At 42.6% G+C, this 72,089-nt stretch overlaps 2 protein-coding genes across 3 annotated transcripts; both read left to right on the forward strand.

The window, feature by feature from the left end:
- Window positions 1-7,267: 7,267 nt before the first annotated feature.
- On the forward strand, window positions 7,268-26,584 carry SEC11C (SEC11 homolog C, signal peptidase complex subunit). 2 transcript variants are annotated; one of them, XM_054461190.2, is made up of 6 exons: window positions 7,268-7,827; window positions 17,322-17,431; window positions 20,358-20,507; window positions 23,496-23,615; window positions 25,383-25,440; window positions 26,384-26,584. In XM_054461190.2, exons 1-6 carry the CDS (start codon window positions 7,741-7,743, stop codon window positions 26,435-26,437), a joined length of 579 nt encoding a protein of 192 aa, XP_054317165.1. In that variant the 5' UTR covers window positions 7,268-7,740; the 3' UTR covers window positions 26,438-26,584. The 2 variants fall into 2 exon arrangements, with proteins under 2 accessions (XP_054317165.1, XP_054317166.1); XM_054461191.2 differs by having other exon boundaries at window positions 7,695-7,843.
- A 9,735-nt stretch (window positions 26,585-36,319) lies between these two features.
- Window positions 36,320-36,825, forward strand: LOC129018984 (signal recognition particle 19 kDa protein-like). The gene has a single exon (XM_054461187.2). It carries the CDS (start codon window positions 36,322-36,324, stop codon window positions 36,823-36,825), a length of 504 nt encoding a protein of 167 aa, XP_054317162.1. The 5' UTR covers window positions 36,320-36,321.
- The last annotated feature ends 35,264 nt before the right edge of the window (window positions 36,826-72,089 follow it).

The following is a 72,089-nucleotide window of genomic DNA, read 5'->3' on the forward strand; positions in this document are numbered from 1 at the left end:
GAAGGCTGGGGGCTGGGCTGCCAGTCCTGCAGACCAGAGTAGGGACTCGTGGTGCCTCTTCCAGGCCTGGCCATGGCTCCTCATGGACCAATCAGCAAATACTTCCTCCCCTCTGAGGTTCATAAAAGCCCTGGGCTCAGCCAGAGTAAGGCTCAGCCAGAGCAGGAGAGAGGAAAACCAGAGCAGGGCAGAGAATGGAGAGATGATGGGCTGACCACTTCAGAGAGGAGCTATCCTCTTTGCTGAGATCTTCAGAGACATGCAGAGATGTCTGAAGAACCTGCCTGGGAGAGGAGCCATGCTCTCCAGGGTTGCTCCTCTCTGCTAGGAGTAGCAGACATCCAGGGTCTCCTCTCTGCTGAGAGCAGCAGATGTCAGGATAACCAGTGGGCAGAGACAAGCTACCCTCTTCAGGGCTTCTCTCTGCTGAGAGATGAACACATGACAGGATGACCTGCCTAGAGAGAGGAGCTAGTTACCCCACTGTGGGTCTCCTCTAAGCTGTTCTAAAACCAAATAAAGCTCCTCCTTGTCTTCTTCACCCTTCACTTCTCTGTGAACCTCATTCTTCCTGGACGCAGGACAAGAACTTGGGCAAAGGCACCACCAGTCACAGAGGTTTCCGGGAAGAAAATTGACACCCCAAAGATCTCGTAACACAATCTCTACCCTAGGGAATCACATAGATCAATGAGAAGATAGGAAATATACAGAACAACTATAAGAAAAGGGGTGTCTAATGTACAACAGGGGAAATAGGAGAAGGGATATCTGAGTGTACCAGGGAAATGGCTTCCCGCAAAGAAGTAGGGTTGGGCCTTTTTTCTTCCAGGGTGTGGAGGAGTCTTCTAGACAGAGAACTGGGACAAAGGGAGGGCATTATAAAAAGAGACTCCAGCAAGAAAAAAGGCAGGGAGGCATGATCACACACGGTGTTCAGAGAACCATGAGTAATTCAACAATGATGCAGTACAAATTTCAAGAAGGGAAAGATTAAAGATGAAGCTGGTATCATTCTATGTGTGTGTGTTTAGGACTCTCCCCTGTCATGCAAAGGAGTTGGATAAATTCCACAAAGTCACATGGCATGGGCTAAGACACAGGCTTTGTTGGGAAACGCGCAAACTCACAAAGCAGAGGTGCATGTAGTTCTCCAGTCTTCTCTTTTTCCCCATGGAGAAGTCTGCTAGGGTATGTGATAAACATGGCATAGGTTCTACTCCGGTGGATGGAGTCTTAGCCTAGCTGGGTTTTTATGGATGAAGTGAGAGAAAACGTTTTTGTCAGCAGGAGAATACACAGGCTGCTTAGCACCAGGCTGGATTTGAGAAAGCCAGCTGCCCTGCACCCTGGGAAATCTGGAGCAGTGGATGTTAAAAGTTTTTCTTCTAGAAAGAGGAAGGCTGTGGTCATGTAGGAAGCTAGGCTTGGGTGTTACCCTCTTGTGGAACCAGAGGATCCCGTGGGTCTCAGCTAGCTGCCTGTTTGGGCAACTCATGGTGGACCCTCCGTCTCATTTCCATACAGTGTTGCCCTTTGCATATTAGACAAGCATGTAAAGGCCAAATAATAAGGGTTTTATTGCCATGTTAAGTAGTTTTGCTTTTAACTCGTTAGGCAATAGATACCACTAAAAAATTTTGAGTGGCAACTTGCTCAACACGATTGGACTTGCAGATTAAAAAGAACAGTCCAGTAGCAGTGTGGAGGTCAGACTGGAGGGGTGTGAGACCAGAGGCAGAGAAATGAATAAGGCTAAAGGAAAAGAAGAGGAAGCTTGAGCCAGGGCATTGACAGAACATGGAAAGGAAAAGATATGAGAGATATTTGGAAGTAGAATCGACAGGCTTTCTGGCTAACAATTGGATGTGGGATAAAAGTTACAGGAGATTGCAGGAGAAATCAAGGATAACTCCCAGGTTTCTAGCTTAGAAATCCTGGTAGATAGAGGTGCCTTAATCAAGAAGAGGGATATAGGAATGAAGGAGAATAGCTGAAGATTCAGAAAGGAAGACAATGATGAATTCCATTCTGGAAATGTTGAGTTTGATGTCTTTGGGACACTGATGAGGTGGTGTCCATATGCAGTTGTATTTATGGGTTCAGGTCTCTGGAGGAAGACCTTGCCTGGAATATAGATTTGAGAATCTCCAGAATATAAGTGTAGGCTGAAGGTTATGATGGGGGGAGAAACTGCACATGAGTGTAAGCATAAGGCCCCCCCAAAACTGCCAGAATACCGACATCGAGTTATTATGGCAGCCCCAACCCAAGGTCAAGAACAACTCAGTGCATCTTAGGAAAAGGCTTAGAATCCTCTAGAGTCTGTGGGAAAAAGGACTTCATTTGGGAAGGGACCACCAGTGACAGAACAATGAAGAGAATGCTCTAGTTCCCTAAATTACTTATCATGGATTAAGAAAAAAATAGTAATGACAATTCTTCCTACTGCTTTTGAGAGTCTATTTTGAGTCAGGTAGGTGCTTTTCACATATTACCTCACTTGACTTTCACAACATCCCTGTTAGGTAGTTTCATTAGCTTCATTTTATTGATGAAGATATTGACATTCAGAGACATTACTTCACTTGCCTGAAGTGACCAGTTAGTAAATGGTAGAGCTGGGATTTGCATCCAGAACCCCATCAATAGTGCACTTTTCACTCTAAGTATGGGGTAAAAATTCATCCCTGAAATGCTTTGGGTCAATTTCATGGTGGAGAAAGCACCAGCCCAAGGACCTGGTGTCAAGTCTTGGCAGGGCCCAGGTTGGCTCTTTGTCATTGGGTGTACCCCTTACCCTCTCTGAGAGGGGCAGTTCTCAGAAAATGATTGCAAGGAGCATAGGGCAGGGGTTGACACCTAAAGTCACAATAAGGTCAGGTAAAGAGAGGGAATATGGCCAAACCAGGAGCTGAGAAAGAGGCCTGCAGGGCAGCACACTTGTCCCAGAGCCATCTACCCACGTCAGGAAATTCAGATTGAAGTTACTATTAGGGCAGCCTCAGGCAGGAAAAGACTGCACCAAAGAGCAGCCTTCTATGTGCCAGGGGATGGGTGGGTATTAATGTCTCCTTCCTCGTCCCCCAGCCGTGTAGAGCTGGATGGAGTGGACATCTTGATAAAAGATTCCCCATCTAGCACTGCCCCATGAGCCTTGCTTCATCACGGTGCTGGATGCAGGGCAGGGAGAGCGTACATTCCCTCGCTGTGGCCCCTGGGCTGGTGCTGGCTTCCACCTTAGTGGTAGTAGCCTGCTTCTGTTTCATGTAGTCCTCAGTGGTCTCCCTGTCCTTCACATCCTATTTTCTGATGACTGTCTCTGGGTTCACTGCAAATGGGTTCATGGTTTTCCAAAGGCAAAACAAACATGAGAACAGCTCAGTAGTTAGAGCACCTGATGAGTGTTAAAATGTAAGTTTACAACACGTCTCTCCAGTCAGGAAGGCACCAGGTGTATGTGAGTTACACTAAGAACAAGCTGCACCTGCCATTAGAATGTCTGTAATACATGCAGAGAGATTGTAAAGACTTCAGCTATGAACCCAAATGGTGGTGATCATTGTGCTGATCATTGGTAGTAATTAATGATGATGTCTAACATTTAATGAGCACTATGTGTCACACACTGTTCTATGTGCCTTACATATAAAAATGACTCTTCATAAACTACTCCTGTGAGGTAGGTGTAACCATTATCACTGTAAAAAGAGGCACAGAAAGGCAAGATAACTTACTCAGGGCCACATAACTAGTAAGTTTTAGAACCTGGATTGGTACCCAAGACTGTCTTTTGCTAGAGCTTAGGTTCTAAACCTTTCTGCTAAGCTATTATTCCAGGATACAAGCTGCATGTTATGGGTTGAATTGTGTCCTCCAAGAAGACATTTTCAAGTCCTAACACCTGGTACCTGTGACTGTGACCTTATTTGGATACAGGGTCTTTTATTGCAGAGGTAATCAATTTACAATGAGGTCACATTAGAGTAGGACGGGTTCTAACAAATATGACCATTAACCTTAGAAGAGAAGAGGAAAGACACAGACACAGAGTGAAGACAGCCATGGGAAGATGGAGGCAAAGACTGGAGTTGTGCTGTAGAAGCCGATGAATGCCTGGGGCTACCAGAATCTGGAAGAGGCAAGCAAAGATACTTCTTTAGAGGATTTGGGGGAAGCAAGTCTCAGCAAAACCTCCAGAATGTCAGAAAACAAATTTCAGTTGTTTTAAGCCACCTGACTTTGGCATTTTGTTATGGCAGCCCTAAGAAACAAATTCAGTGTGTATCAGTCACAAAAGTGGGGAAGACATCTTCGCAGAGCCCATGCTCCGATGGCTCTGTGCAGGCCAATGTGGTTTATACCTCCATTTACAGGGGCTAATTCTCTCCATGACATATGCTTGCATCTAACATTTATAAAATTTACAGTCTACAAAGCATTTTTACATATCCTACCTGTGATTGTCATAACCATCAGGGCAGATACTACCAACAGTTCAGTTGAAAAACTTTTTAAAATTAGACTTTATTTTTATTATTTATTTATTTATATTTCAATAGTTTTTGGGATACAGATGGTTTTTGGTTACATGAATGAGTTCTTTAGTGGTGAATTCTGAGATCTTAGTGTACTCATCACCTGAGCAGTGTATGCTGTATCCAAAATGTTTAGGCTTCATTTTTTTGGAGTAGTTTTAGGTTTACAGCAAAAATGAGTGGAAAGCATAGAGATATACCCCTTTACTCCTGCCCCCACACGTGCACAGCCTCCTCCACTATCAACTTCCCCTGCCAGAGTAGTACATTCATTACAATTGGTGAATCTACACTGACACATCCTTATCACCCAAAGTCCACAGTTTACATCAGGGTTCACTTTGGGGTTGTACAGTCTATGTTTTGACAAATATATAATGATATGTACTCATCATTATAGTATCATACTCTCCCCCCTACCCCTGGCAACCACTGATCATTTCACTGTCTCCATAGTCTTGCCTCTAGAGTTCACGGGAAGGAGTACTTCATTGGGGAAGAGGCCACCAGTGACAGAACAGTGAAGTGAACACTCTAGTTCTCTTAATTACTTATGTCCTGGATTAAGAAAAAAATATTAATAGTAGCCATAATTCCTCCTACTGGTTCTGAGAGTCTATTTTGAGTCAGGTGGGAGTTTTTTTTTTTTGCATATTATTAATACCTCACTTGACTCTCACAACATCCCTTGCCTTTTTTAGTATGCCATGTAGTTGGGATCATACAGTATGTAGCCACTTCAGGTAGGCTTCTTTCACTTAGTAATATGCAGTTAAGCTTCCCTCCTGTCTTTTTCATGGCCTGATATTACATTTCTTTCTTGCACTGAATAGTATTTTATTGTCTGGATATCCTGCAGTTTATTTATCCATTCACCCACTGAAGGACATCTTGGTTGCTTCCAAGTGTTGACAATTATGAATAAAGATGCTAAAAACATCCGTGTACGGGTTTTTGTGTGGACATCCGTTTTCAAGCTGGTATTTGGGTAAATACCAAGGAGTGCAATTGCTGCATCATATGGTGAGAGGACGCTTAGTTTTGGAAGAAATTGCCGAACTGTCTTCCAAAGTGACTGTAACAAATACAGTTTTTATTTGGTGGATGAGCAAAGGGTTCATGGAGGTGAATAAATTAGTCTAAGTCTGGACAATATGCAGGGACTTCTACCCAATGTCTTCCTGTGTTGCTTCTCACCCAATGCTCAACCTAAGCAGGAGCCTGGAGGCTGGGCCAAAGGTTCTGATGTGAAGATACCGCACTGGGTTCTAGGTTTATTGGTCACATTTTGGACCCTTACTCTATTCCCATAAACCTGTTCCACCCACAGCTTCCCTCATTAAAGTTGAGGGGAACTCTACCCTTCTAGTTCCATAGGTTAAAAACCCTGGAGTCAGCCTCAATCTCTTTTCTTCTTTCACGCCCTATATTTATTCTTTCAAAAAATCCCGAAGACTTTTTCTTCAAAATGTATCCAGATTCTGAACCTTTAGTGCTGCCACCTTAGTTCCAGCAATTATTAGTGACAGGGTTAACTATCACCATATCTTCCTGTGTACTAAGCACTGTGTCTTCCACTTACAATTTTATACATCTGATATTTGGAAGAATTTTACACAGACTAGCTTCTGGATCTGTACATTTCAAACCTTGCTTTTTCTCTCCTACCCACATATTTCCAAGGCCAAGTGCTGCAGAACACTTTCACATCAGATGCCACTTTCAGTGCGACTTCCTGCCACGGTGCCAGGTGAGTTGGCACAGTGGATGGCAGTATTCCCAGAAGCCATTTTTTACACGAGGATGGCAGGAAAGACCATGAACCACATAAATATATTCACTAAACTCAAACTAAATGTATCTCCAACTCGTTTCTTCCTTAGCTGGATCCCCAAAATTCTCCTTGTCCCTCCAACAGGAGGGGAAATGTAATGGAGGTGAAGTTGGAATGCAATGAAACAGAACTCTTAACCAATAACAATTGCAATATCTTGCTTTTGAAAATTTTACACATTCTATGGTTAAGTTTCTCCCACACCTTGGAAAACACCTTTGCAACTGAAGGGTCCCGGAACTTACCATTCATTAGCTTCATGGTAAGTCAGCTTCTGGTATATTTCAAATTGCAACCTGATCCTTTCCCCCAGACCTCCCCATTCAACTTATCTGCTTTTCCTGTTGTCATAGCATCTCCATCCTTTAGGTACTGTATAAATTATCTATTATGTCTGCCTTCGGTAGAATATAAGCTTCATGAGGGCAAGAATCTTTGCTTGTATTGTTCACTGATGTTTCTCAAGTGCCTAGAACAAGGCCAGGTGCATGGTAGGTGCTCCACAAAGATTTGTGGATAAATAAATACAATAAATAATGCATAATGCATACACGAGTGACTGAATGAACCAAAGGTAATCTAGGACTTCTAAATTTACAACCTTGAGTTATATTCCACTCATTTCCACTTAACCTTGGCCATGTCAATGAACTTTTCTGGGCCTTTGCTTTCTCGTGTGTGAAATTAGGTGGTTATGTATTCATTTAATTAATATCCATTGCAACCCAACTATGGTCAAGGCATTCAAAGATATTTCCTTGCATTCAAGTGGTACCACTCAAAATGCAGAATTCAGCGGCCTCAAAAGTCCCGCCTCTTCCAAGCCCTGCCCACCGCAGTCCATCTTTAGGCCCCGCCCCGATTCGGCTCAGCCCGCCTCCAGCGTAGAGGCACCACCTTTCCTCGCTGCAGTCATCCAATAGCCAAGATACACGGCTAGGTGATTTGCGAGCGGGAGTTAGGTGTCCTCTTGGCGCCTGACCAGAGTCGGGAAATTCAGCTCCTCTTGAGTAGTCCCTTCCCCGAGTTGCCCCCGAGGTATGCGGGGTCACTCGCTGCTCGATGTTCCCTCCAAAGTGTCGGACAAGGCTCCGGAGCCCTGTAGCTGCCCTCCCTAGGAGCCCCGGGTCTTCACTGGCCGAGGTGCCCACCCCGCAGCATTCTGGGAGTGGTAGTTTTCTTCCTTCGGGTTCATTCCTGGCTGGCCAGTGCCCAAGACTAGCGAGACTACGATTCCCAGACGCCCAAGCGAGTCGCCGGTCACGTGGCCGCAAGGGCGCTGGGCCGGTGGGCGGGGGCCGGCAGGCGCTCCGCAGCCGTCTGTGCCACCCAGAGCCGGCGGGCCGCTAGGTCCCCGGAGACCCTGCTATGGTACGCGCGGGCGCCGTGGGGGCACATCTCCCCGCGTCCGGCTTGGATATCTTCGGGGACCTGAAGAAGATGAACAAGCGCCAGGTGACGGAGGAGGGTGGTGAGCGCGCCCTGGCCGGGACCGACTGTGCTAGCGGGGAGTCGGGGCTTCCCGGGCAGGGCTCCGGCAAGGGCAGCTCCCAGTGACTGCGGCGGGGCGGCCACCCGAAGCTCCCGCGCTGGGCTCTCAGGCCCTGGGTTCTGCGCCCACTTGTGGGCATGGGTGTGCACTTCCTTGCCCTGACAAGAGCACAATTAGGGGAGGGTGCAGGAAAGGGGAGAATAGAAGAAACCCCTTGCCATGGAATGTCAAATGTGGTTGAGAAAGCCACAGCCATGCTTGTGGGAGAGATGACTCGGTGAGCGACAGCTCTCTGCGCGTATTTGAAGGGCCACCCGCTGAAGAGGGAACCGATTTCTCTGTGGGGCTTCAGAGGCCTGACTGCCCGCAGGTGGAAGAGGCAGAAAGGCAGGCGAGAGGGAAGAACTTTCCTACAATGGGAGCTGTCCAGCGATGCCTCCTAAAGCAGTTTCTTCCCAGCCTGGGTTGTTTTTCCCCTGACCGTGGGTCGGGACTAAATAATGCTCCTTGTGCCTAGAGAGCTCACAAGCGGTGCGCAATCATTGTGGACTCAACCAGTGTTCCCAGCGGGATTCCAGAAGCCTTCTCTAACTTCTGAGATGGCTGCACTCTGAATATAGGAGGCAGTGTAGGGTCTTTGGGCAGCTGGGGCGGTTGAATTCCCTCTCCTTTGTGAGAGGACCTCAGAGGAAAACGTTCGTTCCTCTTGCTCTCTCCTTAGCCACTTATTGGCCATCATCACTGTCTTTGGGTCCTTATCTCTTCACTATAAGGTTAAGAGTGAGTAGGGATTGGAAAGAAAGCCCTCGCAATCAGGAAAAATACGATTATGTAAGCTTCTAGGTAGAGAATTGGGGGATCTGTAGGGCCTAAATATCACGGTGGATACTAATGCCACTATTGCTACTAATAAATTGTGCTAAGAAAAATGGGACCTTCCAACCAGGGGGTTTGGATTGTCTTTGAAAATGGTATTAATCCTCATTATTTTGATGGCATCCAGTTTCATTTGCTCCATCATGCTGAGATGTGGGGTGGTGCCCATTGGAGGTCACAACTTACTCCTTTAGGCATATGTGTTTTTTTCCCTCTCACTCTCCTCCCCCTTACCCAAGTAGAATTTCAGACTAGTGCAGTAGTGTGGGAAAGTTTGATAATTTCTATTTCATCAACCGTGTTTAGGATGTGGTAGTGTCTAGGTGTGCAAAGCTGATAACTCCTGTTTCTGGAAGATGAGTTGTAGTAGAGATTATCACCAGCTTAAAAAAGTAACTGATAATGTCCTGAGCACGGATGCTGTTCGCAAGAATATTCTCCAGGAAGTAGAGCTTTGTTTAAAAATCTAGACTTAATGGCTGGGTTTTTAAAGTGTCTCTAAAATTGGTACTGATTACTGATGGCTATAATTGCAGACTGTCAGAAAAGGCCCTCTGATGAGTGTGTTGATCCCTAAACCAGTTTGCCCTTTGAAAGATCAGCGTGTTTTTGCTCTCAGTGATAAGGCCTGCCAGTCGCTGGCTGTATTGCCTGTTTTGCTAGTCTTCTAATTAAAATTCAGCAAGCTCAAATCTACTGCTTCTTGGTACTTTTAAAAAAAGCTTTGTCTTTTTGCTTTTTTTTTTTTCTTTCTCTTCTTCCCTCCAAAATAGCATCTTATGACACTTTGTCAGGCCTGCATGCTCCACCAGTCTTGAAAGCAGGACCTTCTTTCTCTGCTGCCCCTGCTTACTATTAAAGCAGGACCCACATGCAAGACAAGGGCTCTTTGTTTCTGCAGTGAGGAAGAGAGGAAGAAATACAGCTACTGGCAGTGCTGCTGCTGTCAAGCCAGAATATTTGGTCTGAAATGTTTGTTTAAAACTCTTAGACATTGGCTGTTTCATCTTTGGTTGACAATGACTGAGTATGGACTTAGTTCTACACTCTGTTGTGAGCATTAAGTGCTGAGCATACAAAGTTGGTAGGCAAAGGTGAACAACAACAAAAGCACCCGTGAAACATGGTGGTTGTTTTTTTTTTTCAGACCGCAGTCAGCTTGTCAGTAGTTCAATCAAAATTACTTTTCTGGATTCCAGGATTCTAAGCCTAGAATCTGATTAGTAGGTTTCTTAAAGTTAAGGTGTTAAAAGTGTGATCTGTGGTTTCTTAGTTTGATTTTTAGATTTTTGTGTATTTGGGCATTTCCTTAGCAGGTAGATGGCTTGCTCAAAGGAAGTTTTTTTTGAGGAATTGATTTTGCTTCCCCTTAATGAACTTTTCAAGCATGGGAAATTATACTGGAAAATATATTCTTGGTACGAGGTTTTTACTGGATAAGTGGCAAGATTTTATAATTTGCTCTTATCAGGGTGGAGCCAGATGGCTTGAAAACTTGTCTAAAAATGGCAATCTTTGTTTAAAACTATGGTTTGGGGCTTTCCTAATCAGATATGTAATTCATAATGAAACAGCGGTTATTTATCAAGTCCTTTAAGTCAGGCAGAGCAGGTGGGGAGGTTTTTGAATGTAAATTCCAGTGAACAACTTCTGCTTTAGAGTGACGTGACTTGTAAGGCTGATTTTACTTTAGAAGCAGTGTTTTGTTGTTGTTGTTGGAACCTCAATATTTATTGAATGAAGACATGAATGTTTTATCTCTTCTAACGGCTCACTTCTTTGCATGCTTAAGTATTTGCTTTGTGATCTTTGATTTTTTTCCATTATGCTCTTTGAGCGTATGGTGAAATGGTGTAAAGACTTTGATTGTTTCATGGCATCTTTCTGGTAAATATTCTTCATTTGATGAGGGATAAAAGACTACATATTGGGTACAGTGTACACTGCTCCGGTGACAGCTGCACTAAAATCTTAGAAATCACCACTAAAGAACTTAATCCATGTAACCAGAAGAAGCAATGGTTTAACGTATTATAGCCCAACACTTTGACAGTGTCTGCTTAGCACTCCAGTTTCCTTTTTCACTCTCCTGGGAATATAGTGATAGTTTCATAATTTGCTATTGACACAGTAGCCAAGTCGCTTTTAAAAATGGTGTGTAGGCTGAGTGCAGTGGCTCACACTTGTAATCCTAGCACTTTGGGAGGCCGAGGTGGGCAGATGGTTTGAGGTCAGGAGTTCAAAACCAGCCTGGCCAACACGGTGAAGCCCTGTCTCTACTAAAAATATAAAAATTAGCCGGGTGTGGTGGTGCACACCTGTTATCCCAGCTACTTGGGAGGCTGAGGCAGGGGAATCACTTGAGCCCATGAGGCGGAGGTTGTAGTGAGCCCAGATCGCGCCATTGCACTCCAGGGCAACACAGTGAGACTCTATCTCAAAAAAAAAAAAAAAAAAAAAGTGTGTAACTTTAATGTTGAATTATATTTATTTTCCTATTTTGATTTATTGCACCAAAATACATTAACAATTATCTTAATTCACTTATGTCCTCACTTTCAGTTGTATCCTTCATTATTGCCTCAAATTACCTATTTTTACAGTTTTAACATTAGCAAGAGACAGTTTTGAGCTCTGCTTTTCCTACCTTACATCAGTCAGAGTTTGTTTTCAGAACAGAGAACAGTTTAAAGAAGAAAAGTCAATGACTCATAATTTCACTATCCTAAAATAGCCTCTCTTAGCGTCTTGGGGCATCTCTTTGTATTTGTTTTATCGTTTGGTGAGATCCTACTGCAGCTTACATTTTTCATTCAACATACTGTGTTTGGTCATGTCATTAAAGTTCCTTTTTATTTTCCTCCCCCAACCCAACCTGCTTTCTTCTCCACTCCCATTAAGTTCTTTATGCATTGTTTTAAATAGTGGAGTAATCTGCCACTTTCTTTTTCTTTTTTTTTTTTTTTTTTTTTTTTTTGAGATGGAGTCTTGCTCTGTTACCCAGGCTGGAGTGCAGTGGCGTGATCTCGGCTCATTGCAACCTCCGCCTCCCGGGTTCAAGTGATTCTTGTGCCTCAGCCTCCGGAGTAGCTGGGATTACAGGCGCACGCACCACCATGCCTGGCTAATTTTTGCATCTTTAGTAGAGATGGGGTTTCACCATGTTGGCCAGGCTAGTCTTCAACTCCTGAGCTCAGGTTATCCGCCCACCTCGGCCTCTTAAAGTGCTGGGATTACAGGCGTGAGCCACACCACACCCGGCCCCATTTTCTACTCACTTATTTCCATATTGTTGCTCATTTATTTCGTCTTCCACATTATTAGAATTAAGACTGTAATAAATGTCTTCGGGCCATAATTCTCAACCTGCCTTTAGTTTATACTGAATTCCTAGAAGTATGATTACGGGCCAAGAGTAACCTCTTAATACTAATGCCAAATAGCTTTCAGAGTGGTTTATCAATTTGTATCCCCATCACAGTGTATTCTTGCCAGCACTAAGTATTAGTATTAACAACAACAAAAAAAACACCAGACACTTTAAATTTCTTAGGCAAAGGCTAGGTGTGGTGGCTTACACCTATAGTCCCAGCACTTTGGGTGGATTGCTTGAGGCTAGGATGTTCAAGACCAGCCTGAGCAACATAAAAGACCCCATTTCTACCAAAGAAAATAATTTAGAACTACCCAGGCATGCCAGCACATGCCTGTAGTCCAGCCACTTGGGAGGCTGAGGTGGGAGGATCCATCGAGCCCAGGAGTTTGAGGCTGTGGTGAGCTATGATTGCACCACTGCACTCTAGCCTAGGTGACAGAATGAAACCTTGTATCTTAAAAAAAAAAAAAAAAAGTTGCTAAAAACAAAAAAAAGGAAGGGGTTGCAAGGAGGGTAGAGGCAGGATTATTGGTTTGAACACTTTTTATGTTTATTTACTACTTGTATTTTCTCTTTGGAAAATTATAGTTTTAAGCTTTTACCTTTTTCTGTTGGAATTTTAGTGTTTTTCTTATTGCTGATTTGTTTGCACTCACCATTAAAGATGTTTATTTTATCACTATTTATTCAACAAATTGAATACTTAACTTTTTGCTAAACCCATGTTGAATCTTGAGGATACAGCTATGAGCAAGGCTGAAATGATCCCTACTTTTGTGGAATGTAAGGTCTAGTGCAAAAGACACATTAGGTAATTATATGCTTAATTATGATGCTGATGAATGATATAAAGAAATACAGGATGCAGTAAGAATATATAATAGGAAGACCTAGGCTGGCCAGAGTGGAGGTTGGCAAACCCCATTGCACCACCTGTTTTTGTAAAGTTTTATTGGCACATAGCCATGCTCTTTTACATATTGTTTATGGCTGCTTTCCCGCTACATTGGCAGGGCTGAGTAGTTTCAATGAGACTATGTGACCCATAAACATAAAATATTTACTGTCTAGCCCTTTACACAAAAATTTGCTGATTTCTGGTCTAGCCAGTCAGGGCAGGGTTCTGTTGGACACTGACATTTAAAGGTGGGTGTAAAGGTGAGTGTTTGGTAAACTAAGGGGTCCAGGGAGGGAGCCTTCTGGGTAAAGGCCCTGGGGTGGAAAGAAGCGTGTGAGGTGGAAGCATGGACAGATACCACCAGTGCAGCTGGGGTGAGGCGAGCTTCACAAGCTGAAGCAGGGCCTTAGAGTCCATACTGTAGTTTAGTCTTCATCCTCAGAGTAGTGGGATGCAATCAAAGGGCTTTAGGCAGGGCATAGACAACCAGGTGACCAGATGTGCATTTGAAAACCAGTACAGTCAAGCACCATATAATGATGTTTCCATCAATGGTGGACTACATACACGATGGTGGTCCCAAAAAACTATACCATATTTTTACTGTGGCTTTTCTATGTTTAGTTACATACTTACCAGTGTGTTACAGTTGCCTGTAGTATTCAATACAGTAGCACGCTGTACAGGTTTCTAGCCTAGGAGCAATAGGCTACGTCTTATAGCTTAGGGGTATAGTAAGCGACACCATCTGGGTTTGTATGAGTACACTCTATGATGTTCAAACAACAATAAAATCACCTAACAACGCATTTTTCAGAATGTGTCTGTCATAAAGTGGCGCATGACCGCCCTGAGTGTAGCACGGAGAATGGATCGGAAGAGGTGTGCATGGGCATTAGGAAACCTGTCATGAGGCTCTCACAGCAGCCTGATGGGCCCTGTTGGTGATATGATGAGAGTGGCGGCAGTGGGAATAGAGAGACCTGGACAAACTCCAGATGTGTTTGGAAAGCCAGAATGTATAGAATGAATGGGTAGGGGGTGGCTCCAAACAGCAGGGCAATAATAATGTCATTTACTGAGAGAAGGATCCCTAGCACTGAAAGCTTTTGGAGAAGGTAAGTTGAATTTTGACATGTTGAGGATGGGGTATCTTTAAAGACATCTAAGTGGAAGCGTCAGGTAGGCAGTTGGAAGTCTCTGAATTGGGAGTAGTTAGCATGATGGGACCAATGCCAGCATTCAGGTAGAGGAGGAGGTTCAGGTAGAGGAGGAGCAACTGGCAGGAAGACAAGAAAGTGGTGAGAAGTGGATGGCATGCCATCCTGGAAGTCAGGGGCCAAGGGTTTGAAGAAATGATCGTGTGTGTTGAGAGCTGCTGGAAGGTCAGGTAAGGTGAGGGCCGACAGTTACCCTTTGGATTTAGTGAGCATGTGACTGACTATGTAGGTTGAGGACTGAATATAGATGGTGAAGAAGGGGAGCCACTTGGGGTAGACACTGTTTTGAGAAGAGCTGTGAAGGAGAAGAGAGAGTGTGAAAGCTGGAGGAGGATGTGAGGTGGAGGAAGGGTTTGCGATGGGAGAGTCTTTAGCTGATGGGAGGAGGAGGTATAGAGCCGTGATTCAACTTTCACTGCACCTCAGAATCACCCCACCCCTCCCAGTGATTCAGCTGGTCTGGGATGGACTTTCCAGGGCTTCCCCAATGATTCTGAGGTGCAGCCAAGGTTGAGAACCAATGGTATAGAGCAGTGGTTCTCAGCTGTGACTCCCACGCCAGCAGCTTTCGTGTCACCTGGGAATGTGTCTGAAGTGCAGTCCTCAGGCATCGCCAGCTGATCCTAGTGCATGCTGATGCTTGCGTTGCTGCTGTAAAGAACGGTCCATACACCGAGAAGTCAGAACCACATAGAACCACCTGGCAAGTCTCTATTTGGACTTCCTGAGTGTCTTTCACTCCGACTTTTCCAGGCCTTGTGTACTTTAGACTGTATTTAAACTGTTTAAAACTGTATTTTAAGTTGTACTCAATGCTCAAAGAGTTCATAACACCACCTTCCATCTCAGTTAATATTAAATTTGGATAGTTGAGGAAAATGATGTTGCCCAGAGCCACGTGATCCAGGTCCTCACTCCAAACTCAATTCAAAAGTATGTTCTGGAAAGCTGGTAGGGAGCTAAGGTGGGATCTAACCTGTCTAACATCACTGCCTCCAAAACACTAAAACTATATTAATAGCAAGGAGAGTTTAGAAGTTATCAGTTACTCAAGGATATGCCCAGGAAAGGAAACAAGATCAGCCAAATACTAGAAGCTGGAAAACAGATGGAAGAATGGGAACTGGCACAGCCAGAGAAAGCCAGGATGTGAGCGGCACTGGGGGAGGCTGTGGCTCTTCAGGTTTGTGAGGCAGAGAGAGTCCTCAGAGACCCAGGAATTGGTGTCCCCAGAACTGAAGGTGAAGGGGAGGTAGGGCTGAAGTAAATTTGATTGGGTAGAAAAGCAGAGAAGTAGTGAGACCCCTCGCTGTCCTGTGTCTTCCACCCAGAGGCCTCAACCTCCTCAGCAGAGGTCTGGGAGTTCATTCCCTGGAGAGGGGAACAGAAATCTCTGGAGGAAAGGCTGCCAGGCCTGGTGGGGGTTGTGGCTGCCACCCTATAAGTGACTGTGCACACTGCATGCTGAGAGTAGAAAAACAGAAGTGAGGGGTGAAGGACCTCAGGTGTACACAGAACACGGGTCCTCAGGTGTACACAGAAGTGAGCACAGATGCCAGGAGAATAGGCACTTGTGGCCCGGTGGAAGGGGGTCATTGAACCAGAGACCCACGTGGGGATAGAGCCATTTTGGTTCTAGGGTATGTTGCTGAGGGTGAGTGGTCCCAGTGGAGGGAAGATCTTTGGAGATGTGGATGGGGGCCCAGGAATTGAGACAGCACAGTGTTGATGGACCACCCACCTGGCTCTGCAGATCACCCCAACAACTGCAGGGTTGTGAAGAAGAAGATTGAGGCAGGTACCAAAGTAAGGAGCCTCCCTGGAGGGCGGTGCTGGCAATGCCATGAGGGGCTTTGATTTTGAGTGGTACTAGCCACAGCAGCGTTAGTCCCTGTTGCGCCTGGAAGGAAGGCAGATGTTTGGGCTGACAGGTCAGCTCCAGCCTGACAGGTGTTGGCACATGGGCAGGTGTTGTTTTCTCCTTTAGTCACCAGGAGTTGGCAGGTGCAGCAGGCAGCTGTCAGCAAGGAAGAACCTGTGCTTCAGCCCGTGCCATGCTGCAGGGAGCGAGGCAAGCCTGGTGGGTCTAAACGCAGTGGTTTGAGGTAGATCGGATGGGCTTTCACCTCCTTCTCAGAGCTGATGTAACTAGTGCTTATGCATCAACTCGTGTGACCCTCCCACCTGTGCTCTTTTTTTTTTTTTTGAGATGGAGTCTCGCTCTGTCGCCCAGACTGGAGTGCGGTGGCGCGATCGCGGCTCACTGGAACCTCTGCCTCCCAGGTTCACGCCATTCTCCTGCTTCAGCCTCCCGAGTAGCTGGGACTACAGGCGCCCGCCACCATGCCCGGCTAATTTTCTTTTGTATTTTTTAGTAGCGACGGGGTTTCACCGGTAGCCAGAATGGTCTTGATCTCCTAACCTTGTGATCCGCCCGCCTCAGCCTCCCAAAGTGCTGGGATTACAGGTGTGAGCCACTGTGCCCGGCCCCACCTGTGCTCTTAACCAAATATTTGTTATTTACCTTTTAAAACATTTATGAAAAATTAAACCTCCAGGTGTTTAGAGTTTCTGTTCACTGGTTTTAAAATGTCATTTTTAGAGCAGGATGGCCTCATTGCCAAGCACTATAGGACTCCGAAGCTTCCATTTGAGGCTAAAGGTAGTTCTAGGTGAATCCACAGTGTGTGGATCTGGGTTAGACCTGTGCTTACCATGCTGCGCCGTGTCTGGGACTGGTCTGCATCGGGAGGCTCTGGTGGCAGGCCTTGAGTAGTGGAACTCTCTAGGGTATAAGGTGCTGGGAGATCCCCAAAGAGGTGATTAGGGCCTCCTTGAGGCTTTAACAAGACAAGCCTCACAGATCGCTCTTTTTTTCCTCCCTTCTCTCTCACTTAGGGAGAGATGATATTTGCAAGGCGCTTTCCAGGGACAGAAGTTGAAATACTGCAGAATTTTGTACCACGTGTTAGTTTCCTGTCCTAAAATCGTGTCCTTGAAAAAGTTTGATAAGTGCATCTCCAGCTTCACAGGTTGGTGGATCTTCTGCTATTGGTTTTCATCGTGGTTTCCTCTTTTTCATTCCAGCTCTATTACCAGGTTTTAAACTTCGCCATGATCGTGTCTTCTGCACTCATGATATGGAAAGGCTTGATCGTGCTCACGGGCAGTGAGAGCCCCATAGTGGTGGTGCTGAGGTAGGTCCCCCAGGCTGGCCTCCAGCCTCCAGCCTCCATCACAAGGCTGCCTTGGGCCTGAGGAGTGGGGCAGCCTTAAGTAAAAACCTGCATGACAGCTAAATTCAAGATTTTAATTGGATAAATTATTAGTCTTTATTGATATCTATTTTGAAAATGTTTCTTTTTTTTCTAGCTTTTGAAAAATCTTATCTTTCTTAGTAGACATTTTAGAGCTTTAACCATGTTGATGCTCGTGTACCTAATCCATTTCAAATGACAATTTAATAATATGTGGTATTCATGCATTATTTCTATACAAATTGATTTTTAAACATAACTAAAAATGTTACTTTATTTTCTTTGTACCAAACAGGCAGAGGGAGTCTGTATCCCCAGTGCGTAGCATTGTGTCTAGTTTTTTTTTTTCAGGCTTCTTCAGTAATACTGATGTATTGATGGCTACTATCTTCTTGAGACTATGATGCTTATAAAAGTACAGCATGTTTATTTTAGAAAAGTTAACACTAGAGTTAACTTCACACAGCCATAAAGCCATCCAAGGGGAAAAACTTAACATCAATTTGAAATCAAATGGCCGTGTTTGGGAACTGATAGGTGCTTCAAGACGCTGTCTGTCCGGTGTGTCTTTGGTCATCAAATCTGTTGTTTTCAAGGTGGCATGGTAGGCTGTGGCAGTAACTTGGGCAGAGTCACAGCCTACCAGTGCAGGAGTTGAGGCCAGAACACAGGGCTCTTAGCTCCCAAACCAGTGCCTTTTCCCTCCACCAGGCCTTGCCACCACCTTGTGGGGCCATAGCCATGATCCATGCCTCACCAGGCCGCCCTCATGTGGTTGGCCAAGGGGCACACTTCTAGAGATTGAGTTTTCATGAATTTAGAAGCCTGAGGACAGCCTAGCTCACAGCAGAGCTGTGGGACCTCCGACCCACTCGCGTTCACACTGTGCTTTGGGGAGGCCCCTGGGGTTGGGGTGGGTAGATTAGGAGTGGGGAGAAGGGAAGCACACTCATGGATTCAGGAAGCCTTAGCCTTGCTTCACGTGCAACAGCGCCACCTTTATGTGTTTTATGTGGTTATACTTCCTGGTAAGATTTCATTTGAAGGAAGGATTTTAAGGCTTTTTTTTTTTTTTTTTTTTTTTTAAAGAAGAAGGAATTTAAAACCTCAAATTTAGATGGACCCTCTCCCTTAACAGATAAGGAACCTGAGGCTCAGTGAGGCCAAGCCTCAAGCATCTCCCAGTAACTTTTGGCAGAGCCAACATTAGATCTGAGATTTCCTAGCCCTCCTCAAATCTCACAGACACAGTTGCACACAGAAGGTAGTGTGAAATTGCTGCACTTAGGGACTTTTTTTTTTTAAAAGCATCCTTTGTAATATTAAAGCAATTTGGTTTGTCAACATAAACCAATGACATCCCTAAGGGATGTGTGGTTTTTGGGGGAATCTGGCCCATGAGGAAAGCAAGTAGACATTGATATTAGTGAAACATTGAAAAGAACTCCTCTCCTCATAGGACATGATAGTGACCCTTGATGTCCAACTTCAGGGCACCTGTGGCCTCTGCAATCTGTGCAGGGATCTTTTCCTAGCTGCAGTTCCCTTAACCGTTACTTTTCTATTCAACATCTTCCCACTGTATCTTCAGGAATTTTGCTGAAGGAATAAAGATGAAGCCACAGATGAAGAAATTATCTTAAGCATTTTAGCTTTTTTTTTTTTTTAACCCTGAAACAATTACGTTTTATTAAGAAGACGAAATAGAATTTCATATTGGGAGGCAGAAAAAACTCAATTGTTTTGACTGTGATGTTTTCTCTTAAGTCAGTTATATTTCTAGCCCTTTTCCCCCGTCATTCAAATTGGCTGATTTTGAATGCTTCATCCATGACCATACTTAGTGGCACTGATTTCACTTAAACCTAAACCTATCAGAAGGTACTTAGTGACAGGCTGCATTTCTCCTTGTCACCTTCTGCACCTGCTGAGATGTTCAAGGTGGGCCAGGCTGGAGGGGAAGGAGGGCCAGCTTCCTGAACTCCTGTTGGGAGCCATGGTTTTCTTTGTTCCCACTAGAGCACCACGGAGCTTCAGCGGTTCATTCTCCTCAGGTTCTTCCTGCTCAGCAGCCGTTACTCATCCTTGGTTGCACAGCCCTCGTCAAGCTGTATTTCTAGGTCTTATTTTCTCACGTGTTACAACAAAGCATGAGCAAATATATATCATGAATTTTTAAAATTTCAGCTTCCAGCATGTCGCAATTTACTTTGAATCCACCAAAGATTTTAGCACAGGTTTAAATCGGTATCATGTGGAATTATTTATTGACTTCCACAATAACCCAGTCAATGTTTGTTAGAATTGGGCTTCTGTAGAATATGGTGGAAAAGATGCTGGTGCAGGAGGTGAAAGACTTGGGTTCCAGTTTTGTCCCAGCCCTCAGTTTGGCGTCAGGGCGGGTCCTGCTCCCCAAGTGCATTCATGTGTTCCTCATTTCTTAAGTAAGTATAGCAGTATCCTAAGTGCTGGGGATCTGCTCTAAAATGAAAGGATTGCCCTAGATGATTAACTAGCTATAAGCCTGCAGTTCTGGAGGAAAACACTACTGTATTTGTAGATGCAGGACTTTTTTTAAAGCTAAAAATTGGTAGCTTTTACTTCAGACTTGACAATAATCCTGGTTTCTTTTCTACCTGATACAAACTGCAGAGGTTCCTGTCAGTGCTCATGACATGTTGATCTCAGTAGAAGCCATTTCCTTTCACACGTGTTGCCACCTCGAGCAGTTAAGAAGGAAGCCACATTGGCTTGTTTTATAGCTCCTGAGACCTACTTGACTGTTGAGTTTCACCTCTGACATGTTTATTCTGATGGCCTTTTGGACACAGGGTAATGCCGATACTGACTTTGTGCTTCTTTCCAGTGGCAGTATGGAGCCAGCCTTCCACAGAGGAGACCTCCTGTTCCTCACAAATTTCCGGGAAGACCCAATCAGAGCTGGTGAAATAGTTGTTTTTAAAGTTGAAGGACGAGACATTCCAATAGTTCACAGAGTAATCAAAGTTCATGAAAAGTAAAGAGGCTTTATTTCTTTTTGGTTTTGTTTTGTAAATTTTTGGTAGATTCATGGCTAATTAGAAACTAGTAAAAGCACTGGATTATGTTCTGAGTTCTGCCATTGACTCACTGGATGACTTTGGACCCAATGCTTAACTCTTTCTATAGGATGGGAGTTGTAGTAGTTAAACGCATAGTAACTCACAGAGTGATTATGAGAATTAAATGAACTAATATTTACTAAAGCAGTTCAGAAACTTAAATTGCTGCACAAATATAAGGTGTGATATATTATGACATGTTAGTTATTTGAAGGAGCTGAAAGAAAATCAAGTCATATTGCAACAGAGGATGGTTTTGATATGGAAATTATTTTCTGAAATGCAAAAAAACCTAGCTGTTTTTCTGTTACTTTGGCCAAAGTGGCATTTTCAGCAGTAATATTAGTCCTGGATGGATAAAAATTCCTTTTCCAACTCATCTCATGATTTGGTCATTGCATATTCTGCATTAATTTTCCACCGCCCCATCCCCCACTCCCCAAAAAGCCTTGCTGTTAATACCAGCCATGACTTACTTACTAAGACCCTTTTCTGGAACCGGAAACATTTACTTCTTGCTCAGATATATAAAGTTCCCATGAGAGAGTACTTCACATGATTAGTAAAAATGTTACATTTCATAAACTTGGTTATTCGTTTACCTTTATACAGCTTAGTATGGATTTTTATCTGTATGAGTCATAGAATTAAATTTAGGTATGCATAGGTATGTTTTTAAATAATGGAGCATTTCTCACTGTGTATGTGTGTGTGTGTTTGAGTTTGAGAGAGAGAGGTAACTACTTGTACATATCTGGTATTAGATTCCCATTCCATTCACTGCTTCTTTTTTTGAGATGGAGTCTCACTCTGTCACTTAGGCTGGAGTGCCATGGTGTGATCTCTGCTCACTGCAACTTCCGCCTCCCGGGTTCAAGCAACTCTTCCCCAGCCTCCTGAGTAGCTGGGACTACAAGCATGCACCATCATGCCTGGCTAATTTTTTTTTTTTTTTGAGGCTCTGTCTCCTAGGCTGGAGTGCAGTGGCGTGATCTCAGCTCACTGCAACCTCCGTCTCCTGGGTTCAAGCAATTCTCCTCCCTCAGCCTCTCAAATAGCTGGAATTACAGGCACGCACCATCACACCTGGCTAATTTTTGTATTTTTAGTAGAGATGGGGTTTTGCCGTGTTGGCCAGGCTGATCTCGAACTCCTGGCCTCAGGTGATCCACCCGCCTTGGCCTCCCGAATTGCTAGGATTACAGATGTGAGCAACCGTGCTCGGCCCATTTACTGCTTCTTCACAGGTGTACCCCACAGATATTGATACTTATTCACTTCACATTACTCTAAACATGAGAACAATCCAGTTTCAACCTGTGCTGATACACTGGTCCTGTACTAACGGTTACTTGATGCCTACCTGTTAGATTCCTGAGGAAGAAGCATCCTCAGTCATGATGTGACAGTACTCGCACTGACTTACAATTAATTTCTAAAGATGATCACTTGTTCCAAGTTGAGGAAATGATGATTATTTGCTCTAATTTGCATGAATTATGAGAGACTGTCAGGATTTTTATCCTGATTTCCTTTATAACCATGGCTGCAAATCAGCTTGCTCTTTTTGATATGGTTTCAAATCTTTGGGGGCTTTTGGCATTTTATCTCATTATACTAGTGCATTCTTTTTTCATCTGTCTTATTGAAAGAAGACTCTCTTTCCAGCTCCATAATACTACAATATTATGTTTCTAGAGTCAAGGCTACCTGAGCACCAGTTTAGAATGCTTAAAATGAGTCCCACATGTCTCTTTAACACACTGGTGTTATGCCATTTGTGATTCTTGTTTCCTTGCAAATTCGACTTTATACTACCGTGGTCAGTGGTGAAGGAAATAATGCAGTAACAAATTCTGCATTTGGCAAGGAAAAGGAAATCTGAGGACAGCCTAGAGCACACTTGCATTTAAATTACTTTGTGCTCAAATCTGTGTGATCTAGGATCAAGTTTATATCTGGAGTGAAGAGGAATATCATCCATGTTAACAAATTGGTCTATGAGGCTGGGCGCGGTGGCTTATGCCTGAAATCCCAGCACTTTGGGAGGCCGAGGCGGGTGGATCACTTGAGGTCAGGAGTTCTAGACCAGCCTGGCTGACATGGCGAAACCCCATCTCTACTAAAAATACAAAAATTACCTCGGTGTGGTGGCTCACACCTGTAATCCCAGCTACTCAGAGACTGAGGCAGGAGAATCGCTTGAACCTGGGAGGCAGAGGTTGCAGTGAGCTGAGATCGCACCGTGGCACTCCAGCTTGGGTGACAGAGCAAGACTCCATCTCAAACAAACAAACAAATAAACAAAAAACCAAATGTTCCATGAGGTCTAAGAATGAAAACAGTTCAAGTCCAACACAGATTGTTAAACCAGCTTCATGTCCTGACTTCTGACCTGTTCTGACTTGAGGTGAATGAAGTGAGCCTGGAAAAGCTCCTTGTCAGCAGCGTTTTTGTGTGTTATGAATCTGGACTTGAAAGAATTGCACAGTGGTGATTCACATGATTTTGCCCACTGATGAATGACACTAATACACTTGTTTACAGGTTAAAAAATGTCAGGTCCTAGTTTATTCGTCATTCCCAGAAGCCATGTGGTAAGAAGCAATTCTTCATTGTGTGCTGTGCTGGAAGCAAATTGTTGCCCTTGTGCTTGGTCATGCTTTTTGTTGTCAAGGTTACTTGAGTGTTTTGGAATTTAAGTCTACAAAACTGTCATTAGATTTGTGCTTCAGTTGAATGGTTGTCTTAAGCAGTCATCTTAGACTAAAGGAAGGTCAGGTTATCTTTGACTGTTTTTCTAAATGCTCCTGTCTGACAGTAAAGTCTTGGGTAAACTAATGTTTGTGTTAATGATGCTGTGCTGAAAATAATTCTTGAGAGGACATTATTTTGCTTTCCAGAGATAATGGAGACATCAAATTTCTGACTAAAGGAGATAATAATGAAGTTGACGATAGAGGCTTGTACAAAGAAGGCCAGAACTGGCTGGAAAAGAAGGACGTGGTGGGAAGAGCAAGAGGGTGAGGATTTACCTTTAAGTTATATAGAAGGTTATGAAAAACACTTAGAAATGAAGAAATTAAATCAATAGGCTAATGAGTCGTTAATTACAAATATGACCTATCAGGAGAGTTCTAAGCAGTTCTAGTTTATCCTGTGAAGACTAAATACAACTTAGAAATTCCTAAAGACCTAAAATCTAAAACTGAACCCAATTATATTATCTAGATGATGGGTTCAAATCTGTTTAAAAATAAATCCAGCCAGGTGCAGTGGCTCACAGCTGTAATCTCAGCACCTTTGGGAGGCTGAGGCAGGAGGATCACTTGAGCCCAGGAGTTCCAAGACCAGCCTGAGTAACATAGGGATACCCCATCTCTGTTAATAAAAATTAAAAAAAAATTGTTCTAAAAAAAGAAGAAAAATAAATCCTCACTGAGAGATTAGTTATTTGTGGATTTTAAATAACCATTACAAGAAAGTCTCCCAGAGATAGATACTCTCTGGGCTGGTACAGATGTGTGTTATGCATATATATAATTTTACTTAGAATTTGATTGTTTTTCACCCAACAGGAAGTTGGAAATAGCTTTTCGTGTCAAATCTACATCTATATCTTTTTAAGTGGCTACAAGCTGTTTTATTGCTAATAATTATTTATTTAACCAATCCCCTTTTGGTGGACACTTCGATTATTTCCTATTTTTCGCAACTAAAAACATTTCTGTGATACATCTTTTAGTATTCATCTTTGTGTAGTTGTCCAGCAATGAGTTCTGCTTCTGATTGACATAACAGAGAATGTATCCTCATTAAAAACCAAAAAAGGGAATTCTTCCCCTCTCTTGGCAACCCTTTTTATGTTTAACAGCCATTAGAAATGTTTTTCTTTGTCTTACCTGACTCTCACTAGCTTTTTAAGGCTGGAAAGACTGGCTCCCATTTTGTCAGATTTAGCGTTATTAGTCAGATTGTGGCTTACGGCTTCTTCTTACTCTTTTAACCATTTTTCTTTGTTGCATTTTCACTTGATTATCTCCGGGGGGACCAGGAGGGCTTCCAGTTAGTCCATCCTGTCTTTCCAGACACTCTGGTGAAAGGCTTTGGATAAGAGAGAGGATGGAACCACTGATTTATAAAAGACTGGAGGGTACCTATTGGTGTGTTACCTTGTTTCCCATGAGCAGAGATGATTGAGACCTGGGTCAATCTGATTACATATTGCTGTTAATTTTGTGAGCATAATCGTTGGCTGGTTTATGCACTGAACCTCCTCTCTCTGGGATCATAATCATATTTGAGTATGAGTTATGGTATTCACATTTGTATTTGCTACCCAACACATTTATTTGTTATATCTGACAAGCACTGGGAAATAATTATTTGCATTACAAACTCATTATTCATGTATGTTGAAACCTTTATCTAACAGCAGTTTTTATATGGGCTATCTGAATCTTCTCTTCTAAATAAAAACTAGATTTGTGAAAGTTGCCTATTCTTTTTGTACAAGTGGCTTAACTATTTTAATTGTAGCAAGTGAAGACAACCAGCATCACTATCTCAACCCCAAGTGCCTACTTAGAAAACTTGTCCTGGCTGCCAGTGCTGACGCTCCTTACTAATAAAGCTGTTTGAGACAGGGCTGAATACATCCTTACAGCCCCGGTCAGTGGCATTCCCTCGTACAATTCATTTCTTAAGACTGATTTACAGTGTTTTCAGATGTTGCCATCGTCACATTATAAGCAACTTTTATATCTCTTGCTTTTTATCCCACAATTTAGGTTTTTACCATATGTTGGTATGGTCACCATAATAATGAATGACTATCCAAAATTCAAGGTAGGAATTTATGTGTGTCTATATTTATTTACTTCATTAAATATTGGAGCTTTTACTTGTGCACCTGTAAACAGGCAATCTTCTTAAAACATGTTGCCATTAATAGGCCTGCAGAATATCTGTAGTTAACTACAAATTAATGTAGTCATTTAAAGTAACAACACTTAATTATTTAAAATAGCTACTTTCCCCTTGTATGTTCAGTGTTCTAAAATGGCATTTATCTAATTGTTGCTTTTTATTATGGAAATTTTCATACACATACAAAAGTAGTACCATAAACCAGTAATGCTTACCTCTCAACTTCAACAAAAATGGTATCTTTCTCTCTCTAAATATATATATATACACACACATATGTATACATATGTGTGTATATATATATTTTGGACAGAATCTGGCTCTGTTGCCAGGCTGGAGTGCAGTGGCACAATTTCGGCTTACCACAACCTCTGCCTCCCAGGTTCAAGTGATTCTCCTGCCTCAGCCTCCCTAGTGGCTGGGATTACAGGTGCCCGCCACCATGCCCAGCTCATTTTTGTATTTTTAGTAGAGACGGGGTTTTGCCATGTTGGACAGCCTGGTCTCGAACTCCTGACCTCAGGAGTTCTCCTGCCTGCCTTGGCCTCCTAAAGTGCTGGGATTACAGGTGTGTATATATTTTTTAAAAATCACTTGACAAACAATGGGAAACCTGCGTAGGAGTAAGCACTGCATTTGCTGTGTTTGTTCGTTGCCTGATCTTTAGTCCATCAGTATATTTTTGGGTTTTTGACCATAATGTAGCATTGAACAGCTCATTTAGAGAACAAGGCATGGGAGGAAGAGGTAATCTTTTGATTCTGTCCTCAGCGCAGTATTTAACGGACTTCATCTGAATACATTTACAGACCAAATTTCTTTGTAGACCTCACAGTGATTTTCCATTGTGTTTTCTTTCCAGTATGCTCTTTTGGCTGTAATGGGTGCATATGTGTTACTAAAACGTGAATCCTAAAATGAGAAGCAGTTCCTGAGACCAGATTGAAATGAATTCTGTTGAAAAAGAGAAAAACTAATATATTTGAGATGTTCCATTTTCTGTATAAAAGGGAACAGTATGGAGATGTTTTTGTCTTGTCCAAATAAAAGATTCACCAGTAAAGATGGCTTTCTTTTGTGGACTCTGATTTGAATCTGCTCAATCTCTCTGCCAATTGTGGGAGACTCTACACTGAGTGTGAGGGTCTGCACCACTTCAAGAACCAGGCAGGCTATTTAGGGCCTGGCCTGCTAGTGGGACAAGGCATGGTCCACATGTATAGTTGTAATGTCTGAGTTTCAAAAGTAAAATTCTTAATATAATGACATTTCTGGGGGGAAACAAAGAGGCCCTTAAAAGGACATAGTTTCTTATTAAAGTGTAATCTGAGAAACTAAGAAAGTCAAAACCTTTTAGAAGGAAGGGATGTAATCTGCTTTGTTTTGTGGTATGATATATCTTGAGATAGTTTGTTAAATTATTTGAAAAGTGTTTAATAAATTATTAAAAATGGTGCATACGCCTTTGAAAAATTGCAAAAACTCCAGAAGGGTAAAAGTTGAAAATTGCAAAAACTACAAAAGGTCTCTTTCCTCAGTCTTCCCTTTCTACTTCCCAGGGATACCCACCATTAAATTAGATATTTGCACTATATATAGTCCTGCAGAGAAAGTACACCCTCTTTCAAGTATTTATCAAGCACTTTTACCCAGCCACTGTCTGATGTGCTGGAGGTACAAAGTCCCGGCCCTGACGGAGCTCATACTGGAGTAGGAGGATGATTTCAGGTACTGGTCATTGCTATGAAGAAAGAGAAAGCATGTTAAGCAGATAGAGGGTGACAGAGGACACTGCTTTTCAGATGGAAGTCAGAGGAGACCTCTCTAAGGAGGTGACATTAAGCAGGGTTCAAAGAAATGAGAGGGAGTAGAGCACGTAAATCCCGGGAAGCGCACTGTAGCCAAGTGCAGGGGCCCTGAAAAGGGAGCGCTGTTGGCAGGCTAGAGGGTTGTCACGCTTTAAGGAGTACACAGCCACCTGTCTTGTTCACTGCTGATGTGGACTCAGGAGGTTTGAGGTGAGCTTGACTACGCACTTGTAACACGCTCCCAGAGGATGCTCATGCTGTTGGTGCCCACTTTGCATAGTGAAATGTTAGAGGAATCAAAAGGAGGCCAGTGATGTTTAAAATGCACTCTTCAGTTTTACAAAAATGTTCTCTTTTCACCAAATACAATGATGTTGACATCCTTTCAATCAGGACTTACAAATCTACCTCATTCTTTTACGTTTGTTCAATTCTGATCTAATAATTTAGTGGCCCTAAAAGTCACTTAACCACCTATGTGGGCTCCAGTGAGTTACTTAACTTCCCTCAGCCTCAGATGGAGGATAAGAACTGCACTTACCAAATGAGGCTGTCATGAGCAATAAGCCGCAAGGTCCTTGACATGACCAGAGTATCCGCTCGGTAGACGTTCCCTATTGTTGCTCATGTTTTCCCTTTCAGTGTAAACCTGTGTCATACCTGTATGGTTAATTTTCCTGAGTGAGCGCCTGGCTTGGTAAGGACCAGCAGGAGTGATCCGTTGGGAACAGCTTGCCCTTTAATCCTTTCTCTACTAAAATCGGCTATTGCAACAATAATGGACCTCATCCTGTTGAAATCAGCAAAGTGAAAGAAAAAAAGATTTACAGAATACTTTCTAAAAACATTATTCTCTTGTGCCCTTTAATAAATTGTTTTCTTAAGAAAAAATGGATTTTTTTCCCTTACCTAAAACTGGTATTTTAAAATGTTGGGTCAAAATCGTATTATTTTATTATCTTCTTGGGCTTCTGTAGTTAAATTTAAAAAAAACTCTTATCATGGCTAAGCTTTTTAGTAATTCTTTGAACATGCCTAACATTCTGAAATGAGCTTTGCAAAGACACCTAAGAACCCTGACGGGGCTCAGCCAGTGCCATTGAATTGTGGATTTTAGCAACAAAGATGTCTTTTGACCTCCCTGATGCTGTTGGTCCTTATAAAATGGGAGCGATGGCAATTAATGTTGGATTGAAGTTCTTTTATCTGGGGGTCTCAGTTGTAGCCTCAGTGTCTGGAACATATCAACACGAACCAAGGATGTGTCTGAGCAGACAAAATCAGCACTAGAACATGCAGGCTGCTTGCAGTTTATTCATCAGGTAGAACCTCTTATTGGGAGCTTTTCAGTGTTCATGTGACACATTTCTCACGTGGTTACACAACTGCTTTTTCACTTTGCAACAGCTTAGAAGCATCAGAGTAGAGAGTTTCTGGTAGACAATGGCCAGACAGGTAATACCCACTGAGGAGGAAGAATACAAACTATAAAAAACAGATGCAAGGATTTCAGGATGCTGCCTGGTGTAGCCACAAAGGCAACACTGCTATAAGAAGACACTTAGGAAGAAGTTAAATGGCGTTTGCCATACTGCATTTGAGATCAATTTAGGCTTTCATCCAGACTGGCAAGTTTCTACTACGGGGTAGGGTGAGCTTCAGTGTTTTCAAGAGGTGAGTGGTAGAACCTCTGGTTGATTTCCTAAGCCACAAGCCTGAGTCCTACTCTTCTACCCCTTTACCCCTACCCCTTTACCCCTTGACAATTAATATGTTAACATTATGCAAATGCTAGAAAAATAGAACTCCTGCAGACATGCACAAACACTCCAACAACCAGATTGTGGACACTAAACCGCTCCTCTATTGAGATTTTGGACCTGCCACTGTCCCTGCAAGTCTGGGCAAACAAAGCATTGTTGGGAAGAGGAAGAAGCCTAACCTTTCTAAGTTAGCAAGGTAGGAGAATCTCTAATTTAGAGGAAGCAAACTTGGGCATCTGTTCTTTAAAAAAACCTCCCTAGGTGACTAATGTGTGGTCAGTATTGAGAACCACCGAGAAACAGACGTCTGCACACATTAGTTGAGAATAAATGTGATTAGGATGCTTGACTGTTCACATCTTCCTTCTCAGCTTCATGAAGTTATTTTCAGATTGCATACGAAAAAAAACAGAAACACATTGCATCTATGTGTCATCCTCTCACCACCATTTCCCCCACTAAGATGATGCTAACCTCTGAATGGTCACTTGATTTCTAGGTGAGCCCTCATCTTACAAAGTAGCCTTTGGCCCAGGGCACTGGGCGATCAACTTAGTTTCATCCTGAGATTCTGGGCTGAGATCCATCCTTTACCACTTGTGTTCAACAGGTTGTCTTCATTTCTTTTCTTTTCTTTTTTTTTTTTTTTTTTGAGTTAGAGTCTCGCTCAGTTGCCCAGGCTGGAGTGCAGTGGCGCAATCTTGGCTCACTGCAAGCTCTGCCTCCTGGGTTCATGCCCATTCTCCTGCCTCAGCCTCCCAAGTAGCTGGGACTACAGGCACTCGCCACCATGCCCGGCTAATTTTTTATATTTTTAGTAGAGACGGATTTTCACCGTGTTAGCCAGGATGGGCTTGATCTCCTGACCTTGTGATCCGCCCACCTTGGCCTCCCAAAGTGCTGGGATTACAGGCGTGAGCCACTGTGCCCGGCCAGGTTATCTTCATTTCAAATGAGGAGTATGGGGTGAGGTAGGATAGAAGGAGGAGTTGGGAGTCACACCATGATTTAAGCCCTGCCTCAACCTACCAAACAGGGAATCTTTAACAAATTCAGACTCAGTTTCCCTACCTCCAGAATTAGCATCAGGGCAGGTCAAGAGTTTATTGGATACCTGGATTTAATCAAACAGAGCTTTACTATTTCTTCTTCAAGGTCACTTGAGTTTGAGTACTTAGAATTAATTAAAGCCTCCCAATCCTCTTGAACACTCTTCTCTATTGTCTGTGGCCATAAAATTCTACCCATATTTTCTCTGAATTTTAAATCTGCCCGCCTAGATTGTTGCAGACATATCCTGTGGCAGGGATATTTTTCCCCAGGGACCTTGCTTTTAGCTGCATGAAGCTTCAGGATGGTGCAGGGGGACAGAAACCTCTTTTACACTGAGTCTTGTTTCTGCGCCAGTTCTGTGCCAGGAGGGGAATGAACGCTACCTAGACATGTGCTGTGTCCAGGCCTTCTTCTGTAGGATTCCCTCTGGCCTCCCTCTCTTCTTCATTCCATCACCCAAACACTGTCTGTCATCTGCCTCTTCTCAGGTTTAATGATTTCCCTACTAGTGTTTAGCTTCTGCCATACTGCAGGATATTTTCTTTAATAGGCCTTATTTTTGAGAGCAGTTTTAGGTTCATAGAACAATTGAATGGAAAGTATAGAGGTTTCCCATATACCTCCTACCCCTACATAGGCACAGCCTCTACTACTACTTACCACCCCACCAGAGTGATTCATTTGTTACAATCAATGAACCTATACTGACGCATCATTATTACCCAAAGTCCATAGTTAACATTGAGATCCACTCTTCATGCTCTACATTCTATGGATTGGGACAAATGTGTAATGACATCTATCCTCCACCATAGCACCATACAGAATAGAGTCATGGCCATAAAAAATTCCCTATGCTTCACCTATTCAGCCCTCCCTACCTTCAACTACTGATTATTTTACTGTCTCCAGAGTTTTCCCTTTTCCAGTATGTCATATAGTTGGAATCATGGTATGTAGCCTTTTCAGGTAGGTTTTTTTTTTTTCACTTAGTAATGTACATTTAAGTTTTCTCTATGTATTTTTTCTTTTTTTGTTTGAGGCAGAGTCTCTTGCTCTGTCACCCAGGCTGGAGTGCAGTGGTGAAACCTCAGTGGTGCGGCTTTTTGTATGGACATCAGTTTTCAGACTCAGTTGGGTAAATACCAAGAAACAATCCACGATTGGTGGATCATATGGTGACTGTGTCTAGTTTCGTAAGAAACGGCCACACTGTCTTCCCAAGCAGGTGTAACATTTTGCATTCCCACCAGCAATGAATCAGCTTCTGTTGCTCTACATCCTCTCCATAATTTGGTGTTCTCAGTGTTTTGGATTTTGGCCATTCTAATAGGTATGTCATGGTAACTCATTGTTTTAATTTGCATTTCCCTAATGACATATGATGTTGAACATCTTTTCGTATTTATTTGCCATCTGTATACCTTCTTTGGTGAGGTGTTCGTTCAGGCCTTTTGCCCTTCTTTTTGAGACAAAGTCTCACTCAGGCTGGAGTGCAGTGGTATGATCTTGGCTCACTGCAACATCTGCTTCCTGGGTTCAAGCCATTCTCCTGCCTCAGCCTCCCAAGTAGCTGGGATTACAGGCGCCTTCCACCACGCCCGGCTAATTTTTGTATTTTTAGTAGAGACACCATTGTTGGCTAGGCTGGCCTCAAACCCCTGACCTCAAGTGATCCGCCTGCCTTGGCCTCCCAAAGTGCTGGGATAATAGGCATAAGCCACCATGCCTGGCCCCATTTTTAAATAGGGTTATTTTCTTACTGTTGAGTTTTAAGAGTTCCTTGTATATTTGGAATAATAGTCCTTTTTCGGATGTGTCTTTTGCATGTATATTCTCCCAGTCTGTTGCTAGTCTCATTCTCTTAACATTGTCTTTCGCAGAGCAGAGGTTTTTAATTTTAATGGAGTCTTGTTTACCAATTATCTCTTTAGTGGATCATACCTTTAGGGTTATATCTAAAAAGTCATCACCATGTCCAAGGTTACCTAGATTTTCTCCTCTGTTACCTTCTAGGAGTTTATAGTTTTGTGTTTTACGCTTAGGACTGTGATCTACTTTGAGTTAATTTTTATAGGTGTAAGATCTGTGTCTAGATTGTTTTTGCATGTGGACGTCTAGTTCTTCCAACACCATTTGTTAAAAAGACTATCTTTTCTCTACTATATTGCTCTTGTGCCTTTGTCAAAGATCAGTTGGTTATATTTATGTGGATTTCTGGGCTGTCTATTCTGTTCTATTGATCAATTTGTCCATTCTTTTACCAATACTACCCCGTCTTGATTACTGTAGCTTTATAGTAAGTCCTCAAGTCGGGTAGTGTCACTCTTCCAGCTTGGATTTTTTCCTTAAATATTGTATTGGCTATTCTAGGTCTTTTGCCTCTTTCTATAAACTTTAGAATTCGTTTGTCTATACCCACATCGTAGCATTTTTATTAAGTGTTTATGTCTGGAGAAAACATGCAACCTTCCATTGCCATATTCCTTTGTAAGTCTCATTTCTCAAGCCCATCTATGAGGTAGAATTCCTCTCTTTTTAAAAATCTCAAGTTAATTTTTATCTGCTTTCCCTGATTTGTGCAATGGTATAGAAACGCCTGAGTTTCTTCCTCTCCCTGAGAATTATTGGGAGCTTCCTCTGTTATTTTTCTGTTTCACTGGACATGCCTGATATCCTTTCCAGCATCTGGTTAATTTCTTGTGTCTGGGTATACATTCCCCCTCCCTCTTGGTTATCAGTTTCAAGCTCTCTTGATTCGATCAGTGGATTTAAAGGCAGATGGATTGATTTTGACTTCTCACTAAAGAAGGAACAGAGCCTAACAGAATCAGCCTGCCATTTAGAGCTCCTCCTACCTGGTGGCACAAGGAACAGTCAACTGGAGCTTGATAGTGGATTAAAGACCCAAGGGCAGTCCTGTGATTCATTCTCAAATTTCACAAATCATCCTTAAGATGGTACATTTTAGTCCCTCATACCGCATGGTCTCACTTCATACATGGTTCCTAGGCCAGATGCCTTTTCAATTAACATGGGAAACAAACATGAAAAAGAGCACTGAAATACCATTTTTCCTATGTTTATCCCCAAAATATGTTTTCTATTCTGATTTTTAGTGACTAAGTGAATAAATACAATGCTGTGAAATATTTTTTAAACTCAACAATGGCCCATACAAAAGCTTCCTGACACATGTGCAGAAAGTCATAGTTTACAAAGGGCTGGATTCTTATTTGCTCCCTGGCCATCAGGAGCTAGGCAGGCTGCTGCACTCAAAGGCGTTGAAAGTAATCTCGACTATAAGACACTAAGTGGAAAAACACTTCCCATGGAAAATGCCCTCTTCTGTGTTTTAAAATTTTCTTTTCTTTTCCTGTTTGAGATGGAGTCTCCTGCTGTTGCCCAGCCTGGAGTGCAGTGGCGCAATCTCAGCTCACTGCAACCTCTGCCCCCCGGGTTCAAGCAGTTCCTGCCTCAGCCTCCCGAGTAGCTGAGACTACAGGCACCCACCACCACACCTGGCTAATTTTTGTATTTTTAGTAGAGAAGGGGTTTTGCCATGTTGGCCGGGATGGTCTTGAACTTCTGACCTCAGGTGATCCACCCACCTCGGCCTCCCAAAGTGCTGGGATTACAGGTGTGAGCCACCACACCTGGCTTTAAATTTTCTTTTCTCTTCTTTTTTTGAGACCAAGTTTTACTCTGTTGCCCAGGCTGAGTGCAGTGGCATGATCTCGGCTCACTGCAACCTCCACCTCCCAGGTTCAAGCCATTTTCTTGTGCCTCAGCCTCCTGAGTAGCTGGGACTACAGGAATGCACCACCACACCCGACTAATTTGTGTATTTTTAATAGAGATGGGGTTTCACCATGTTGGCCAGGCTGGTCTTAAACTCCTGACCTCAGGTGATCCCACCCGCCTTGGCCTCCCAAAGTGCTGGGATTACAGGCGTGAGCCACTGCACCTGGCCTAAATTTTATTTTCAAAGAACCTCTTCAGTCTGTTGCTTCCAAGATGACCTCTCTGACCACATGCTTCTCATGAGAAGAGAAGAAGCTTCTCTTACACATTTCCTCCCAGACTGAATAAGATCCTCAAGGTGGAAAATTTAGATGAGCGGATCCTTATAAAGTCCAAAGAAGTGACAGAACTTCTAGGGAGTTGTGAATGCCTGATGTTTAATATGTAATGCCTTCTCACTTTCCAAATGCATTTTGATACAGGAATCTGTTAGGTTCAGTTAGCAGAACCACCCAGAACACTCCTCAAGGTGTTAGACTAGAGAATGCCTGGGGTTAGCCACAATAATTTCCTGTTTCTCAGAAGCAAAGAAGACAGAACTTTGGGGAGCACCAACATTGAAAGGGTGAGTGGAGAAGTCCACAAAGGAGCATGACGAGAAGTGGCTGAACTGCAGGAGGAATCCAGGATAGAGGGGTGGTAGGGACTCCTCCATCAGAGGGGTGATATGGACTCATCAACATCCTACATATCACCCAGGAAGGGAGAGATCTAGGTATGTGGCCATGAGATCATGGAAAAAAGAAAAAGCATCTCACGGTGACCAGGGGGAGGGTTGGTTTAATGGAGGGGCAGAAGTCAGATTTGGGTGGGGTGAAGAGTGAATGATGTCAGAGGCTGATCAACATTAACATTTTGTTGAGCATTATATGCAAGGCGCTAAAGCCACCAGCCTTGGTTTTGATCCTCCATATACTCATGGCAGCAATTTTCTGTTTTATTTTGATAGCCCAGATACCTGACGCATTTTTCTTACTAAACAATCATAGTCACAAACTGTCAGTGTACTTGGAGTATTGACATTAATCCAAAGCTTGCATTGTTGTATGATGGCATTCAGGGTCTGGGAAGCCGTCCAAAGGGCTGGATCTTCCCACTTTGTTGTTCTCAAAGAGTTCTGCTTTGGTAACAGCTATCATAACTCCCCTAGGAACATATATCCAGTCACTGGCTGAAGTGTTCTCTTTCATGTTACATTTCGCAGGTGTGTTTTTGCTACTGAGTTACCCCAGAGAGCACATAGCAAGGGCTCTCAAACTTTAATGAGCATAAATAACACTTAAAAAATGCAGATTCACCTTTGATGTACATAGATGCAAAAATCCTTGACAAAATACTAACAAACAATTTGATAATACATTAACAATCCTAGGCTCCATTCCCAAAGATTCTGACAAGGCAGAAGATCCAGAGCTGCTCATGAAAAAAAAAAAATCATTGCCGTGAAAGAAGTGGCCTTCACACATGTTTGTTTTGTTGTTGTTGTTGTTGTAAGCTAGGGACCAGCAGAGGCTAAATGTGATTGTCTCTAAAGTCAAGGTCATTTTATAATTATGAAGATATAAATTCAGCAAGAGGATGTGACAATTGTAAATATATATGCACCCAACACTGGAGCATCCAGATATATGAAACAAATATGATTGGAGCCAAAAAGAGAGACAGACCCCAATACAATAATAGTTAGGGACTTCACACTCCACTTTCAGTGTTGGAAAGATAATCTATGTAGAAACTCAACAAAGAAAGATCAAACTTGATCTGCACTAGAGACCAGTTGAACCTAATAGACATGTACAGAACATTTTTATCCAACAGCTGCAGAATACACATTTTTCTCCTCAGCACACGGAACTTTCTTGAGGCTAGACCATATGTTAGGTCCCAAAACAAGTCTCAAATAATTTAAAAAAATTAAAATTATATCAAGTATCTTTTCTGACCACAATGGAATAAAAGTAGAAATCCATAACTAGAGGAACTTTGAAAATCACACAAATACATGGAAATTAAACATGCTCCTGAATGGCCACTGGTCACGAAATGAAAAAGGAAATTTTAAAATTTCCTGAAACAAATGAAAATGGAAACACACCATACCCAAACCTGTGATACAGCAAAAGCAATATAAAAAGGAACATTTATAGCAATAAATACCTACATCAAAAATGTAGAAAGACTTCAAATAAATAACCTAACTAGAAAAGCAAGAGCAAACCAAAGGCAAAATTACTAGAAAAATTTATGATCAGAGCAGAAATTTAAAAATTGAGACTAAAGAAAATTACAAAAGATCAATGAAAAAAGTTTTTTGTTTTTTTTTTTTTTTTTAAAAATAGGTAAACAAGGTTGCTGTTTGAACTCTTGTGAAGATGGCTTGCACTGCCGTGCGGTTCCCGGCCAAGCAAGACAGGTTTATTTGTATCTATCCTGCTTATTTAAATAATAAGAAGACCATCGCAGAGGGAAGGCGAATCCCCATAAGTAAGGCTGTTGAAAATCCTACAGCTACAGAGATTCAAGATGTATGTTCAGAAGTTGGACTTAATGTATTTCTTGAGAAAAATAAAATGTACTCTAGAGAATGGAATCGTGATGTCCATTACAGAGGCAGAGTCCGGGTCCAGCTCAAACAGGAAGATGGCAGCCTCTGCCTTGTACAGTTCCCATCATGTAAATCAGTAATGTTATATGCAGCAGAAATAATACCTAAACTAAAAAGAAGGACACAAAAAACAGGAGGAGGTGACCAAAGTCTTCAACAAGGAGAGGGAAGTAAAAAAAGGGAAAGGAAAGAAAAAGAAGTAACCTCGTATCAGCATCAAGTTTGTGGTACTACTGTCAGAGACATGAATGGAGTTTCGAATTTGTATTAGAGGAAAACAGAAGCTTTTTGTTCGCGTCATTTAACTGAGCTGTGAACCCTTGTGCCTCTCATCTTTATTATCGAAGTTGACAGTGAAACAAATTTACATCAGAAGTTTGCATCTCGCTTTTATGCAATATAAAAGAAGTTTTTAGTCTTTCAATGCAGTTTTTTGGAAGAAAAAATATTTTAAAATGGACAATGGACTGTACAATAAGTTACTTGAAATAAGTTACTTGCTTCAGATAAATTTCAATTAGATTTGAAATAAACATTTTGTCTACCGTTTAAGTTAATGAAATAAAATTTGAAACTGAAAAAAACAATAGGTAAACAAAATTGGCAAACCTTTAGCCATACTAAGAAAAAAAGAGAGAAGGCCCAAACAGACAAAAGGAGATATTACAACTGTTACCACAGGAATTGAAAGGATCATCACAGACAATTATGAGCAACTATATGCCAAAAAATTGGAAAAAGTAGAAGAAATGGATAAAAGCTCTCAGCAAACTGCATATAGAAAGAATATATCTCAACACAACACGGACCATATTTGACAAACCCACAGCTAATATAATACTGAACAGGGAAAACTGAAAACCTTCCTTAAGATCTAGAACAAGGAAAGGATGTCCAGTTTCACCACTTTTATTCAACATAGTACTAGAAGTCTTAGCCAGAGCAATTAAATAAGAGAAAGAAATAAAGGACATCCAAATTAGAAAAGCAGATATCAAATTATCCTTGTTTCAGATGACATGATATTATATTTAGAAAAACCTAAATATTCCACCAAAAAACCTATTAGAACTGTAAATTCAATAAAATTGCAGGATACAAAATTAACATACAAAAATCAGTAGCATTTCTATATGCCAACAGTGAACTATCTGTAAAAGAAACTAAGAAAGCAATTCCATTCACCATAGCTACACATAAAATAAAAGAGCCAGAACCATAGATTGTACCTGTAATCCTAGCCACTCAGGAGGCTGAGGCAAAAGGATGGCTTGAGCCCAGGAGTTCAAGGTTGCAGCTACATGTGATCACCCCACTGCACTCCAGCCTGGGTGACGGAGTGAGATCCCCATCTCTAAAAAAAATAATAATAATAATGATAATAAAATAAAATATCTAGGAATAAACTTAATTAAAGAAGTGAAAGATCTCTACAATGAAAACTATAAAACATCAATGAAAGAAATTGAAGCGGATACCAAAAAATGGAAAGATTCCATCTTCATGGATTGGAAGAAACAATATTGTTAAAATGTCCATAGTACCCAAAGCAATTTATAGACTCAATGCAATCCCTATCAAAATACCAATGACATTCTTCACATAAAGGAAAAAACAAGCCTAACATTTATATGGAACTGTAGAAGACCCCAAGTAGTGAAAGGAATCCCGATTTAAAAAAAGAACAAAGCAGCTGGGCACGGTGGCTCACGCCTGTAATCCCAGCACTTTGGGAGGCCGAGACGGGCGGATCACAAGGTCAGGAGATCGAGATCATCCTGGCTAACATGATGAAACCCCATCTCTACTAAAAATACAAAAAAATTAGCCGGGTGTGGTGGCGGGCACCTGTAGTCCCAGCTACTTGGGGGGCTGAGGCAGGAGAATGGCGTGAACCCAGGAGGCGGAGCTTGCAGTGAGCCGAGATCTTGCCACTGCACTACAGCCTGGGCGACAGAGCAAGACTCCCTCTCAAAAAAAAAAAAAAAAAAAAAGTAAAAGAACAAAGCTAGGGTATCATGTTACCTACATAATACAAAGCTGTACTAACCAAAACAGCAGAGTGCTGGCATAAAGACAGACACATAGACCCATGGAACAGAATAGAGAACCCAGAAATAAATCCACATATTTACAGCCAATTAATTTTTGACAAAGGTGCCAGGAACGTACATTGGGGAAAGGACAGGTTCTTCAATCAATGGTGCTGGGGAAACTGGATGTCCATATGCAGAAGAATAAAACTAGACCCCTATTTCTCAATATATACAAAAATAAAATCTAAACAGATTAAAAAGTTAAATCTAAGACCTGAAACTATGAAACTCCTAGGAGAAAACATTGGAGTAATTCTCCAGGACGTTGGTCTGGGCAAAGATTTCATGAGTAAAACCTCATAAGCACAGGCAACCAAAGCAGAAATGGGCAAATGAGGTCACAGAAAGCTAAAAAGCTTCCACATAGCAAAGGAAACAATTAACAAAGTAAAGAGACAAACTACAGAATGGGAGAAAATATTTGCAAGTTATTCAATTGAAAAGGGAACAATAACCAGAATATATAAGGAACTCAACTCAATCGCAAAAAATAATATTATATATAAATGGGCAAAAGATATGGACAGACATTTCTCAAAAGACAACTTACAAATGGCCAATAGGTATATTTAAAAAATGGTCAACATTACTAATCATCAGGGAAATGAAAATCAAAAACGCAGTGAGGTGTCATCTCACCTCAGTTAAAATAGCTTTTAGCCAAAAGACAAAAAACATCAGATGCTGGTGAAGATGTGAAGAAAAAGGAATGCTCCTACACTGTTGGTGAGAATGTAAATTATCACAGCCACTGTGAAAAACAGTATGGAGGTCCCTCAAAAAACTAAAAGTAGAACTATTAAATGATTCAGCAATTCCACTGCTGAGTATGTAGCCAAAATAAAATAACTCGGTATGTCAAAGAGATATCTGTGCCCCGTGTTTATTGCAGCACTATTCACAATAGCCAAGATCTGGAATCAACTTAAGTGTCTACAATAGATAAATTTAAAAAATGATACATATACAAAATGGAATATTACTCAGCCATAAAAAGAATTAAATCCTGTCATTTGCAACAACGTGGATAGACTGGGAGGATATGAGGTTGAGTGAAATAAGCCAGGTACAGAAAAAAAAAATTACATATTCTCACTCATGTGTAGGAGCTAAAAAAATTGATCTTGTGGAGGTAAAAAGTAGAATGATGGTCACAAGAGGCTGGGAAAGGTAGTGGGGAGTGGGGAGATAAAGAGGGCTTTGTTAATGGGTACAAAAATACAGTCATATAGAAGGAATAAGAGCTATTGTTTGATACTACAATAGGGTGAATATAGTTAAAAATAACATTGTATATTTCAAAATAACTAGAGGATTGGAATTAGAATGCTTCTGACAAAAAGAAAAGGTAAATATTTGAGGTGATGGATATCCCAATTACCCTGTTCATTACACATCATATGCTTATATCAAAATATCACATGTGCTCACTAAATATGTACGACTATTATGTATCCATAAAATTTTTTTAAAAATAAAAATAAATGGTCAGATTCAGGATATACTTTGAAGGGTTTTTGGCCTGAGAAACTTCAAGGATAATGTTGTCATTTTTCCAGGTGGTGAAGATTGTGAGTGGAAATTAGATATTTGGTTTGGGACACAGTAAGTCTGTGATGCTATTAAACACTCAAGTTGAGATGCTGAGCAGGCAGTTGTATGTATGTATGTTCAGGAATGAGTTTGAGGCTGGAGATATAAACTTAGCAGTTGTTAGGTTAATGATACTATTCAAAAGCCATAAAACTGGATGAGATTATCAAACGAATGAATGTAGATATTTCTTTATGCCTGAAAAACTTCAACTATTTTTATAGTGCAGGCCTGCTTACAGTGAATTCTTTCAGCTTCTATTTGCTGAAAAAGTCTTCATTTGCTTTGATTTTGAAGATATTTTTGCTGGATAAAGAAACCTAGGTTGACAGGTATGGGTTTTTTTTCAGTTTTTAAAAAATGAACTTCCATTGTATTATGGCTTACATAATTTCGAACATAAAGTCTGCTGTTATTCTTATCTTTCTTCCACTGAACATAATGCATCTTTTTTCCCCTGGCTACTTAAAAATTTTTCTGTTTACTACTAGTATTCATCAGTTTGCATGTGATGATCTCTGACATGGGTTTATTTACTTCATTGGAGTTCACTGGGTTTCTTGAACCTGTGGGTTTTAGTCAAGTTTGGACCATTTTGGGCCACTATTTTTTCCATTTTTCCTGTCTAGTTCTCTGTCCTCTCTGGGACTCCAATCACATATATGTCGAACATCCTACAGGTAACAGATGCTTTAATTTTTTGTCTTTTTTTCCTATGCTTCATTTTGAGTAATTTATACACTATGTTTTCAGGACTACTGATCTTTTCCTCTGCAGTGTGTAATCTACTGGTAATCTCATCCAATGTGTTTTTTACTTCAGTTTTTTTTTTTTTACCTCTAGATATATTTTTAAACATGTATTTTATTTCTGTCATCATTATGGCAATGTTTTCCTTTACCTTCTTGAATATAAGAAACAGATTCATAAAAGCTCTTTTAATGTCCTTGACATCCATTATGTCTGTCATTTTGGGGCCTGTGATATTGAATTTTTTCCTCTCATTTTTGATTATAATTTTCTGATGCTTTGCGTACCTGGGAATTTTTTATTTGGTACCAGACATTTTGAATTTGTTTCTGGGCACCAGACTTTGTTGTATTCTTTTGAATATTTTTTTTCTTTTGAGACTTGCTCTTAAGCTCTGTTAGGGTGGTTTTAGTCTATCTTTTGGCCCAGGGCTAATGTAACCCCAATGCTAATATGATACCCTTCTGAGGATTCTAAATGATGACCCACGTTTACAAGGTCATTCCACTCTGGCTGGAGGGAGTACAAGCTATTCCAGTCCTGCTTGCACTTCATTAATTGTTTTGTGTGCTCCTTTTAGGTGGTTCTTTCCCTGGTCTTTTTCTCATGTATATGCAGGTTAGTTCTCAGTCAGAAATTTAAGAGGACCCCTCTACAGATTTCCAGAACTCTCTCTGTGCAGCTCTCTTCTCTCTAGTACTCTGTCCCACAAATTCTAGCTATCTTGACCTCTCTGAACTATGAGCCCTATCTTCTCTAGTCTTCAAGATTATTGGGCTCTTTCTGGGTTTCTCCTCCATATGCTGTGGTCTGGAAACTGCCTCTAGGCAATAAGCTTGTGCGATAATAGGGCCCATCTTGTTCCTTTTCTGAGATTACAGGCTTGCACTGTCTGTTGTCTAGTGTGTAAAGATATTGTTTCATTATTTTATCCTGTTTTCTAGTTGCTTAAAGTGAGAGGATAAATCTTGCTCCTATTCACTTTGCTTTGTTCAGAAGTAGAAATTATTTTTTAAAATCCTAGTTTTATCACCACCTAATATTTTTTAACTTGTTGTATTTTATGTGATAAATCTATCCAGTCTAAGTTGCAAATAACAGAAACTAATTCTCATCCAACCAGAAAAACAATTTTCTGGAAGGGTTTTTAGTAACTCACCAAATTGCCATGGAAGCAAGAGATCCAGTCTCAGAAAATGGAGGAAGAGAGGGAGGTTAAATTTTCAAAACCTTATTAAAAAAAAAAAAAAAGGTCAGGCTACTAACAGTCCTATGAATATACTGTGTCTACCACTTTAGATAACGTGATTCTGGTACTTTTATCAGTAACCATGAGCTCTGGACAGTGGGTGCAGTCAGAGGCATGGCAGCCACAGTGTCTCTGGAGATGAGATGTGGATGCCTTGGCCATCTTCTTTCTCTGCTTCTTCAGAGACAAAAAGTCCAGATGGGTTACACTTAATTGACTGAGACTTGGTGACACGCTTATGCCCTGATGAAAGGAAGGCTGAGAAATAAAATATCTCAGATTTTCAGTTTTTATAGTGAGAGGAAGTCTCTACCTCCCACTATATGGTGTAACTCATATGGTAGAGTTAGAGGAAGACATAGAAACAGGTTGCAATAATGAGGCACGTGACACGTACATACACACGTGACCTGTTCTTCCAGAATGAGAGTATAATAAAAACATCATATTTGTGACTATTTTATAAAGGGTCATGGATATGCACAAAAGGAGGATACTGCGTTCCATTCTATTGTCTTGTGAGCTCTGTGCAGTCTAATTGTACCCGTGTACCCAATTTCCTTTTCAATGGCTTTCTTCCTCTAGCTAGAGAAACTATTAGCTGCAAAGGTCAGAGAACACGACTGAGTCTTTCTTTGTGTCCCTGAGGATAGCCCAGAACTTTGTCGATGGGCTTCAAGTTGCTAACCCAGGAAATGGAGGATACATTCATACTATGCTTGAATCTGTCTGGCTTGTTTTTGGTGGAAAAGACAAAGTCCAGAGGACAAGGATGGACTCCAGGTAGTTTGCCTTACTTTGCTGGACATTCTGAGGGACCTGCACCCTTCAGTATGGGGCTCAGAATAACTCTAGGGCAGTAATGCCTACAGGCCCTTTGCACATTGGTCCAGGGACCTGGGAACAAACTTGTGAAATAGAGAGGCTCCCAGGGCACAGAGGTCACATTACCTCCCTCTGCTCTCTTCTAGGCTTCCCCACAATTCAGGAACATCAAAGAAATGCCCTCGACTGCCAGACTGTGGGACATCTCAGGCTGTCCTCTCATGCCCTCTGTGACTATAAATGTAGGTCTGGTAGAAGAGCCGTCATTGGGACCACCTCCTTAGGTTGACAGCCCAAGTCCCTTCTCTCATGACCAGCATCCTCTGTAGTGAGTTCCTAGCAGCTTCCCACTCAGGCCTGCTCTTGAGAGCAAAATAAAATGCTTTATTTCAAGAATGCAAATTCTTAGGCAGCAGAGTTGTAACCACCCCAGCCTGGGCCCACGTAAGATCATGGCTCCCCTCTCCTCTCCATGTACAAGCCTTCCTTTGCTTAAAGCTCATAGATCCATCTTTTGAAACTGTGCTTTCATTGATGAGAAAAGATACCAGCTCAATTCCATGCCAGAGCAATTCTATTCTTAAAAATGTTTTATGGGCCGGGTGCGGTGGCTCACGCCTGTAATCCCAGCACCTTGGGAGGCCGAGGCGGGCAGAACACGAGGTCAAGAGATCGAGACCATCCTGACCAACATGGTGAAACCCTGTTGTCTCTACTAAAAATACAAAAATTAGCTGGGCGTGCTGATGTGCACCTGTAGTCCCAGCTGCTCGGAAGGCTGAGGCTGGAGAATTGCTTGAACCCGGAAGATGGAGGTTGCAGTGAGCCGAGATCACACCATTGCACTCCAGCCTGGCGACAGAGTGAGACTCTGTCTCAAAAAAAAAAAAAAAAAAAAAAAGTTTTATCTTCTTGACACTTTAAATTATTAATCTCCGAAGTCTACTATCTGGTTGTAGACAGTAGTTTGAAACACAGTTTTCCTGGGAGTCCTCTGCAGATTTTTGAAAGCAGCATCTGCAGAATCCTAAATGATTTCACTATGGAGGGAAGACAAACCACCTACATCTGTGTGACTGCGGCACCCAGCTTCATTCCTCCAGTAGAAACCTGGAGATTTCTAGATCCTGGGTTCCTGTGTCTTGACCCAGATCCTGCTCTCAGATATTCTTTGTTGTTCTTGTTCCTTCTGTCCCACAGCATGTCTGAGGTCCTTCCTCTGCTTCCTAAGAAAGCCAGGCAGCCCTGGTTCCTAAGAAAACAAGTTCCTTCTGTTGTGTTGAATTAAGTAGCAAGAGGGCCTGAAAGATAAAATCCTCTAGCTCAGCCTGCCTCTGCCCCTTCTTTTCCCAGAAGCATTTCCTAAAACATTTAAGCCGTATTGACACAGGTGGCCTCAGTTCTTAGTCCATTTAAATAAATTTTTTTACCATTTTTAATTTTTAATTTTTTATATATTTTTTTAGCAACAGAGTCTAACTCTGTTTCCCAGGATGGAGTGCAGTGGCATGATCATACTTCACTACAGCCTCCAACTCCCTGGGTCAAGCAATCCTTCCACCTCAGTCTCCCAAGTAGCTGGGACTACAGGCGTGCACTACCAGGCCTGGCTAATTTTACAGTTTTCTTTTGTAGAGACAGGGTCTCCCTATCTTGCTTAGGCTGTCTCAGTCCTGATAATTAAGCGATATGGGCAGAGTGTGTCAAGTCTCAATGCACAGCTGTGACAAGCCTGGGCCGATCAGCCTGGAGGTGGAAAGAGTGGGGGAGGGGTCGAGAGGCTTTCCCTGGTGTTTGCACCCACAAGGTGCTGTCTAGAGTCTGGGAGGAGGTGGACGGGGGGCGGTGTCAGCCAGAGGCTTCAAACACTGGGACATTGCTCCACATCTGTACTGTGTGTAACTGTCCATTTATTCTTGACCAGTTATTCACTTGCCCTTTATGTTCTCAGCATTCTGCTAGGGCTGTGGGGATTGATCCAGGGTCAGTCCTAAAAAAAGCCAAAAAAAAAAAAATCCCTGGGCCCCCTCTCCACCCACCTCTAGATGTCTTTTGGTCCTCACAGGTCCTGTGGGGCTTCCCCAGGTTGCCTTTTCTGGGTCTCATACCTTGAAGGCATAGCTCCTAACCAAATAGGCAAAAACGTAGTCACGAATAGGGGCTTAATGTCTGCCTCCAATCTCCACAGGTGGTAACACAGATGGGGTCTATGCAGATACCTTGATAGCTAAAGTAGGGAAATTTGGGGTGCACGGGCTGTAAATTCTCTAAGTCCATTAAGTCACACATTTACGTTTATCGAACACAGGGATTTGTCTAATTAACTGAGTTTAGACAGCATCTTGCACAGTGGCCCATGCTGACAAGCTCGGCTTCCCACACCCACTGGAAATTGATGTTATATGAAAATGCCTTGGCTCCCATCCACGCTGTGGCTGCACCCTCACGCACACACATACCCTACGTATGTGCACATATGTGGCTTTTGATGCATGGGTTAGCTTAAAATCTCAGTCCAAATTGGTCAAATAAAAAAATCAAAATAACATATTTGTGTCATTCGGGCAACTTCTAGGAACTTACAAAATGAGAAATCACTGCAAGGACTATGACAGTAAGGTGTAAAATGGAGATTAAGGGGTTTAAGAGGAAATTTGAAAAACAAGTAGCCAAAGATAAAGAGGTAAGTAACAAAAAATTGTCTGGGAGTGGAGCTCCAGACAGTTCCTGTAATTCTCCCTGGCTATAAATTGAGCAACCGGGGCCCAGCACTGGCAGAGTATACACCACAGCAGGTCTCCCAGGGAGCTGGGATGGGCTTTCCCGTCGGAAGCGCCTCTCACCAGCAGCCATGGTAGATGGTTGCTAGGACCTCGAGTGGTGGACGCTCCTTTGCACTTGGGGTCATCCTGCCCCTCCCCCATCTCTTGTCATTTCCAGCTTTGCCAGGTGGGGAGTTAGGGTAGAGAAAGGAAAAGAGGCCGGAAGTAGGAATGAAGCAGCTACAGTAGGGCCCAGGATTTTGTAACAGCTATCATTTTCTAAGAGTTTCCTATCCTCAGTGGTTTTCAGCCCTGGCCCATTAGAATTATCGGGGTGCTTTGGGAGGCTGAGGAGGAAGAATCATTTGAGGCCAAGAGGTTGAAACCAACATGGGCAACAAAGTGAGACCCGCCCCCCATCTCCACAAAAATATACAAAAATTAGCTGAACTTGGTGGAGCATGCCTGTAGTCCCAGCTATTCAGGAGGCTGAGGTGGGAGGATCACTTGAGCCCGGGAGTTCCATGCTGCAGTGAGCTGTGATCACACCACTGCACTCCAGCCTGGGCAACGAAGAGAGACCCTGTCTCAATAATAATAATAATAATAATAATCAGAGTTTCTGGCCCCAACCAGTTTATTTGAAAGACAGTCTTTGCAGGGGGGACCAGGCATTGTATCTTTTCAAGCTTCCAGGTGACTGTCATGGGCAGCCAGGGTTGAACACCACAACGTAAAAACAGCTTTCTTATCTCTGGTGGAGGAGAAGTGGTCTCCATTAAGCAAGTCGGGGATTCCTCTTCCAGGGGATATTACTAGAACAAGTGACACCGCATTTCCAGCCCTGTCGACTGCGAGAATTTCTAGATGGTGTTCTACCCACCTCACCTTTGCCATGGAGCAAAGGTCCCCTCAGAGGCAGCCCCCCCCCCCCCGAGAGCCAGCTGCTTCACTCACTTCCTCCTTGCGTCATTCTCTTCAAATCCCTCTCTCCTTACAGCAAGGCAATATCTGAGAATCTGAGAAGGGCACCTCAGTGTTGTGTGTATGAAGTTGAGGAAGGGAATATCTTAGTTCATTGAGCTGCTATAGCAATACCATACAATCAGTAGATTTTAAACAACAGAAACTGATTTCTCAGCCAGGCTTAGTGGCTCATGCCTGTAATCCCAGCACTTTGAAAGGCCAAGATGGGAGGATCACTGGAGCTCAGGAGTTCAAGACCAGCCTGGGCAACATAGTAAGACCCAATCTATACAAAAATAAAAAAAATTAGCCGGGGCTGCTGGTGCACACGTGTGGTCCTAGCTACTTGGGAGGCTGAGGTAAGAGGGTTGCTTGATCCAGGGAGTTCAAGGCTGCAGTGAGCTGTGATCATACCACTGCACTCTAGCCTGGGTGACAGAGTAAGACCCTGTCAGGAAAGAAAAGAGAGAAAGAAAAAGAAAAGATTGATTACTCACAGTTGTAGAGGATAGGAGGTCCAAGATGAAAGCACCTGCAGGTTTGGTGTCTGGTGAGGTGTCTTCCTGATTCCTAGATGGCCATCGTCTCCATGTGTCCTCACAGGGTAGAAGGGGCTGGGGAAGCTCTCTGGGGTTCCTTTTACAAGGGCACTAATCCCATCCATGAAGGCTCAGTCCTCATGACTTAATCACCTCCCAAAGGCCCCACCTCCTAATACCATCACACTGGGGCTTAGATTTCAACATACGAATTTGGGGAGACACAGACATTCAGCCTTTAGCAGGTAAGAAGGTTAGCACTTTGGTTCCCACACATATAAATGCCCCTAAGTCAGTGCTTCTCAGAACTTCACTGTGCATAGGAATCACTTGGGGATCTTGTTAAAGCGCAGATTCTGCTTCAGAAGTTCTGGGATGGGGCTGCAGGTCTGCATTTCTAACGAGCTCCCGGGCAGTGCTGCTGCCGTTGGTCAGTGGACGCATGTGGAATAGCCAGGCTCCAGGATGCTATCACCCTCCAGCTTTTCCTCTGGAGGTTTTGGGGTTTCTACTTGAACCTACTGGGTCAGACGGCCTCATGGGAAAGGGTACCAGAATGAGAAAAACCTGAGATCCTCACTGGTGGTAGGATGTGCTGTATTGATTTAGCTCAGAATATGCTGAGACAAGAGCCCAGGTGAAAAGTGTTTCTTCTCCTCGCTAGGTAACAGAGCCATGAAGCTCATCCACAGAAAATCAACCACGACCTAAAGGCAACATGGAAAGACAGTGTCTCCTGTCCATGCCCTTCTGTGACTGCACAGTCAAGACCACCCTCTGTACCCATGCCCACCTGATCATACGGGGATCATCTGCTGTGATCAGCCCTTCCACTGCATGCCAGTTCTTACCTTGTTTCCTTGGAGCTCCAGGGTACAATCTCTGTTAGTCTGGAGCTGAGAGGGTGCTCACTAATTACATTTATTGGGTGAGCGTAGATAAAACAATCTGCTTGAATCTTGCACTCTATGTTTCTATTAGCACCAGCCCCAGGACAGGTTGTGTCATTTAACAGGAGGTACTAAGCAGGACTCCATATTGAAAACACTCCATGACAGCTACCACTAAAGGAATTTTAAAATTTCATTTCTTCCCCAAACACTGCCTTTCTTAGTTGCTAAGTTTTCTCTCTCTCATCTGCATGAAGCCTCTTCCCCCGGAAAAGGGATTAGGCAGGGCCTGGGCGACCCTCCAAGGAAGGCGGGGGCTATTTGCATCTCTAACCACAAGGAAATTACTCCTGACAGCCCGAAGTAAAGCAGAAATATTAAGAATGACGGAGTGATGTTCCTGGACCAGAAGAAAAATGGAAGATTAATAAAAAGTTTTAGAGGCCAGAGCACAGCAGTAAATCATAGATTATGAATATATATTTAAAGTCTGCATGAAAGTCAGTGGCCTTATCTCCTCAGAATTTGCAAAAGTGTGTTTTCGATGGGCTGTTTCAGAGTTTTTTGATTTGATAGCTTAACATATGACATTTCTAATTTCCTTATGTTATTATCCTTCAGAAACACTGGCTCCATCTCCATTTTAAAATTCCACACACAAAAAAAGACAGGTAAGTAGCACATTTAGGAATGCATTACCCAGTTTTTAAATGGTCCAGACATTTGAGTTTTCCTGACACCTGCTTCTGGCTCATGTATGCAAAAGAAGAAGAGTGAAGGAAGAAAAAACTCAAATCAATATACTTTGTACCCACTTACGAAAAGCTCTGGTGACTCTATTGCTAGTCACCCTGAGGCCTCGGGGTCCTCGGTGATGGATTCAGGGCTTCTTCTCTGGCCACTGTTGCGTGATGTTTGTAATATACACACATGAGGTTAATTTGTTGGAGCCAAAAACTACTCATGAGTACAACAATAATAAATGTTACTTTAAGTTAAAAAATGAATCTGGGCCAGGCATGGTGGCTCATGCCTGTAATCCCAGCACCTTGGGAGGCTGAGGTGGGTGGGTCACCTGAGGTTGGGAGTTTGAGACCAGCCTGACCAACACGGAGAAATGCTGCCTCTACTAAAAATACAAAATTAGCTGGGTGTAGTGGCGTATGTCTGCAATCCCAGCTACTCGGGAGGCTGAGGCAGGAGAATCGCTTGAACCTGGGAGGCAGAGGTTGCGGTGAGCCGAGATCATGCCATTGCACTCCAGCCTGGGCAATAAAAGTGAAACTCCATCTCAAAAAGTGAAAAAATAAAATGAATCCGTCTGGGCACGGTGGCTAACCCCTGTAATCCTAGCACTTTGGGACACCGAGGCGGGCAGATCACTTGAGGTCAGGAGTTCGAAACCAGCCTGGCCAACATGGTAAAATCCCGTCTCTACTAAAAATACAAAAAAAATTGTCCGGGTGTGATGGCGGGTGCCTATAATCCCAGCTACTTGGGTGGCTGAGGCAGGAGAATTGCTTAAACTTAGGAAGCGGAGGTTGCAGTGAGCCGAGATTGCGCGATTGCACTCCAGCCTCGGCGACAGAGTGAGACTCCATCTTAAAAAAAAAAAAAAAAATCTATCCATAACACCTCATTTTTACTGTCCAGTACCAAGGCGTTTTGGTGGTTTTCCTGTGTGAGCCTGTGAATTAATTATGGGTCAGCGTGCACTAGAACACTATTCTGGTTCCTGCAATATGTGAAAGTAAAACCTCCCCTGTGTGGGAATTAAAGTCAATCTTTGCTTGCTGAAAGGGTAGCAGTGACTTTAATAAACACTAACTCCTTTTTTTTTTTTTTTTTAAGAGATGGGGTCTTGCTCTCTTGTCCAGGCTGGAATGCTCATTGCCAGCCTCAAACTCGTAGGCTCGAGTGATCCTCCCTCCTCAGTACCTGTGACTATGGGCATGTGCCACCATGCCCGGCTAATTTAAAAAAAATTTTTCTGTAAACACAAGGTCTGGCTTTGTTGCCCAGGCTGTCTTGAACTCCTGGTTTCACGAGATCCTCCTGCCTCGGACTCCCAAAGTACTGGGCTTACAGGGGTGAGCCAACATGTCTGGCCCAAACTTTTTGAGACCAATGAATATCTTGCCAAAATGTGTAAATATTAAATAACATGAATTAATGAATGTAATCCTTTAATTTCCCAGTCTTACACAAAGCCTGGTGTCTTTAGTTATGACATTTAAGTAACTGAAATCAAATATATAATTAAATTCTGCAAGAAAATAAAATGGAAACTCACATACCTTGGAATAATTACACTGAAGATGTTAGCAATTCTCTGTCTCGTTATTATTGGAGTTGGCCCTTAGGAATGCTTTCCACCCGCTGGGAATACCAGCTGCAAACATAAAATCTCACTTGGGACTACTCCTTCCCTTAAGGATAATTTGTCCCAGCTGTAATGTGGGTAGCATTAGGGAAGTCAGGTTAATTTTTGCAGAGGAGATTAAAGGCTCAGCATAATGATATATGGATATATATTTTGATGGAGGGTTGGGAAGATGTGGTATAAAGTGCACTTGGAGCTGCTGCAATGCCATCCTGAGTGCCTGGGGAGAGTACCAAATGGGGAGGTGACTGGACGCTGGTGGCAAGAATAACGCTTTGAAGACATTCTGTCTCATAAGCACCACCTCTGCACCAAACACTAGCAGATGCTGCCCTGCAGGGCTCTTGGTTATAACAGGCAGAGCTAGTTTGGGGTTCAGTTCCTGGGGAACTGCAGGGATTAAGAATGCTATGAGAGGCTGGGTGTAGTGGCTCACACCTGTAACCCCAGCACTTTGGGAGGCCGAGGTGGGCAGATCACTTGAGGTCAGGAGTTTGAGACCAGCCTGGCCAACATGGTGAAAAGCTGTCTCTACTAAAAGTACAAAAATTAGCCAGGCGTGGTGGTGTGCACCTGTAATCCCAGCTACTTAGGAGGCTGAGGCACAAGAATCACTTGAACCGGGAGGTGGAGGTTGCGGTGAGCCGAGATGGTGCTACTGATCTTTAGCCTGGATGAGAGAGTGAGTGAGAGTCCGTCTCAAAAAATAAAAAAATAAAAAATAAAAAGAAGAATGCTATGAGATAGGGAAATGGAACCAGGGTCTTGGACTGAATGCAAAGCAGGAGTGAGCTTCCCCCATGTGAATAAAAAGGCTGGAAAAAGCTGTAGCAACAGTTGATTAAGGTTCCATTTTTTTCCATAGCTGCATGCTCAAAAAGGGAGGTAGGAGGACATTAACACATCCTTTCTCACAGGACCTTAGCTATGCTGCTGCCTGATTCTGTGTCTGGCTTTGCAGTATCTCAAGGCTTTTATAAAAGCTGGTTCTGGACTGTTTACTATGGGGACGTGGAGGGTCGGTGGAAACAGCAGCAAAGCCACCAGAGAGAGAAACCTCCTAGAAAAGATGAACCTACAACCCAAAATTCGGAATTTGAACAGGAAAATAAATGCCAGGAAGATCAATTTAATTAACTGACTCCCTTGGAAATTAAAATATTAATTAAAGGTTTAAGGGATTTTAAGTCATTATATTTAAGATTGTTAAAGGCAAATGAAGGAAAACCACCTATAAAAATCAACAATAGGTAGGCACAAATGGATGAAAAACAGGAGTGTACCAAAAACAAAGAATTTGAAATCTAGGAGATAAAAATATGCTGATGATAATTACAGACGCAAGGGATAGGATATACTAGACTAGATACAGGTGAAGAGATAACTAATACATTCAAGGTAATACTATGTAATGCTCCTGAATGCAGGCCAGAGAAAGGAAGAGACACAGAAAGAAAAAACAAGAAACAGGTAGACACAGAAGCTAGAGTGAGAGACTACAACATGCACCAATAAAGAGTCAAGAAAGTACAAAAGAGGAAATTCCAGAGAAGCATTATTTGAAGATCTTATTCCAGAATATTCCAGAACTGAATAAAGTCATGAGCCTTCACCATAAAGATATTCTCTATGTACTGAGAAAAGTAAATAAAATTAAATCTTTACCTGGACATATCTGTGAAACTGAAGAACATCAATGACAGAAAAATCTTTGGAGTCATCAGGGAGAAATGATTTGTTACCTACAAAGTGGCATTTAGGTTAAAAGATGACGTCTTGGCCTGACACAGTGTCTCATGCCTGTAATCCCAGCACTTTGGGAGGCCGAGGCAAGTGGATCACGAGGTCAGGAGTTCAAGACCAGCCTGGCCAACATGGTGAAACCCTATCTCTACCAAAAATACAAAAATTAGCTGGATGTGGTGGCACGTGCCTGTAATTCCAGCTACTCGGGAGGCTGAGGCAGGAGAATCGCTTGAACCTTAGAGGCGGAGGTTGCTGTGAGCCGAGATCACCCCACTGCACTCCAGCCTGAGCAAAAAGGGTGCAACTCCAACTAAAAAAAAAAAAAAAAAAAAAGACTTATCCACATAGTCTATTCTAGAAGTTCATGAAGTAAAATTTTCAAAGGGCTGGAAAAATATCTGTTAGGGCTAGGGCCAGGCGTGGTGGCTCACACCTGTAATCCCAGCATTTTGGGAGGCCAAGGTGGGTGGATCAAAAGGTCAGGAGTTCAAGGCCAGCCTGGCCAATATGGTGAAATTCCGTCTCTACTAAATACAAAAATTAGCTAGGTGTGGTGGCACGTGCCTGTAGTCCTAGCTACTGTGGAGGTTGAGGCAGGAGAATCGCTTGAACCCAGGAGGTGGAGGTTGCAGTAAGCTGAAATCATGCCATTGCACTCGAGCCTGGGTGACAGAGTGAGATTCCATCTCAAAAAAAGAAAAAAAAAAATCTGTTAACCTGGAATTCTACCTAGCTTTACTATCACACATGAGTATGGAAGCATTGATGAGCTTTGTAGACATAGGACGACTAAGGGCATTTTAATTAATTATTGAGTACTAAAAGACAAAAAATAATGAGCACAGTTTTGTGCATTTTATTTTCTTTAAAGATGAAGCTCTGGACAATAACAAGAAGAAACAGGCATGCATATGTCAGTTGCCCATTGAGTATAAGCTCCCTAAGAGACAGGAGTTTTGCTATGTTCTCTGCTATCCCTTCACCTTCAATCCTTAGCACAGCCCCTATCACATAGGAGGTGTTTGGAAAGTATTTGTTGAACGAGTAAATGAATGAAGTAGGGTAGCAGCAGAGATTTAATGGGTAAGTATACCCAAGTATTTGTGTTGTTCTGGAAGGAACTAGAGATACTGATAAGCTTGACCCATTGTTAGAAATAAACAAGGTTAATGCTACAAGAATGAAATATCAATAAGAGCTTCTGAAACACGAGAGGAAAACAAAGAGAACATAAAAAACTTTATTAGCCCAACAGCAGAGAAGAAAGAGAAGTAAAAAGTTGGTAAAGAGAAACCAGATGGTAGAAATAATTCAAATGCAACAGTAATCACAGTAGATATAAATTGAATCAACCTACCTATTAAAGGACAGGGACCATCCAATTAGATTAACACAAAAGAGCAATGACGATAATTATAATGAACCAAGTCCAGAGAATTTCTAAAACAAAGTTACCAGTGAAAGATTAAAAAGAAAAGTTTTGGAAATGATATTCAAGGCACATATTTGTCAAAGGAAACTTTTACAATATTAGTATCAAATAAATAGAACTTAATTTAAAAAGGTTACTAAGGATAAAGAAAGACACTACATCATACTACAAAACAATGCATGCAGCCAACATAATCTTGTATGTATCTAACACACAACCCTGAAATATATCAAGTAAAAACTAAAAGAATTACGAGTTAACAAAACCAGAGTGGAAAATTTTAACAACCTTTATCAGAAATTGCCAGATGGGCCAGGCACAGTGGCTCATGGCTGTAATCCCAGCATTTTGGGAGGCCAAGGTGGGTGGATCACCTGAGTTCAGGAGTTTGAGACCAGCCTGGTCAACATGGTGAAACCCCGACTCTACTAAAAATACAAAAAAAAAAAAAAAAAAAAAAAAGTTAGCTGGGTGTGGTGGTGCATGCCTGTGATCCCAACTACTTGGGAGGCTGAGGCAAGAGAATCGTTTGAACCCAGGAGGCAGAGGTTGCAGTGAGCTGAGATCATGCCACTGCACTCCAGCCTGCGCTATAGAGTGAGACTCCATGTCAAAAAAAGAAAAAAAATTAAAACATCTATGGAAGATCTGTTCAAAGTGATGCATAATTAGAGAGATCTGCATCAAAAAAAACAAAAAGAAAGAAAATATATACTCTTTTAAAGAACACCTGAAACATTAAGAAAAGGACTACATATCACGACTCAATTTTCAAACAAGTTTCTATTATTACTATTGTTAAAAGAAATTAACTGGAAAATCAAGTAAAGATGTCCACATATTTGGAAACTGAAGCATGCACTCCTAAAGAACTCATGGCTTAAACATCATTCCGTGATGGAAAGGAAAAGATCATTAGAACTGATGTCAGTAGCAGACTCACATATGGTGAACCACAATTGTGATATATACTGATGATACTTAGAGGTGAATTTATAGCCTTATACTTAATTTTTTAAAATTTTACTGTAAGTTCTGGGATACATGTGCTGAACGTGCAGGTTTATTATATATGTATATATGTGCCATGGTGGTTTGCTGCACCTATAAACCTGTCATCTAGGTTTTAAGCCCCGCATGCATTAGGTATTTGTCCTAATAGTTAGCCTCATACTTACATTAAGAAAATAAAGATGAAAAACATATGAATTGTTAAATTTAAGAATCTAGGAAAAGGACAGCAAAGAAGACCCAAAGAACATTGAAGAAACATAATAATAAAATTCAGAGAGAAAATTAATAAAGTAGAAAACAAACAGTAGGGAAGGTCAAACAAAATCAAAGTGGTTCTTTAAAAAGACACATAAAATAGAAAATATTTGGCAAGACTGAACAAAATTAATTGTATGACCAAAACAAAACTAGTAAGGGATGAAAACAGGTACAGCAGATTTTTGAAATCATTAGTAAATACCATGGATAATTTTAGGTAAAAAAGTGAATATACAGGGAAGAATGATAATTTCCTAGAAATATACAAATTATCAAAATTAACTTAAGAATAAATAGAAAGTCTAAGTATAACAACAAAAATCATTTTAAAAATTAAATAACCCGACAAATACCTCTGCCCCCATAGATGCAGATAGTTTTATAAGTGCATTTTACATCATAGTCAGGAACTGATAATTTATATATTCTACAAACTTTTTCAGAAAATAGAAAAAGAGAATGAATTATTAGGTATAATAGTGAGAGAAGCCACTTCCACTCCTATCCCTTGATTCCTGGGCCCAAGAGTTCTAGATCTGGGAGAGACAGACCTAATAATAGTCTCTGATTCTAAGTTTATACATATCCTTTAAGATAGAACACCATACTTTCCAGGTGCCATATTCCAATTGGTGCTGTAACTTAGTCTTCAAGAAAACATTCAGGCTTTCCAACAGGCCAGTCATCTCTAAGTGGTAGGACATGTAGCAAGAGTAGTTGGTTCCACAGGCATTAGCCCATTGCTCTGAAATGGGTTCCTCCATCAGAGGCAATGCTGTTCCATAATAGTGAATAAGGCATCTGTGAGCATGGTGTGACAGAAACACGACAGGCCGAGAAGGCACATCCATATTCAGAACACTTGTTGGTTCAAGTTAAACAAATCCCTGCCCTCCCCATGACAGGAGAGGCCCAGTGTACCAATGAATGGCACCATATTGAGTCAATGTCGTCTCTGCTGTTGGAAGATGAAACACTCATCAAGAGCATTAGCCAGATCAGCCTTGGCAGAGGGAAGTCCCTATCATGAGCCTATGCAGAGCCTCCATACCTGTTACCACAGCCACTTCGCTCATGGTCCCACTGAGTAAGCACTGGGGTGGCTAGGGAAAGAGGCAGACTGGTATCCTCAGAGCCCATCACTTTGCAGATTATTTTGCAGAGCCTCGTCTGCAGTAGATGCCTATATTAGTCTGTTCTCACACTGCTAATAAAGACATACCTGAGACTGGGTAATTTATAAAGGAAAGAGGTTTAAATGACTCACAGTTTCACATGGCTGGAGAGTCCTCACAATCATGGCTGAAGGCAAAGGAGGAGCAAAGTCACATCTTGCATGGTGGCAGACGAGAGAGCGTGTGCAGGGGAACAGCCCTTTATAAAACCATCAGATCTCGTGAGACTTATTCACTATCATGAGAATAGCACAGGAAAGACCTGATCCCATGATTCAATTACCTCCCACTGGGTCCCTCCCATGACACGTGGGAATTACGGGAGCTACAATTCAAGATAAGATTTGGGTGGGGACACAGCCAAACCATATCAATGCCCTTTGGCCAACATTCATGTGGGACACAAATATCTTCAGAATTTGTATCCACATATCTATTCTCCCAATTTCCTTGTCACCAATCTTTCAATATTATTTCCTAGTGATGCAGAATTTTTGCTCCTTAGTTCAGCTAAATCCAGGTTCTTATCTCATGACCAGGAAGAATTAGGCATGCGGACACATTGAAGGATGAGGAGGGCAGAATTTACTAGTTAAAGGAAAGCTCTCAGCAAAGACAGAGGTCCTGCAAGCAGGTTTCCACCTCACCAGGGCCACCACACACTAGCTGAAGAGGCCAGGCTCTGCCCCTGCATAAGGCGTGAATTCCTGGTGGCGCCACCCCATTACCCTAGTGCACATGTGGGCATGCCCAGGCAAGCCATAGATAGTATTGAAAAAGGCAACATTCGAGAGGCTAAAGGCATTATTCAGAAAGAATCAATCAGGAAAGGGCAGGCAAACAGGGGCAGAAGTCCTCCCTCTGTGTCATGGGTTTCATCTGGGACCAGCAGTCCAGTCTTTCAGCCTTCAGGCTGTTTTGGCTTGAAGGTGAGGTTTCACCCGGGACCCTTCCCTATCTGCCTAGACATTTGTCTGCCTCTTGCCTCTATCACAAGTCACTTACTATCCAGCCAGACTATTAGCAACTCCCCATGAATTAGTATATGTATGGCCATCTCTTGTTCCAAATCTACTGGGCAACCAAATGTACTGCAAAATGGTTTTCCAATGGGAGGGTTTTCCTTACTGCTGTCCTTCACAGTTGTCCCCGAGTAAGCCTGCAGTGCCTAAGCTGTCTGCTGTTGGGTGGTACCAGCCCACCATACAGACCCATTTGTAAATGGGCTTGAGGGTTTTTTTTCCTCTTTGCTTAATTCATTATATGGCACTTCCCAGGAGACAACAGATGTAGATTGATGGAGAGGAGGAAATACAACAGGAGTAAGTGTTGAAGGAATCACAGGTACTACCTCATGCCACTTACTTGTACTTTTCAGACCTGTTTGCACTTGGTCCCTCATATACCATTTCCACTACATGACTGACTGCTGTTGCACATGCCAACCGTTAAAGCTGATGAATCAGACAATATGTAGTTCATTACAGGAAGCTCAGGCCTAACCATGATTAAGTGTTCAGTCTCTATCAAAGCAAAGCCAGTAACAGGGCAAAACCTTGCTACTGAGAATAGTAGCTGCAGAAGAGGGCATAGATTTGCTTCTAAATCACTGAGGCCTGCACCATAATTGTCCTATTGGAGCCTGCCAAGTGCTTTATATAATATTCCCATTTGCCATGGACACTTCTAGCATCATCAGATTTGCAGGATCATAAGACTCAAATGGTACGGAAGATTGCACTGCAGCCAGAACATGCTGCAACGCCTTAATTTTTTCTGGTCTCCACTCAAAACAAGCATCTTTGTGGGAGACTCTGTAGATTGGCCAAAGCAGCACACTCAAATGTGGTATGTGTTGCTTCTGAAACCCAAAAAGGATAATCAAGCATTATGCCTCTTTTTTCATGGTAGATGGTGCAAAGTGCAGCAACTTATCTTTCATCTTGAAGGGAATAGCTTGACATGGCTCAAACAATTGAGCCCCCAGAATCATCAATGAGGTGGTGGTCCGTTGAAATGTGTGGGGTTTATTTCCCACCCTCTAGGTTATATATGACTTACTAGGGCATCTAAAGTAACTGTCTACTTCCTGCTCATCAGATTCAATCAGAATAATGTCGACATAGTGTATAGGTGTGATGTTTTGTGGACTGTAGAGATGACCACGCTGTCTATGGACTGTATTAGGGTAGAGGGCAGTAGAGTTGACAAAGCCCTCAGGCAAAACTGTGAGGGTGAATTTTTGGCCCTGTGAGGTCAAAGCAAATTGCTTCCGGAGATCTTCATAATTTTGAACAGAGAAAAAGATTTCATCTAGGTCAATAGCTGCATACCACATGTGTTAATTTTCTCAAGTAAAATTATAAGGATGCATCTGGGATGGCAGGTGCAATTCGAACTGCCACCTGATTAAGTTTATTGCAGAATCCAGTCATTCTCTAAGATCCATTCAGCTTCTACAGGCCAAACAGGTAACCTAACTGGGGATGTGATGGATATAATTACGTCTGCATCTTTCAAGTCTTTGATGGTATAATTTTATAGTTTTCTCGGGGATGAAATATCATTTCTGGTTTACTACCTGTGTCAGGAAGGGAAGTTCCAAGGGCTTCCACTTAGCTTTTCCTGACACATTGGTTCTCATTCCATATGTCAGAGGGCCAATATGGGGATTCTCCTGGTTTCCAAGATGTCTGTTCTAATTTTACATTCAATAACTGGAGAAATAACCACAGAGTGGTCTGTAGGCTAACTAGGCCACTGTAAGTTGAACTTAAGCTAAGGCTCCAAATAGCTCTTGATTTCTGAAGGCTCCCGCTCTTGTTTGTGGGACACAGTGGCATTTTCTGTCTCTAAGCATTAGAATTAATTCAGAGCCAGTGTCTAGCAATTCCCAAAAAAGTCCAGGTAGTTCCCTTTACCCAATACACTGTTCATCTAATAAATGATCCCAAGTGTCTAGGGGGGGAAATTTGAGGAAGATTTATAATATGTGCATCAAACATTTGTATATGTATTATATGTAATTTTATGTATGTTTGTACATATGTACTTCCTCAAAGAGACCCAAGCTAGCTTCAATTAACAGATTGTGGGTCTGTTAATTGACTTATGTCTGGCAATTCAGTGAATAATCATGTCTCTCCACTGTGGTGACTCAAGTCAGTTTTGGGGCTACTAGACTTAGAGTCTTCCTCTTACATACACCAAGAAGCACTCTAGTATGCTGTTTTCTTCCCATGGACACTATGATCAATTAACCACCACTGAACATCTTTGAAAGTCTAGGAATTCTTATTACCAGTGCATCTCTGCATCCCTTTACCGTAGATGCACCCACCATGACTTTGGTGGTTAAATGTAGCCACTTGTCTTCTGCTCCTCTTATCCCCTTTGAAATCATGGAGCCCATCTCAATGGTGGTCTCCACCACTGTCATAACTGCTCTACAAAGAAGAGCAATGACAAAGCTCTTCAAGGATTCAGGTTCTCCGCTCAGTTGTGTATTTCTCAATACTTTAGTTGAGGGAGTGTCTTCTTGGCCTTTTTGTGCAAGGTAGATGGGGGTGAGTAGGGTGCAAATTGCCTATGATAAATCCAGTCCAACATTCCTAACTACAATGTGACAGACACTCATCCCACCAAGAGCTCAGGTCTGTGTTTCCTCCCTTGAATCTGAGTGAGCAGTTGGAACCACACTGACCAACAGGGTAGAGAGGAAGTAATGCTATGTCTCTCTCTCTTTCTCTCTCTTCCTCTCTCTCTCTTCCTCTCTCTCTCTCTCTCTCTCTTCCTCTCTCTCTCTCTCTCTGTTGGACTGCCTGCTCTGGGAGAAGCCAGTTACCATGCCACGAGGACACTCAAACAGCCCTGTGGAGAGGTCCATGTGAAAAGAAACTAAAGCTTACTGCCAACAGCTAATACCAGCTTTCCAGCCCTGTGAGTGAGCTGCCTGGGAAATGGCCCCTGTAGCCCCTATGAAGCCTTCAAATGGCTGCAGCCCCAGCCAGCATCTGATTACAACTTTACAGAGACCTCAAGCCACAGTGGCTCACTCAAGATGTTCTTGAATTCCCAACCCACAGAAACCAGGAGAAAAAAACTATTATTATTATTAAACTATTATTTGAAGCCATTATGTTTTAGGGTGATTTATTACACAGCAATAGATAACTAATACATATACCTTACTTATGAATACATACATGTATAATAAAAATAGAGAAAAACATGCCTGGATGTTTTCATGTCAGGATAGTTATTACTTGTAGACATAGAAAGGTGGGGTGGGATTAGGGAAGGGTCCAAAGTAAGCTTCAGAGGCATCAGCAATGTATTTTTTTAAAGACCTAAAGCAAATATGACAACAAGTAAGATTTGTTAAGTCTGCATGGTATATGCATGATATATAATCATATACAATATTATTCTGTGCTTTTCTGTATGTTTAAAAAACTAAATTAAAACAGTAGTGGGGGTGGTGGGGGGATTAAAAGGACTTTTGTATAGTTCACAATTTTGCCTAAGGTTAAGTCTCCCCCAAGTTCTCAATGGCCATTGACACACTTAATCTGTCTAGGCTTTAGCTTTTCAGTGGAAATCTCAGGAGACCTCAAGGTTTCTATTTTTGCTATAGAGAATGTGGCAGAAGAATGTCCCCAAATTGCTTGGCAATCCTCCTAGAAGCAGAGCTGTGGGGGTTATTTTCTAGAGCCATGTGTACACTGAAGGCGTTGTTCATAGCCCTGTAAGGGACTGCTTTTGTAGGTTTTATCTTTGTGAGTGAAAACATACATGAGGGAATTAAAGGAACATCATATTATGGATTATAGCGGGTTTTGTTGTTGTTGTTGTTTGTTTTTGAGATGGAGTCACTGTGTTGCCCAGGCTGGAGTGCAGTGGTGCGATCTTGGCTCACTGCAACCTCTACACCCTAGGTTCAAGCGATTCTCCTGACTCAGCCTCGCGAGTAGCTGGGATTACAGGCATGTGCCACTACACCCAGCTAATTTTTGTATCTTTAGTAGAGACGGGGTTTTGCCATGTTGGCCAGGCTGGTCTCAAACCGATGACCTCAGGCTATCCCCCACCCCCACCCCACCTCAGCCTCCCAAAGTGCTAGGATTACAGGTGTGAGCCACCACGCCTGGCCATGGAGCTTTAAAGTGGAACTCCTGTTCATCCTCTCTCTCATGGCAGGGATGTCTTTTACAATGTCCCTGATGGGTGGTGAATCAAGCCCTGCTTTAACACCTGATGGTGACAGGTGCTCATTCCATGGGGCAGTGTGTTCTGCAGATGGGCGTGGAAGGTGCTCAGCTCCTGCTGAGAGAAGTCCTGGCGGCTCTCACTCACTGCTTTTAGCTTCTAAAGCAACACATTAGAAGTCTACTCACTTCTACATGACAGCCCTTCAAATCAATGTTTGGAAACAACAATCTTGTCCTTCTTCAGACATCCCCAGTCCTGGTAAAACATCCTCAGCTCTTTCAAAAAGAAGACTCTGGCAATTCTTGAATACCTGTTATACATGGCCTGGTGCTTACACAGGGTTTTATATAATCTTCAAATTTTCTGTGATTATCTACAGAACAGATAGAGAAACGGAGGCCCAGGGCACGTAAGTGACTTCACCTAAGGTTAGAAGGCTGGAAAAGCAGCAAAGCCACATAACGAAGACTGACCGAGCCCACGGACTTTCTGCTACTCTGTGGGGCTTTTGAAACATGGAGGCTCATGGGACACTGAAGCCCTCCCTGCCTTCTTCACTTTCTCCATGTTCTGCCATGCACCTTCTAAGATGTGATGCTGAGAACTGGACATGATATGATGCTTTTTAACATTACTTTAAAGGCAAAAACTGCAATTACTTTTGCACCAATTTAATATTTTAGTTTATTTGTTCTTCTTTCCAACCCTTTGAGATATGCAGCAAAGGCATTAGGGGACTGGGCGCGGTGGTTCACACCTGTAATCTCAGCACTCTGGGAGGCCGACGGGGGTGGGTCACCCGGGGTCAGAAGTTCAAGACCAGGCTGGCCAACATGGTGAAACCCCATCTCTACTAAAAAAATACAAAAATTAGCTGGGTGTGTTGGTGCGTGCCTATAATCCCACCTACTTGGGAGGCTGAGGCAGGAGAATCACTCAAACCTGGGAGGCAGAAGTTGCAGTGAGCTGAGATCACGCCACTGCACTCCAGCTGGGAGACAGAGCAAGGCACTATCTCAAAAAAAAAAAAAAAAAAGAAGTCACATACAACAGACCAGGAAACTGAGGCTCGGTGTGATGGATTGCCTAAGAAAACCAACCGACCCTTCGGTGAAGGATTGGGATGTAAACCCACATCTTCACACTCCACATCAGTCCTTTCCATTGCAATAAGACCACAATAATCTGGAATCTCATCAGCATGAAGAACTGGTCCCACCTGAATCAATCTGGATTTAAGTATTAATTAACACAGCCTAAAATGACTTTATCCTCTTTGGCAATCATATGACACTATTGCCTTATATAGTTAGAAAGTACTCTCCCTACCCCCAAATCTCTCTTTTTTTTTTTTTTTTTTACAAAAACTGCTGTGACATCATATCTTCTCCTTGTGCCATGGAGTTGCATTGATCCTTATCAAACTCCCTCTTCCTTCCCTCCAATCCCACAGCTCCAGCTAGGTCAGGGGGTATTTTGAACTATCCCTGTGTCACTCAATGTAGTATCAACTCCCATAAGAACTAGACCACTCATACTTTTTATTTTTATTTTTTTGAGACAGAGTTTCACTCCTGTCACCCAGGTTGGAGTACAGTGGTGCAATCGTGGCTCACTGCAACCTCCGCCTCCCAGGCTCAAGTGATACCCCTGCCTTGGCCTCCCACGTAGCTGGGACTACCGGCGCCCACCACCACACGCGGCTAATTTTTGTATTTTTTTTTTTTTTTTTGTAGAGATGGGGTTTTGCCATGTTGCCCAGGCTGTTCTCGAACTCCTGACCTCAAGTGATCCGCCTGCCTCAGCCTCCCAAAGTGCTGGGATTACAGGCACGAGCCACTTCTGCTATGCACATGCTTGTTCTCATCATGGAGCTACTGATCACACTGCTGGAAAGCACAGCACTGAGGATGGAGCCCTAGGGCACAGATTCCAAGTACAGTTTCCTGAGGAAATATGATGGCAGAGTATATGTTCAGATGCCACCATTGCATCTTGACTGTGACAGCCATGGGTGTGTAGACAGGGAGCAGCATGAGTGTCACCGCCACTCCCCCACCCCACCCTGAGATATACCCCCTCCATACAGCAGCGGGAGGCTGATGAATTTGGAAGGAGAGAGACACATGTGGAGACATCTCCCACATCCTCCTGACATAAAATCATTATTCTATTTCATTACAGACCATGCTCAAGGTCACCATGAAGGTCATTCATTGCCATTGCTTTTCTCCACCTCTGCCTCACCGGTAGACTTCGAGTTGCTTGGAAAAATCCTATCCCAGCTTCCTAATTTTGGAGCTTCCTCTTAACTGAAGTAGACCCCCCCACCCCCACCCAAGACACACACACACACACACACACACACACACACACACACAGCTTGACTCTTTCTAATTACTTAATACCCTCTCCTTTTCCTGTTACCATTTTCTCCCAGATGATGTTTATAGACAGAAAAGAAATGGGAGTTATTCAGCTGCAAGGCTGGTAATCGATACCCAGAAATCTACCCTCCAAAGACACCAGCAGAGGGGTCTCTCATGGATGCAGCAACTAAAATGACTTGGTGCAGAGACCGACTCACCTGGCCTGGGCCGTGTCCAAGGGGCAGGACAACAACCTAGTGTGCTCGAAGCCAGCTAGTGAGGTGTGTGTTCCTGGCTGGCTTTTTCCTGCTTCCCTTTGAACGTCCAGGGCTGTATGTGTGAGCTGTGTGTTCATGCAGCTGGCAGCAAACAGAGACCTGCTTTTCCCTGAGCTGGTTGGCAGCCACACTGCCAGCAGCTATTTACTGAGTTTCTGCTCGATTCCTGTACTCTACTCTCCACTTGTTGCTGTGGGAGACCCAAGAGAAATGCAAAGGCTCTTAGGGTGATGAGCAGGCTGTGCTGTCAGGGCACTCTGCCCTTTTAGAAATGCCCTAGCCAAAGGGATTTTAAGATAGGACAGGAGGCAGAGAGGGAATGAAGGGGAGAGAGTGTGTTTGTATGTTAGGAACTGTAGGAATAATCGTTAAATGTGGAATATCACACACACACACACACACACACACACACACACACACACATTTGGTACCCAGCAATCTTGGGGACAGATGGAAAGGAGGTTTGGGTTTAAGGTGGGAGAAGGGTTCAATTTCTGAACCAGTTTCCAGGGGAGTTCTAATGGTGGAGTCCAAAAGTGGGTAGAAAGCATGGGGTGGCTTAGGGGTCCCGGGCACCGAGAGGGGTCATGAAAAGAATCACAGGCTCCCCCGTCATCCCAGGAAGAGGGCTTTCCTAGTCATAGACTGGCTTCTTTGTGGGTCAGGGGTCTGTCTGCAAGAGGATCTGGCAATGCGTGGGATTTTGAGGCATCTCCCAAACCTTAGCCACTAACAGTTTCAGGTACCTCTTTATGCCACTAACAATTTCAGGGATTTCTTTCCTTTTCCCATAAAAAGATAATCTCTTTCTGGGCCAATGCCTAAAATGTCTGCAGCAAAGGGAAATATTTTTAAACCATAATTATACGCAAATCACAAAACTTTATGCATAATACACTCAAAAAACCATAATGAAATAGGGCCTAAAGTGCAACAGGTTAAACTGAGGGGGAAGATACCAAGTGGAGGTTTGGAGTGTAGGCTTTGAAATTAGGTGGGGCCTGAGATCTGTCCCAGCTCTTCTGTTTGCTTCTTAAGAGGTTTCCATCACTCTCAGACTCTCATCTTCTTAATCTGTAAATTGAGGACTGAGATCTACACCTTCCTTATAGGGGTCTTTTAAGGATTAAAAGAGCGATTGTCTTTTATGCAGTCATGTTTGCAAACTGTCAATAAACAGCAGCTATTATGAGTCCATTCATGAAAATGTGTTTTACTTTAGGTATGAAAGATTCATTGATCAACATACAAATGATAGGATTTCTACTTACGTAAGAGAAGGAGCAAAGAGAACTTGAGGACAATGAGAGTATCAAAGGGAGAGAAAGAAGAGGAAAGAAAAGACAGGAGCAAAAACAACGAAGGCTGGGCTGAAGACAAGGGACTGCACAGGTTTATGATCTTGGCCAGAACCAGCTTTTGGTTCCCATGAGCAGGTGGAAGACTTTGATTACACTCAGCAAGGGATTATCATCCTGCCCGTTACTGAAGCAGGCAGCTTGGCTTTAAACTGTTTCTGTGCTTATTTGACTTGGGCAAAGAAATCTTGCCAGGTCAACTGCTAATTAAATAGCCTCCAGATTGAGACTTGGTCTCTTCCCTTGAGCCATATACAGTCTGGATGAGGAGATTAAGTACCAATGAACAGAAGATGATGACTACCTGAACTTTGAAAGGGCCAGAACAAGCATTGGAAGCAGGGCCCAGGGCTGGGCTGGCCAAGCGGACCACCTGGAGGTGTGGTACTTTGGGCTGAGCCTTGAATAGTAGGGTGTGCACAACCAGAACCAGTGGGAAGGAAATTCCTGGCAGGCATAATAGCAAAAGGATAAAAGAGGGAGACCGGCTTCCCTGGAATGAAAGACTTGTGGCCAAAGGTGGCAGGGGGCTGGTCAGTTCCAAATGAGGCCACAGGTAGGGAAGGTTCTATTGGGTGCAGCTCAAAGACTCAGGTTTCCAGGGAGGTATGTCGATTTCCTGACGGTGGGGCAGAATTGATGGCAGGGAAGGGCGGGAAGGTCAAAGTAGGGTATCCAAGCAGAGGGAACCATCTCAGAAAATGCAAGGCAAGCAGAACATGCTAGGGATGGGGGAATGTGGCAGGGGAACAGCCAAGTGACAGCGGCACCTGAGTTAGGGAAGATCCTCAATTTGGGGAAGTGGCAAGTTGAGTGGGAGGTTTCCTGCTTGCTCATTTCTTGTTTAAGGGACAACAAATTCTACTACAAATAAAAATACAACTTAATCTAATGCTCCATAGAAAGTACAAACTTTTGGGAAATCAGGCAACAAGTCTACACATGCAGAAGGAAAAAAAAGATTTCAAGCCGGTATGTTTTTAACTCAATTTTCTAGATTTGCCTCAATTGCATCAAACATGTGTAGATAGCCATGTCCTCTAGTGCCTGATTCAAGTTATTTTCAGACTTTATCAGCACTGTCCTTGGAAGTCACTGTAGCCACCATGTTATAAGCTGAATGATGATAAATATGTGGCAATTTTCTTCTTTCATTCTTGTCATTCCCATACATACTACTTTAATGGCAAAGCAATGAGATTACTGGCATAAATGTCTTCCTGTCCCCAAGCTCATCCCTGGATCATTTTGCCTGAGGTTGAAAAGCAAAACAAACCAAATCAGTAAAGCATCTTCTTTCAAATAAGGGGATATTCCTTGGTATTCAAAATATATTTTCAATTGTTCAAAATCGGTTTATTTTGTTTCTGTAGAATACAAGAAAGTTAAAAGTTGATTTTAGGGGCTCAAATGAAAGAATTTCTTCATGACCAACTTCATTGTTAATTCAACCTGTTTTGTTAGATATATATGCCTCAAATAAAGAATAAAGAATAAAAACTCAACACAGTGGGATAATTAGAATCTGAATTGTGATAAAATTCATGCCTGTATTTATCAATTATGAAAGTGGTTGGGATACCCTCTAGCCTGAGCTGAAGCCAGGCTTATCAAACCTACTCTGTTCATAAGGATTAACTATTAACTTTAATTCAAAAATATCAGTACAGGCAGGTACTCCAGAGAGCCTTCCCCGCTGCAATAGACCCAACACACTAATTTACTAACAGTCATTAACCAGCCTGAGAAGTCAGTACGTGGTGACAGACCAAATATTTCAGGCAAAAGTGAAACAAGTGAGATGCCACCAAGTGCAGTTACACAGCACCATTTTAAAGGTGGCCTCTGGGCAATTTGGAAATGATCAGCAAAATTCTAAATGTGCACATATTTAGATAGAGCAATTTCATTTTTAGGACTATGGCATGCAGAGATACTCACTAACATGTACAAAGATCATGTATAAGAATGCTCATGGCCAGGCACTATGGCTCATGCCTGTAATCCCAGCATTTTGAGAGGCCAAGGAGGGAGGATTACTTGAGATCACTTGAGCCCAGGAGTTCAAGACCAGCCTGGGCAACACAGTGAGACCTCATCTCTCCAGAAAATAAACAAAATTAGCTGGACGTGGTGGTGTGCACCTGTGGTCCCAGCTACTCAGGAGGCTAAGGAGGGAGGACTGCTTGAGTCCTGGAGGTTGAGGCTGCAGTGAGCTGTGATTGCTCCATACCACTCCAGCCTGGGCAACAGAGCAAGACCCCATCTTTTAAAAGAAAAAAGAAGAAGAACGTTCATCACAAACAAAACATTGTAATACAAAGAAGTGGGCAATAATTTAGATAACCATCAAGAGGGGACAGGTTAAATAAATGATAATACCTTCATGCAAAGGAATACTATTCCTTCAAAAGAGTAAGGCAGGTTTATGTGTAGTGGTGGGAAAGCATCCTTAGCATATTGTTTAGTGAACAGAGCAAGCTTCAGAGTATAATGTGATCTCGGCTGGGTGTGGTGGCTCACATCTGTAATCCCAGCACTTTGGGAGGCCGAGGTGGGCAGATCGCCTGAGGCCAGGAGTCCAAGACCAGTCTGGCCAACATGGTGAAACCCCATCTCTACTAAAAATACAAAAATTAGCTGGGTGTAGTGGCCCTTGCATGTAATCCCAGCTACTCGGGAGGCTGAGGTGAGAGAATTGTTTGAACCTGGAAGGCAGAGGTTGCAGTGAGCCAAGATTGTGCCACTGCACTCTAGTCTGGGCAGCAGAGTGAGACTCTGTTTCAAAAAAAAAAAAAAGAATAGAATGTGATCTGACTTGAAAGAGGAAGAAATAAAAGCTTCCACACATGTCATTGTGGATAAGAGCAGGTCCTCTGTGGTCAGACTGTGGGGGTTTGAGTCCTGGCTCTGCTACTTACTAGCTGGTCACCGTGGAAATGTGAAACAGGTCTTGGTATCCACTTCTGTAAAATGGAAATAATAAGAGTATCTGCCTCATTGGCATATGATAGGCTTTCAGAAAATACCAGATAAACTGTTAGTAATGATCAACTCTAGGGTGTCGGACATGAAGGAATGGGGAACTTTAATTTTTACCATATTCCCTTTCAGACTATATTTTTTACAGGAATGTTTAAACCAATTTTTGAAAACATGTTGTCTCAAAACTAGAAGCCATCTATTAACAGGTAACTACTCTTGGCACACCCTCAGTGTGATAGATGAGGATTAATGGAGGGTGAAGATATTTGTCAGTCCAACTGGGCCCATAAGACGCCTTGATATTCTCCTCCCAGGAGAGGGAGGCCTTGGTCCACAAGGAAGTCATGTCCACTCACAACTGCAAAACTCTAGGCACGAATGACTCCATCCAACCTCCCCACACTAAGAAACTTGACCAAACTCTAGGATGGCTTCTATCAGCCCAAGACTGTGAGCCCAGTCCCTCTTAAAGTGCCTGCCTGAGAAGGCTCAAATACTGCCTAAAGAATTTGTTTCTTCCAGCTAAAACAACTATAGGCCCCTACCCTCCCTTTGCTTAGAGCAGTTACTTTAGAAAACTTACAATTATAAATCCTTTCTCTCCCACTTTGAGATGTAAATCTCCTTCCACCCAGAATCTCCTTCCACCCAGAGGACCTGGGAATGATGGCTTTGAAATGCAAACATCTAGGGACATAGCTCCCTTGTCTCCCAGTCTCTGTGGGAGGGTAACAGACCAAATTCAGTGGGTGCCTTGCTCCAATTTGCAAAACTACCTCCTGCCATAAAGATATGAGATGTTTGTTTCTTCTCCAGATAAGCACTAATTAACAAACACAGACGGCTAATCACATTGACCACCCCGCCACCCCACTTTTACATTCTTCAGTACTTTTCCTTTAGCACAATCCAACCTACGGTTTAAAAAGCCTAGGCTGGGTATAGTGGCTGAGCCTGTAATCCCATCACTTTGGGATCCCAGGGCAGGAGGATCACTTGAGGCCAGGAGTTCAAGACCAGCCTGGGCAACACAGTGAGATCCCATCTCTCCAAAAAGTAAATAAATAGTCTCCCATCTGTTATTTCAGTGGAGTTGATTTGGTTCTATACTAAAGTCCCTCTCTCCCTTGCTGGAGTAGACCGAATAAAATCAATCTTGCCACCTCTAACAGCTGTCCCGCTGTTTCTCTTTGACACCACTGATGAAGGAGGACTTGGTCCCTGGGAAGGCCAGGACCATGGAGGATGATTTGGCATCTACCCAAGTGGTATTTACATTTACTAAACCTCTGCCTCCCTGTAAATACTAGGGGAAGAAGAGGGCAGAGGTGCTCATTATGCAAAAGACAACTGAAATGTGCAAGAGGGACTTTTCCTTCATATGAATGATATGAAATCTTATTTATTGAGTACTTTGTAATGTACTGAGAAATATGCTAAGCTCTTAATATACAGCATTTTATTGAATCCTTAGAGCAACTTTCCAAGGTAGGTGTCATTATTTTCTTGGAATTCATACTTCAGAAAGATTAGGAAACTTGCTCCAGGTCACACATAAGCTCATAAGTAGCAAACCTAGGAGTCAAACTCCAGAGTCCCCATTCTCCAGAAGCTTTCGTGTGGCCCGGATAAAAAGCGCTGTAGCTGTGCAAATGAAGTACAGCTGAAATTTGTTGTTTATCTTAGAATGTTTTCTTTCCATGGAAAGTAACTACATCTTAGTATATGGCACTAGTAATGGCATTACTGAAACAATAAGAATGACACACAGCTCTGTGGTGAAGCACTCAGCTTTATTTTTCCCCAAGCTGGGTTTCAGGCCACTGAAATGGGTGACCATAGTACAGATCACAGAACCTTGCCTTCTTTTCTTCCTAGTGAGATGGCCAGGTGGGAGGGGGTCCCTGGCAAAACTCCAGCTGGCTTGCACACTGGGGTGGAGCCTCCGGAAGCTCATGCCATTTGCAGTGGGGAAGAACCTGGCCCCTCCTCCTCCTGCATAGAACCTGGGATTCAATCTGTGAGGTGGGAAGTGCAGCAGCAGAGAACTCTGGCCTTGCAGAGAGTCCCTGTTCCCACTTGCTTTCCTTTTCACCAAATAAAACCCTGCTTTACTCATACTTCAAATTGTCTGTAAGCCTACATTTTTGTGGCCATGGGACAAGAACCCCATCTTTAGCTGAACTAAGGAAAAGTCTTGCAACATTTTTGGCGCCCAACGTGGGGCTCGAGAAGCAGTGAGTGAGATGCAAACCAAGAATTCTTTTCCCCTCTCCCTTTGGAGCCTTTTCATCCTCGGAGTTCTGAGCTTATGGGAAACCACATTCCCACCCTCTGTTGCTCTCAGGGGTTAGGAGCCTTTTCATGGCCTTACCTTCCTTTTTCAGGACGGACCTCATGAGCAGCCGGCTTGCCACTGCTCCCCGCTCTTTGCTGGGGCTGGGACCCATGGCCCAAGGGTCCCACACAGCCAGCTGGCTGGTTCCCAGCCACGTGCCATGCAGCCTTCCCCTTCCCCAGCCAAGGGATTTTACTCCATTGGACAGTAATTAAACTTTTCTCTTTGTGGAGAAACCAGTTGCATAAGAATAAGAGGTTCTTCCCCAGGCATTTTTAAACTGTTTTTTTTTTCCTTCGCCTTCTCCACCCCATCAGCAGTTACCATTTAGTGAGGTTTTTTCTTTTAGAAGAAGTTTTGCTAGGCTAGGAATGATAAGCACCCCTGTTTATGTTCTCTGTAAAGTTTTGGTTGTGAAAAATGATCTTGTGGGGACTGGGTTTTCTTCTGCCTGTCAGTGTGTGTATTGTGTGTGATGTCTGTAAAAAGAGCTCTATTAATTTGGCCTAAAGAAAAATGAGTGCTTGAATCAAGATTTTTTTTTTTTAAGGGAAGTTAAAAGCTGTGGTACCTTTCAGTTCACGTGATTTTAATCTTTGAGAAATAAAAGCAGCTCTAAAGACTATTGGTAAAACGCAGGTCAGATGCAAGGTTTGCTAAATGTTTTGAGGTTACAAACTGATTTTTGAGTTTGGGAAACTATTTGACTTGCCAGCTTCACAACTGGTAGGGCCTGGGGACATGTGGAACTAACCATACCCTTAATTAAGAAGGCAAACTTTGGCTGCACTTAGCAACAATTAAAGCAACTTACCAGGTTTTACCCCAAAGTTAAAAATTGCTAGGAGTTACCATTATAATGTGTAATTGAAACTACTGAAAATAGATTTACATGCAAGGAGTGTAAGAACAGTATAATGTGTTTTTTAGTAAAAGGTTATGAAAAGGCATGGAAATGTACATTTTTGCCTATGGTTAAAGGATTGTTTTGAGTTAGGAAAAGCTGAAGGTTCAAACAAGTGGTGGAAAGATTGTGGAAATTAATCTTGCAAAGGGATTCTCTATGTGAACATACTGACTAAATTCAAAAAGGTTATAAAAGGTTTTTGCTTCTTTAAATTTCTGAGTCATCATTTTGGCACAATAAATAACTTACGGTAATCTAGAATTCTATTTGCTAATATCAAGGGCTTCAAACATATGTAACAGGCTTCCCAAAGTCAAACTTCAGCTTCAAAATTGTCTTTCCTGACATGTGGCTTTTCAGATGAATCAGAGGGCCCCTGAGACATCCAGAAAAGAGAGGTAAACAGGATTA

Source organism: Pongo pygmaeus, chromosome 17 (genome assembly GCF_028885625.2).
Source record: "Pongo pygmaeus isolate AG05252 chromosome 17, NHGRI_mPonPyg2-v2.0_pri, whole genome shotgun sequence".
Lineage (NCBI taxonomy): Eukaryota > Metazoa > Chordata > Mammalia > Primates > Hominidae > Pongo > Pongo pygmaeus.

Excerpts from the sequence above, each read along its gene's own strand:
- SEC11C (XM_054461190.2), top strand. The coding sequence starts at position 7,741 with ATGGTACGCGCGGGCGCCGTGGGGGCACATCTCCCCGCGTCCGGCTTG. Across the intron at positions 20,508-23,495 it reads GTAATCAAAGTTCATGAAAA|AGATAATGGAGACATCAAAT; the intron begins GTAAAGAGGCTT and ends TTTGCTTTCCAG. Across the intron at positions 25,441-26,383 it reads ATGACTATCCAAAATTCAAG|TATGCTCTTTTGGCTGTAAT; the intron begins GTAGGAATTTAT and ends TTTTCTTTCCAG.
- LOC129018984 (XM_054461187.2), top strand. The coding sequence starts at position 36,322 with ATGGCTTGCACTGCCGTGCGGTTCCCGGCCAAGCAAGACAGGTTTATT.